General features: G+C 43.3%; 3 protein-coding genes across 3 annotated transcripts in view; 1 reads left to right on the top strand and 2 right to left on the bottom strand.

Annotated features, from left to right (window-relative positions):
* LOC306793975 (E3 ubiquitin-protein ligase TRIM39-like) overlaps window positions 1-2,850 on the top strand; it is a 3,552-nt gene extending 702 nt beyond the window's left edge. The window contains exon 2 of the mRNA XM_079291821.1: window positions 1-2,850. This exon is cut by the window's left edge and continues 17 nt beyond it. Within this exon, the coding sequence (XP_079147947.1) occupies window positions 1-1,644 (1,644 nt within the window). The 3' untranslated portion in view covers window positions 1,645-2,850.
* A 25,681-nt stretch (window positions 2,851-28,531) lies between these two features.
* Window positions 28,532-49,860, bottom strand: adgrg2a (adhesion G protein-coupled receptor G2a; the record flags this gene model as incomplete). The annotated part of the gene is made up of 22 exons (XM_079292387.1): window positions 28,532-28,620; window positions 28,711-28,833; window positions 29,176-29,277; window positions 29,382-29,668; window positions 29,797-29,896; window positions 29,998-30,266; window positions 30,360-30,484; window positions 30,658-30,761; window positions 30,852-30,888; window positions 31,470-31,592; window positions 31,800-31,955; window positions 32,358-32,514; window positions 32,606-32,742; window positions 32,845-32,963; window positions 33,419-33,928; window positions 37,294-37,385; window positions 38,575-38,686; window positions 39,319-39,498; window positions 41,896-42,154; window positions 44,292-44,617; window positions 45,496-45,593; window positions 49,844-49,860. 22 exons carry the CDS (start codon window positions 49,858-49,860, stop codon window positions 28,532-28,534), a joined length of 3,522 nt encoding a protein of 1,173 aa, XP_079148513.1.
* A 3,205-nt stretch (window positions 49,861-53,065) lies between these two features.
* On the bottom strand, window positions 53,066-63,960 carry ptchd1 (patched domain containing 1; the record flags this gene model as incomplete). Its single annotated transcript, XM_079291594.1, has 5 exons — window positions 63,598-63,960; window positions 60,265-60,979; window positions 55,813-56,379; window positions 55,085-55,236; window positions 53,066-54,166 (listed from the first exon to the last, which is right to left on the bottom strand). The coding sequence occupies exons 1-5, from the start codon at window positions 63,943-63,945 to the stop codon at window positions 53,066-53,068; spliced, it is 2,883 nt and encodes a 960-aa protein (XP_079147720.1). The 5' UTR covers window positions 63,946-63,960.
* Window positions 63,961-72,089: the final 8,129 nt, after the last annotated feature.

The following is a 72,089-nucleotide window of genomic DNA, read 5'->3' as shown; positions in this document are numbered from 1 at the left end:
TATCTGTCACCTGAAGATCAGTTTCTGTGCTCCATCTGTCTGGATGTGTTCACTGATCCAGTCACCACATCATGTGGACACAACTACTGCAAAAACTGCATCAATGAACACTGGAATACTAGTGACCAGCACATGTGTCCAATGTGTACAAAGGTTTTCATCTCAAGACCGGAGCTGCACGTCAACACTTTACTCTCTGAGATGGTTGCTCAGTTCAGACAGTCAGCTCAACAGAAAAGCAGCAGCTCAGAGCAACGCGAGTCCAAACCAGGAGAGGTTCCCTGTGACTTCTGCACTGGAACCAACTTGAAGGCCCTGAAGTCCTGCCTGGTGTGTCTGGCCTCCTACTGCGAGACTCACCTGGAGCCTCATCTGACAACGTCAGGCCTGAAAAGACATCAGCTGATCGACCCTGTGGAGAACCTGGAAGACAGGATGTGTACGAAGCACGATAAACCTCTGGAGCTGTTCTGCAAGACCGACCAGACATGTATCTGCACGCTTTGCACTGTTTTAGATCATAAGATGCACGAGTTTGTTCCTCTGAAAGAAGAATATAAAGGAAAGAAGTTCGAGCTGGAGAAGACAGAGGCTGAAATTCAGCAGATGATCCAGAAGAGACGACTGAAGATTCAGGAGATCAAACACTCAGTCAACCTCAGTGAGGAAGATGCAGACAGAGAGAAAGCAGAAGGTGTTCAGGTCTTCACTGATCTGAAGAAGTCTGTTGAGAGAAGACTGAATGAGCTCATCAAAACAATTGAAGAGAAGCAGAGAACAACAGAAAAACAGGCTGAAGACTCCATCAAAGAGCTGGAACAGGAAATCTCTGAGCTGAGGAAGAGAAGCACTGAGGTGGTTCAGCTCTCACTCTCTGAAGACCACCTCCATCTTCATCAGAGTGTTCAGTCCTCGAACATCCACCATCCACCACCCACCAAGGACTGGACAAAGGTCAGCATCACTCCGGCATCATATGAGGGGAGTGTGGTGAGAGCTGTGTCTCAGCTGGAGGAGACGCTCAGTAAAAAGATAAAGAAGCTGGTTGACGCTGCGCTGAAGAGGATCCAGAAGTTTGCAGTGGATGTGACTCTTGATCCCGATACAGCTCATCCTGAACTCATCCTGTCTGCTGATGGGAAACAAGTCAAACGTGGTGATGTGAAGAAGAATCTCTCAAACAATCCACAGAGATTTTCTCTCGAACCCTGTGTTTTAGGAGAGCAGAGTTTCTCTTCTGGCAGATTTTACTTTGAGGTTCAAGTTAAAGGAAAGACCGAGTGGGATTTAGGAGTAGTCAGAGAGTCGATCAACAGAAAGGAAGTCATCGCACTGAACCCTCAGAATGGTTACTGGACTGTATGGTTGACAAATGGAAATGAGTACAGAGCTCTTGATGCACCGTCAGTCCTTCTCTCTCTGAAGTCCCACCTTCAGAAGGTGGGGGTGTTTGTGGATTATGAGGAGGGTCTGGTCTCCTTCTATGATGTAGATGCTCCAGCTCTTATCTACTCCTTCACTGGCTGCTCCTTCAAAGAGAAACTCCTCCCATACTTCAGTCCTAGTCATAAATATGGTGTCAAAAACGCAGCATCTCTGATCATCTCTCCTGTCAGAGGAAACTCATCACTCTTTTTCATGTAATGATTTTATTCATTGAAGTGAATGAATGTACATATTTTGTATGTAGTCTAACTTTAAATGTTATTTTCTACAGAATCTGTTAACTGTGGCGATTAACTTACACTTCATTAAGACCTTTAATTATATGTATCCCGTTACATATCAAACACATTTCTTACTATTTTTAAAACGCCGAACAGACTATTGAGTAATGGAGAAAATAATAAACAGATTAATCCACAATGAAAAACATCACGAGTTAATATTTTAAAATGAGCTCCACCTCAACCAACTACAACACTAAAATCCTGCTTTTACATTAATACGTGTTAATAATTTAATAATGCAATATATAATCATCAAACAGTCACAGGGGACTTTTTATACTTTTATGAATATATGTGAGTTTGTTGTCATTGTGTTAATTATATAGATTTGGACTGTATGTATTGTCCATTAATTACGAAGCATACGTCATGCTCGGAGTTATTGTTTGTTCAGCTAGTTTAGCCTCCTAGAAGTGCGGGGCCTCAGCAGTTTTTTGTTGTTGTTCCGGTTCAGAGGTCACACAGACCGTTGTCTCCTAAGTGAGCGCAGAAAACATATTTCCTACAATTTAAGCTGTGGCGCCATCATGAGGTTATTAGGAGATGTTTCAGCTGCAGGACAGCAGTGAAGGCCCAGGTATAAAATGTATATATATGTACATACATATAAGCTACGGGGTTCTACATGAACAGATTGTTGAAATATTGTTAACAGTCTTTTACACTTGAGGTGGGATGAATCCGGAAAACTAAGAACCTGGGGTAAATGAATGAGTGTTTGAGTGTTAGTGTTCATAAAGTTTGCAGATTTTTGAGAGACAGATATGACTACTCTTCCCATGATGCAACTGGATGGTGATTATTTGATAGAACCTCCTTATTTCATAAACACTTTTGCCCTGTGTTGTAACGCAGACAATCATCAGGGTTCACCTTTAAATTTTGGTTTGCTTTTGGTAAAAAGTTGAACCTAGAATGTGTGTTAGATATTAAAAAGTAGTTGATTTTACCTTTCAAACACCTCTTGAAATTCATTTAACGTGCGGACAGTAAAAACACGGTCTTGATCATTTAAAGTCATCTGCCATCCAACATTTGTTAGACATTCCCAGAATTGATTCTACTCACAGAGACGATGTGGCGCTCTGCAATTTAAGATTAAATCAAGACGGGGATGAAAGCTCTGGAATACAGCGTATTGATTGCCTTGAGAGGAAAATGAATAACAGCCTCAGACGAGGAGATAAAATGATTTCTAATTCAGTTGGACGAGGTGCTAAAGATTTCCCATTGCAGCCTCTCAGCTCACACTTACGGTTTTACACCAAACTTTTAATGGCGGAACATTTACAGTAAATCTTTCTAATGTTAGAACAGTTGCAAAGAATAATAATATTCAACAAACAGTCAAAAAAAATGAATAAAAAATGGTTTCAATAAAACCACTTTGAATTATGTTTGTGTTTGAATGTGTGGCAGTTATAGAGGGATGTGAGATGAATACATCCGTGTTAAGATTTTCTTCAGCTTCCTGTTGTTGGTGTCATTGTGTGATTATATGTGGGAGTAGAATGTGTGCTACCAAGCATGTACGCACACGTGCGTAGATTTCACCGAGAGCTAATCCAATCCCCTTTGCAACATTTGCATAAAGATTGTGTACGTTTCTTTTTGAGGTCACACATTTATTTTCAGAAACAGGGAGTGTGTGACAACACTGCTTTCATGAAAGCCTCTGTCTCACACAGATAAGTATTCAGGTCACATTGTTGAAATGTAGCAGTGGTGGGAAAAACAACACAGTAGGTTATGACAGCAGACTGTTTGGTATCAATGGGTTACAATAGTGCGATGTGTAATTAAGCAATGTGTGATAATCTGTCACGTGGATTAATTTATTTCACAAGTGTGTGAGGTGAATATTTGCCAGTAGGGCTCTCACATCTCGTGATGATTAAAGCACATTTGAATAAAAGTCACAAAACGCAAACAATACCTTCATATCTGCTCGTGAGCAAGATCTGCTCTGCAGGGGGAACCTGCTGTTGTGCAAAGTATGACATCTCCTTCATGTGTTTTTGACTTATTCACAAGAAGGTGTCAAGACAAAGCAACAGAGACGCTGTTATGGTGACTCGATGCCGCAGTAGAGGCAGCACTGACGTCTCCAACGAAATACTGACACCAGCTGAGCTGTCAGGCCTCCTCCTTCTCTGCTTCATCAGTAACTTTGCCAGCTGGCAGACGGAAGAAAAGAGAGGAAAACACAGAGACAAATGAGATTCTTACAGGCACACGACACAGATCATTACAGTAATGGCTTTGTGAAGTCAGTTATTGTGCCATATGGTAACTGTTTTGCTGGCAAGAGTGGGCTGGAAAACACTGCAAGGTTCAACAAATCTCTCAACAGCACAGAACTTTTCCACATTTCTAAACTCGATATCCTGCAGCAGCATGTACCGAACAAGGATCAGTCCATCAGGGAAGAAATGTTTATCATATGTTAAACAAATATCATGTACAAACTTTCACTTTATTCATAAAGACTGAAATCACATGCATCTTCTGGTGGGGCAGCTAAATTCATTCCTCGATGTAGCTAGCAAGCTAACGACTACACACGCTCACAACATTGTCTTTGCGCTTCGCTCTACTTTCAATAGTTTGATGTTAGTTCCCGCAGGCATTTCGTTTTCAGGATTTAAGATTATTTCATTCGTTAAAGATTTCTTAAAGTGAAAGGGTGCTTCTTGAGCTAGCGAGCCTGCTAACTGTCAAAGCGCTAATAGGACCAGATGTTGACAGTGAATTTAAAAAAAGATGTGAGTATTGTACCATTGGCTAATGTCTCAAACTATTCCTTTATTGAGAAGCAGTTTATCTACGAAGAGAGAGCAGTTGAAATAAAAAGTGGATGGTAACAGCTAAAACTACAACCGATTCTTCCATTTTGGACTCACTACTCATCTACCAATGAAGAGTGATCACTCTTACATCAGAAAAGTATGTTAAAAAGGATACGTATGCTTAAAGAAATGAACATAAAGCTTGAACAAACAGCCACACTTAAGGGAAACAGTAGGTTAAATGGATGTGGCCTCATACAGTAGCACCAAAACATCACTTTCTAACCTGAGTGGCAATGTACTGATGGTGAAACTCGGAGTAAGCTGCAGGTTCCAGTGTGACGGCGGTGAAAGCCTTTTTCCTGCAGTGTGCATTAGCAGAGACGCGACAGAAGGACCTTTGATGATAGATATAAAGAGAGCCGACAGCATGACGGGAGATAAAAGTGTGTCCGACTTATTCCACACTGCTTGAAGGATAAAAACAATTGCTTCACATCTCGGGAAAATAAACCCAAATAACTTTCTTGTGATGACAACTTACACAAGACAAAAGCTGTGATACGCGTCTGACTACACAGACTGACAGGATTTGTTCTATATTAAACCGTAAAATTAGACTATTGTGACTTCTTATTAGCTGGAGATGCGTTGCATGATTTGACGGCACTCACTTCTGAAATCAAAACCGCCTTTTATCGAGTCTTTTTTAAGATACAGACTCTTACATCCTACCCCCCTTCAGCTGTGGTATCTTCTATCGAGGCATTTCAATGGCTCAGCAGTTCTCATGTATGATGCTGGTGAGAAAAATCACGTCGCGGTGTCATCTGTACTGTAAGAGTGATGGATTGCGGAGAGCTCTCTACTAAACGAGGGGTTAAATTAAAACGCGAGACGAATAGCCACGCTGGCTGCGGCAGAGTTGTTACCATGGTGACCACTTTAATGGCAAATGACAGTGATGAACCTGAATATGCATCCCTGGGCTGTCTCATGCGAATATATGAAGACGGTGCAGGAGAGAAACATGCAGGGAGACACATTCACAAAGCATGCAGGGAAAACAAATCATGAAATGCCAAAGACTGGCAAACAGACACATTTGTCTCCACGACTGAGACGACGTTTCCCAAAAGATTTCCTGTTTTCCATCGATAGACGTACACATCTACTCGTGCGAGAGATTTAAGGATTGCCTGGCTCTGACTTCTCATATCAGAGGATCAGCTTCATTTGGTAATAACGTGCACACGCATCGACAGAAAGCAGCTTATTTGGGTAACCAGGTACATCCAGGTTCAAAGATTGGTTCACACCAAGACAATGAGGCGACATTATCTCATCCACATCACATCCTCATGACTTTACATCATCACATCTTCAGGCAAATTGCCGTGTCACACTTGTGCAGTTACCCAAAAGCTGAGGAAAGTCAAATGTTTGGAGGACATAATATCACAAACATCTGTTAAGATAACAAAATGGAAACGCAACAGCACAAAGAGCTACGTCCTCCAAAATGACGGTCAAGTTGGATCAACACCTCTCTAAATTAAACTGGCAACTTTTTACGAGACAGATTTTTGCACAATCTGGCATTTGGTTTAGTTGAATTCAATTTGCTTTTCTAAATTCCATAAAAGAGATTTGGGTGTCAAATAAACAAGTTCAAATCATGTTAATCCTTGAACTAAAATAATACATTAGGTTGACTGGCAATGACAAACAATCTCAAGGTAAAATCTTACATTCGTAAGTGAATGTACATCAAGGACATAGTAAAATAGATTCTTAACAATTACATTTTGTCCTTTGCTGGATAAGCTTCAGAAGAAAACATCCTCCGTTACACTCGCTTTGACAGGATGAGCGCAAAGCTGTGGACAGGAATGTGGAAAACCCTATTTTCCATAAAGTGTTTCTGTGCGTGAGATTTTATGAAATGTTTACATCAACACCACATACACCTCCTCACGGACACGCGATCAAAGGCGATACCTGCCTCCTGTGGGAGTTGGCGGTGAGATTTTGCCAGAGTGAGCAGAATATTGAGTTCTTTCAGTGGCTCGATAACGACCGGGAGCTACAGTCACAGCCGCCAGCTTGACAAAATGATAAAACTGTGTAGTGTTTGATAAGACCGTGGCCTTCCTCAGCCATTCTTATCCTCCGCTCCCGAGCCATGCAGCCGTGGTTTTTCCCCCCCAAATGAAATTATTTTCTTTTGTGTCCTGGTAATATATTCATAGCACAGGAAAACAAGCAGAGGATCAAGATCAAGCAGCCCAGAGAATATCAAATGGAATATATTCATGGGGCTGTGTGTGTAATTAACGGGTTCTAGAGAGTCGTCTGTAAATGCAAACTGAGCTGAGAGTTCTGGTAAAGTCCCATCATTTGAGTGAAGGATGTTCTTTTCTTCTCTGCCATTCTATGGCAACGCAGGTCCGTCTGTTGCTAACAATCACAAGGACATTCTTCAACAATGATTTGCAGTGAAATTGGTCCCCAGCCCATAACCCACAAACAACAAATAACTCATGACGAAGCTTTAAGTATAACAACTTGTGCCACAAATCCATATCCACTGGATATTAAACATGAGCTTTAGAGCGCAGTCAGAGTGTTCGTATTCAAATTAAACAGCCGGTTTGGGATTCAATCTGCCGAACTTCTCGTCACAAGCGTTCTCATACTTCATATTTCTAGGCTAGGGTCCCCAATGATGATGCTCTATGATTGAATAATGCACACACACACAACACAATGTAATGGTAAATGTCTTTCCACATGGAGCTGAGCTCGGGAGAATAGATTGAGATGTGCTTCTTTATATTTAGCCACCTGTGAGGTGAAGCTCATTGCCATTAACAGCCTCAAATAGGATAACAATTCCCCCTGTTACCTATTTGAATTACATTGAGACGGCCGAACCACTGTCGGCGTAATTGATGTTCCTCACTTACTGCAGTTCAAAGTGAGTAATGGCACTCTTCACCTCCATTGCTGTTTCTGCCTCCATCCCCTAATGGCTCCTTGAGAGCCATAATGGCATCCGAGACGGCACGTCGGCTGCTAATACTCTCATCTCTTTGTTACTTATGGAAAATGGAGTGACATTTTAGGCCCCGTGCGGAGATCTGCGATCTGAGGAAGACCTCTGCAGGAGAAGATGTGTGAGGCACAAGTCAGACAACGGAAATTATCTTCAATTTCCTTCCGATCAGCAGTTGGAATTGTTGGGTTTGGTTAAGTAATTGGCCTGTCAGCTGCTCTAATTATCCCTTCCAAGTACCTTGGGCACTGCTTCCCCTTTCCCCACCATGGAGAGGACGGTGTGCAGTACAGTCATCCAAGAGGGAAGATGGATGATCCAAACAGTTCTGCCTTGTTTACTTCAAGGGTGTAAGCTGTGCTCAGAGGACCCACCCCCACCAGGAATAACAACTGTTGGAAGGTAGACACGTTTGAAGTGTAAATATCCCACAGGTCAAAGACCGCAACTGAGAAGTCAGATAACGGCGTATTTTTATCCATGCAAAACAACTTTGATTTATTGCACACTTTTTTTTTCTTCCCAGGCTGCAGACAATGTTAGGGATCTGCCAGCGGTGGATATGAGTAATTCTTATAGTTTTTGGTTTGAAGCTATATTAAGAGCAGACCGCTTGAGTTTTCTCTGCAAACAAAAGTCAGAGGGAAGGTCTGGGAGTCACAGAGGCTAGCCTGTAAATAAAACATCACAGATTCAGGACCAAAGTGAACAAATGAAACTCCTCTGGAATCTGGTTTCTATCATTAGTCTCCATTGGGAGGTTCGGGAATGATGCTGAATTAGCGAATCTAAGCAGCCAAAGGCTAACAGTGCTTTCAGTGCATGGGGTTTCTTTTTAGGAGAGACCATCAATGCTCAGCGTCTATTATATTTTCAAACTCTCAACCCAGCCAGTTGAAGCCAAATATCCCATTATTGCAGGAAAGTTGTTGTGAAGCCGCTCTGTGGATACATGGCTCATTTAGTATTCATTAAAAGGGCTCCCATTAGGCAGAGGCTGGCCCAGAGTAAATGTCTGAGGCTAAATATTTAAAGGATAGAACCAGCTAATTTCAATGTGGCTTGTAATTTACTAGTCTCTGACATCATGGCTGCTGATTTTGCTGAAAGTGTGTTTCACTTAATTGAGAACCTTGTCTCTGAGGCAAATCAATTAAAACAAGACCAACAAAATCACACTCACTTTACATAATAGAAATGCAAAAGTCAACCATGTCTTCCAGTGGATATGCAGAACTTGTTGTCTCCATGTTCACTATGCTTGCTGCCTTCTTCCACGGCCTTCATGTCACATCAGCACAAAGAGACGCAGACTCTCTGCATGTTAGCACGTTTGAACTCGCATCTAAAGTCGTGTTTTCCTGACTGCAAAAGTAACACTGAATAAAAGAGATTGTTCTTTGATGAAAAAAAAAGGCGACATACAGCGTTTGTTGAAGGGGAAGGCAAAATAGTGTGACCCTGGATGACCAACTGTCATTCTCAGCAAACGTTGCATCGGTTACACGCTCCTGCAGATCAGGAGGATTCACTTCCTCACTGACGAGACGCAGCAGGTGCTCATCCAGGCTCTGGTCATCTCCCGCCTGGACGACTGCAACTCACTACTTGCCGGAGCCCCGACCATCAGACCTCTGGAGCTTGTCCAGAAAGCTGCAGCTCACCTGGTGTTCAATCGCCCCGAGTTCTCCCACTCAACTTCCCTTCTCTACACTGGCTCCCTGTAAGAGCATCCAGGTTAAGACTCTGGTGCTCGCCTACAGGGCAGTGAAAGGAACAGCTCCTTCCTATCTCCAGGCTATGGTCAAGCATTATGAAATACCCATGTCTGATAAATACACATGGTAAAGAGTAATTATACATTACAGTATCTTATTGCAGCGCAAGTGTTATTGTGTTGTATAGACTTGTATTATTACTTTTTGGAATTGGCCCCATGTGCATTGTTTTGGGAGCGGTGCTCCTGCAGCCAAATAAAACTATCCGGTGAAGTAAGTTAGGAAAACGTGTACAGGTTGAAAATCGCTGAGAGAAATCATAAAAAGCTGAGAACGAAGTGAGTGAAAAGCCAAAGAACAGCAAAATGAGTGCAAGAACAAGCAATAGTTGCATGTCAGCAACTACAGTTAGAAATACACAGTGTACTTTTCACAAGACTCCCTGGCTTACACAGAAGCTTCTGCGCGCTGCCCTCAGCTTTGGTGTACAAAGTGCGTATCATATTCTTTGGGGCTTTTGTGCCAGTGTTCCTCTTCACTAACCCCCTCGGCTAAACACCATTATGGAGCAAACATCCCAAAGAAAATAAAGTGCGACCTACATGGAGGAGGGGGTGAGTGTACCAGCAGTTCCCTGAGGTGTGTGTGCTGGTCAGGCACAGCCCCCATCCCGCTGCCATGCATTACACATCTACCCACCTCTTCCCTAAATTACCAGCGAAGAGCACTCAAGACATAAGAGCCTTCAGACCTCCGAGGAGCACAATTGATCAAATAATCACGTGTTTGGAATACTCGTGTTTCAATGCACACCAACGCTGGGAATAATTTTATTTTGCAGTAGCTTTCCTCTGTGTGGGCGTGTGAGCCATTAACTGTTGCCTTCACTCTAACCCTTCCTGTGGTTATCCTATTGATAACAGATTAGAAGGCCACGGTCTACTATGAATCTATGCAACAAAAACTTCCAAAAGGAATGAAACTCCAAGATAGGGGGTCTTTATTTCAGCCAGTGCAGAACAATGTCAATCAGGGCCAAACAGCGATGCCGTGCTACAAACAAATTGAATGTCCAGACACCTTAATAAGGTCGGAACCACAGATGTAATGCATAGCAATGTTAGGAGCTACAGAAGAACCAGTAAGTGTTACCAAATTTACTAAAATGTAATAAAACTTGCCAGCTTTCCGTCCACTCTCACAGCATGAAGCAACTGCAATTCAGTCATCTTCTTCAGCGTGTTTCAAGCTACAGTAGCAACATTACTGCTTTGGGTTGTTTGAGAGTGTTAAGAGTCAGAATTGCCGGAAACAGAAGCTTCATATATTATTTGCGCTCATCAAATTTGTCAAATCCCCTCAGTTCCAGTGTGGTCTCCAGTCTTTATGTGGGAAAGTAGCTCGAGCAAGGAAACCAAGGAATGGAAAGAAAACGTTTGGAGCTTCTGGTTTGTGCCAGTTAATATTTATCTAAACACACACACACGACAGGCCTTTGTTTACATTTCAGACACTGATAACAGTAGACATTAACATATCTTAATCTATCATCTATAACTATTTCCTCTGAGATACAAGAGATGAAATCCGAATATAAATCTGCCTTTTTAATCACACTATATTTTAGTTTTGGACATATTTTCGGACACTCCACATCCCTCAGATTAATATTTCATCCGTTGCTTGGAGCTGTGTAGACACCGTCTCTCATAATATTACACAATAGCTTGTAAAACCTCAAACAGACGTAGGACATCTTTTGTCGTCATCCTGTTTCCAGCAAAGCAGACGCCTTTTTCAATCCACTTTAACACAGCCAACATTCACAGCCAGCTCTCTGCTGAGGTTTACTTTACTCAGAGGAATTTTATATTTCCTTGCAGCCGCTGTGAAATTTCCTGGGCAATCAATTCCCCGACAGTGAAGGATGCATGTATTGGTGTCCCGTGTTGCATTAAATTGAGTTATTCACCTACAAATAAAGACAAAGTGATGATATTGCCAAACCTTCCTGTAGAATAAGAACACGGTGCCTGAACATGAATGAATGTGCAATACATGCTCTTGCTGTACTACATGTGTAGACATTGTGTACAAAAGTAATGCAGTACATGTGAATAAGGATGAGTGTTTGCATGAGACCTCCACATTAAATGGATCTGTAGCTAACCAGTTAATGCTGCTGCCCGCACAGTGTTATTTAAAACAAAAGAGGAAGCCCATCGAAGCTAAATATATTCATGGTCTCGCTAATTAAACTGCTTCAGTTTGATGTATCGGAAAATGCTCAGCTTTTATACCTCACAGGCCGCCGCTCGTTAACTAATCCATACCACAGGAAATGCAAACGCCGTTTCCTGTCTCGCTGCTGCAGCGGGGAATTGAACGCTGCGGTGGAAACCAGAGTCTGGCGAGCAGCAATTACATTACTCACATCATTGTAAACTCGGCATGTGCGGGAAAGTGTAGGAGGGGAGTTCCGCTGGGGAGCGGACTGAAGTCTCAGAGTTCAATTCGATGGGATTAATTTTCTCCTCTCTGAAAAGATGCTCTGGCTGAAGGATCCATTTCAGCTCCATCTGCTTTTCAATAAGAGGGCAGGCCTGACCTCTTTATGACACCAGAGATCCCTTTATTGCAGCAGTCTTACTTATAACTGAATGGAAACTCCCAGGCTATTTATTATGCTTTTCTATAGAGCACTTTGAAAAGACACAATGCATTTAATTAACCAACGCATATCGACACGCCATCCCCGACATGTGCACCGGTTGGTGTGAGAATAAATATCCATGCACACATTGTTGTTCAGGTGGTAGGACCTATTGGAACATCCATGACGTTTATGTGCTTCATCATTTAGTCACAAAGTAGTTTCTTCTTTTAAACATCTGAACTAGGTTGAAGAAAAAAAAAAAGTAAAAAAGTAAAACTTCTAACTAGTGCATCGTTATTACAGCTGCAACTGGAAATGCTGCAGGTAGGTAAAGGTGCTGTGAACTCTATTAATCAGCCTCCTGCTGAGCTCCTGCATGCTGGTTTGAAAAACAATTACGAACGGTTGCTTTAAAGTGATGAGGACTCTCAGCCCCGTCCTCGACATGGCAGGAACTGCACGGTGTGTGACCGATAAAGAAAAGGATGATTCGCTTTCAAAAAAGAAGATTCAGAATTTCTCATTAAAAAAAAAGGTAGACTTTTTTTCAACAACCAATTCCATTGCAGTGTCCTGCACAAATAACAATTAACAGTGTGTGCGGTATATCACACACACGCGGCCTAAAATGACCACCAACAGAAAGGACCTTAGTCGCTGCTGGAATTTCAACACACTTCACATTCTGCTTCATTACCTCTGAAAATGTCACAGACAGCAGCCGGAGAAGTTCAGTAATAAGCTCGTTATTTGTGCCAACTAACACGCTAGGAGTGCCACATTTAAAAGCGCAGTCACAGCTGCATGCGTGTCCCCCTGTGACATCAGCTGCCGAGCTTTCAGCGACTCATCGACCACAAACTTTCTTCATGAATAACACATTAAACCCGGTTGCCGCCGTTCAAAAGACCTTGACTTTATATTTCACGAAGGCGTTATGTAAATGTATTTCTGACATTACTGATCCGTTTATTATTCAGTGTAAGTGAAACTTCTTTGATTGGTCAAACAGTGGTTCGAAACTGGGATGTGGCGTTTACTCTGTGGAGCCCAGGGCTGGTTTTGGGGTTTTTTTCTACAGATGAGGCTTATGATTACCATCTTAATAAGAAGCGAGTGATGGCACATTTGCAAACACTACACACAGAATACAGTATCAAGGAATTAAGTACTTGGGAAGGGAGCTATAATCTCATAAAAATTAAATTAGCCGACTTTACAAAAGGATGATGCACGAGTGATAGATTTAGCACGATAGGATGGAAAACAAAAGCATTTCATTGTAATCTGATAGCAGTTGCCACTCGTACAATTTCCCGACTGCACTGCGACTCATATTCGCTCATGCAACGTAACACAAAGTCGGGTAGCAGTTTAAAGATACAACCCCCCTCACTGCGATTTGCTTCTGGAAACGCATCACCGGCTTCCATTATTAACGAATCAAAGAAGTCACATTCATGTACCGTCACAATGTTTCATCAAACATTTCCAGCTGACGGCCTCTTCAGGACGAGGATGGAAGAGGTTGTTCTATGGGGAATGTAATATTGTCATCAAATAAACACTTTTTATACATAAATTCATGTGAATGTGGTTTGAATTCTGACACAGACAACCCTGATGAACCCTGACGTGACCCGTCCAACATTTTCTGTCAGCAAAGTAAACAAGCCAGATAGAAATGAGTTTCATTAAATATCTGCAGAGCCCAGAAATTGTTGATTGGAGGCTCCAAATCACAGCGAGCTGACAATTAGGCCGTGAGCGGGTCAAACCTTTCCAGCTGAAAGAAAACAAAAAGTCTGCTGGAATAAAATTAAAACAGACTTCAAAGTAAGGAGTTCAGATGTGGGCGATAATGATGTGGAACTGGGCACTTTCCCAAATTAAGGTGAGCGAGTGCACAACAGAAACATTTCCTTTTGAGTTGAGCGCCAGCACACAAAGCAGAGACGTAAAGACGGCTGTGGAATAATGAGGTTATGACTGTATGTTAATCTGTCTTATTCATATTTTTCAGTTGTTTTGTCGGTTCCTTTGTTCTTTTGTCACACATTTGTTTTCTTGTCCCTTGTCTGTTATATTGTGTCTGTTGGTCTATTGTCTCTATTGTGTCTATTGTCTATTTTTTGTCTGCTTTATCACGTGTCTTGTTTTTTTGTTTGTTGTCTTTTCTTCTATTTTGCAGATTGTTATAGTAGGCAATCTATTTATATTGTGTGTGGACCGCTATGGTTGCCAGCAAAAACACTCCAGTTAATGTTGTCTAACAATGCAAAACATTGGAGAGAGGGTTTTGTCCTCTGGCAGGTCAGGAAGAGGATGCTAAAATATGTATGTTTGGCCTTTGGTCCGAGACCTATGGAGAGACCATGAATACTAAATGAGCTGTACCTCCTATGGATTTGTCTGTTTACGTCAGCTACTTTTTAAAGAAGTGCATCCCTGACTATGACAGTGGAAACGGGATCAAACCTCTTCTAACAACCGAAAGCAGCATTCTTTCCTGCTCTTTAGAAAATGAATTCCTCAGAGGTGATTTGCTGTAGCCTTGGATGAATCTTAAAACCTATCAAAAGTTGCCATGATTTTAAACAACTATGGTCTGGAGGCTCCAACTATTAAAAGTTATTTAGCTCCTAGCTTTAGAAGGAAATTGAACTGCCGTAGCTTCATGTCGCCGTGTACAGCGGAGGGAAAATGGATGTTAATGGCTGACTGCAGTCAATGAAATTGTCATCAATCATGCTACTATTTGGCCTGACAGCATTTTGTTTTTTCCTTTGCATGTCATTACGCTGCACTCCAGATTGCAGCGGTTGAACCGCCAGTCAAAAAGATTCCTCAAGGATTCCCTAAAAGGACTGCTACGGAGGAATGGTCACAGACTTATTTCTTTATTCATGAGCAACACTTCGGCATCTTTCAGAGAGAAGCCGGTGTCGGCCCGACTCCGCTCGTCAGTCATTGGATTTCAAGCATGCCGAGTCGACAAAACGAGTGTAGCCATCCGTGATGGTGGGTTCATGGGGAAAACATGAATCAACGTGTGTGTGTGTGTGTGTGGTACTGTGAGCCTTTTCAGGAATGAGTTTCTTTTTCAAAAAAATCTCGCAACAACGCAATGCTTTTCCTTTTTCGTCACAAAGTCTTTAAAGTGTTTGTAATCTGAAGAAACTAGCAAGAGTACACTCGATTTAAAAAAAGTAACATAAAAACTTTTATTGATAAATAGCGAACAGCACTATCTCCAAAATATGCGAAATCTAGCAAGTGCCATCCAAAGCCACTCCCCCAAAATTAGCATTTGATTAATTTGCTCTCAGGATATAATGAGAATTAAAAAAAAAGCAAAACATGTCAAACTATTCCTTTAAAGTTGAAGTCAGGGCACTTTCTAAAATCCAAAGAACTTTTTGGCTTCCTCTCCAACTTGGCTTGTACAAGAAAAGCAGCAGGGGACACTTGCTACAAAATAACAGCTTGCAAAAAATGTAGCAGTGAGAGCTGAGGTTGGCAAACGAAGCACTCTGTTTGGCTGTGAGGAAAGTATTAATAAAATATGTTATTTGAATTTGGGATTCTGTTAATACGACCTCTATTTCCTACTTTGTCCCGTTTCTTGGCCGCTCATAATTCAGCCGTGGCTGAGAGAACAGATATTGAGCGCACAGACACATCGGTATATGAAAATTAACTGTGCTTTTTATCTCCTGCTGACCTCGTCAATGTCCTCTTACTCAATGAGACGAGCATCCTTACATCCTTCCCCAGTCATCAACGCTTTATAGAGCACAAAGAGAGAAGGAAAGGGACAGACATGCAAAGAGAGAATGTTAGAAGAAAAAAAAACAGCGAGATGAGGAAAAAGCTAGAAAGAGGGTCCGTTCAACATCTATAAACTTATGAAAGCAGCCATTTCAAAGAGTGGGAAACAATCCCATGAAGCTGAGGGATCGAAGCTGGCAAACAGATGAAAACAGGTGGGTTCATGGCTACGAATATGAAACTCTCTCTGAGCTGCACACCCTTGCTCATCACAACCTGAAAGAATATCGCTGGGGACACAATGGACCAACTTATCCAATTCAATAGTTTTGCCAAGACTGTCGTCCAGAAAAGGTGTAAATAAAGACAGAACACAAACCTCACTGGAGGTATGGCCACAGTGTTTTGTATAAAACGTATTTTCTTATTCTGTAAGAGAAAGTTGTCGGAAGCGGAGCATCCAGAATCAACCGTCGGAAAGGAGAAGCTGTACATGTTCATGACTCAAACAGGCTTCCTCTTCAAATTGCAGGTCAAGCGCTGCTCCAGGAGCTGAATCCATCAATAGTGATGTATTCTACGAGAGGCATTCCAAAACAACAGCAAACAGCAGTTTCGGGGGGGAAAGTCTTGATATCTAACCTCCAGGACATATTGGATGAAAGCGCAGCGGAAACAATAACTGATTGGCTGTTTGTGTGCGCAAAAATGAAATTATAGCCAACAGCAAAGTCCATGTGATTCGTCCATTTTGGCTTCATTTAAACTGTAATTGACCTGAAATGTGCCTTTGGAGATACTCAAGTTAACATGATTACTGTCCTTCATTTAAAATTCCTTTGTGCCGTTACTCAGTAGTGACAAACTATAAACTTAGTGCAAGAAGGATATTTTGAGGGGAGGGTGGTGTGTCTTTCCTCCCAAAGTGAGTCATCTAAATTAAATAAAGATTTCCACTTCCACTGCTGAGACGGGAAATGAAAAGACGAACCTTCACGCCAAAGTCACAGAAGGAAGTCAGTCGTTTTCGAAAAAGAACAACCACAGGAAGTGTTTAATCATCAGCCAGGACGCAAATGCAAGTGGAATACCTCCCGTACACTGCAGACAGGGAAAAAAAAAAAAAAAAAAAAAAAAAAAAAAAAAAAAAAAAAAAAAAAAAAGAGTATTTGAAGTTAGTGGATTTGTTCAGTAAAAGCCGTCGCTCTCAGTGGGAGTTACATACAAGGGCTGCAGCTATAGAATCAGCTTGTTTATTCCCGTGAGCTGACATGCAGAAGGTTACAGATATGAGAGGAGCTGTGTGTGCATTCGGTGAGTGGGCGTCGAATGGTTAGACCCTTTGACCTTCCGTGTTTCTTTGTGTCCAGACGATTAGATGGAAAAGCATCAGAATGCATCGAACACCACAGTTCCAGACCACAGTTTGAATTCTGACCATTTCAGTATTCAAGTCCAACATTAAAATGCAATGTTTCAAATATTAACCGCTGTTCCATGTTTCAGTGTCACTGTTCCTTTCAGAAGTTCAAGTATGTGGTCTAGTACACGGCTACTGTGTGTGTGTGTGTGTGAGAAATGGCAGCTTTGGTGGAGGATTCAGAGAACAAAGCTGGACGGACCTTTGAACATGCTTCTAAATATTTCAGATCGCACTGATCAGATTAGGAACGAGAGCCAATCTAGGCCATATAGATCTCAGGTTGTAACCCGACACCGAATCAAAGTAACATGAGACGAGACTCTGAGCCTCGCACAGACCCATCCGGATGACTTTGGGATCACATTTGAACCGCTCCATTGTTGTTGAACATGCGACAGAGATAGCACGGCCAACCACTGTTTGTAGCCTAATCAAAGGCGGTTTCTCCTTCCTTTGACTCAGCATGCGATGTTTCGTTGGTGCAGAGTTAAAAGCAGCGATGTTTGGCAGATCTCAAAAGGGATTCTTGGCTCAAAATAAAAGATGTGTGATGTGAGGAAAGGGAAGGTCAATTTGATCTTTGCAGAGTTGGGAACTGAGCAGGGGCGGACTGAGGGAAAAAAGTGGCCCGGGAGTTACTGTCAGACCGGCCCACTCAATACACGGCGCGCTGCCCACTCAATAGTCTATATCTATTAGATATAGTTTATATCTCAAAGACCTCAGAGTTTATTTTAATACTGGATTAAAGGAAGCTATAACTGCTTATTTTGCCAACCTAATCTCTTCTTCAAAGAGAAATCCCAAGATTCTGTTTGACACAATTAAGAGAATTGTTTCACCGTCTGTCTCCACTTTACCATGCTATTCTGTTGACGATTGCAACAAATTCCTGATCTATTTTATTGATAAGGTAACAGGTATTAGGTCTGGCATTCAGCCTGGGATCTGTTCATCTACTTGTAGCTCCTCGCAATCTCCTGCTGTTCTGGACTCTTTCCAGCCTATCAGCCTTCAAGACCTGATGGACTTAATTAACAAAACAAAGCCATCATCTTGCCCTCTGGATATAATTCCATCCTCTCTATTTAAGAACGTTCTGCTAACTATTGGCCCTGCAGTAACATCTATTGTCAATTCCTAATTGTCTACAGGAATTGTCCCTTCCTATTTCAAAACATGCCACTATCCAGCCCATATTAAAGAAAACTTAGATCCAGCTTTTCCCATGAACTACAGGCCCATATCAAAACTGCCTTTCTTGTCAAATTTTAGAGAAAGTGGTGGCCAAACAACTTACTGCTGCACTGGAGAGGCACAACATGTACGACAAGTTCCAGTCTGGGTTTCGTAAGCAACACTCTACTGAAACCGCTCTCCTTAGGGTTTTGTGTAAAAGTAAACCCATGTCCTAGACCTGCTCTTAAAATATGTTTTACGTTTTTATTTTAGTTTTTATTATTTTTTATTTTCTCTTTTAATTTTTTTATTTTCTCTGTGTAGATAATTTATTGACCCTTGGGTCACATTGTGTTTTTTATGCTTTTAAATGTCTGCTCTGTTAAGCACTTTGTGATACTACTGTCTGTGAAAAGCGCTATAGAAATTCATTCTTTCATTCAATACACGGCATGTATTTCGCCGGTCTACGGCGGCCATTCGCACCTCCGCCGGCCCGGCCCCGACCGGCGCCCGGCACGAGCGCACGGCGCAGACCGCGGTTATGGAGAAAAGTTTTTAAAAGCACCGTAGTGTCCATCCGTGCTATGGCGTCCTCGGATCGCGAGGAGCAGTATAATGTCAGTTTATACTGTTGAAACAGTTTTCACTGATTATTGACTTTCGGTATCAGAGTAAATTGAACGTGTTCTGTGAAGCATATAATATAGTCGGGGCCGGCGATGTCAGAGACCGGCCCAAACCCCGTCGGCCTACCGGGGATTCCCCCGGTATCCCCGATGGCCAGTCCGCCCCTGGAACTGAGTAAACTAGTTTAGATTATTAAAACTGGCAAAGGTGTCCTGCATGAAGCAGCTGTTTGTAAAGATATTCTGCTCTGCCTTTGACATATGAACAACAGGACAGTGTGAATGTGGAACAAAGAAATGCAGTGCCGACGTTTTCAAGTGATCACATTACACAGCTCAAAATCCATTTCCCTCCTGAGAATATCCGTTCTGTCTAAAGCTATTTGGCTTCTCAATGTGACGTACATGGTGTGATTTAGGGGCAGGAGATGCCGTCCTTTTTACAATAGATCTTCAACCCAACAACCCCTTCTAAGCAACCGGAACAACAGCAGGTCTGTCAGTCTTAAGATTTTGACTCGTATCGAAGCGTTGTGTGCATGGGGTTGTAGTAAGTCTTTCCAAAAAACACAAGAGCAAAAGTGTAAGTATTGGAAAGTTAAAGCAGCGTTCGTCTGCTTTGAAGTTACACGATGCAAGGGCCTTCATCAGTGTGTCATACGCTAAATCGCCATCGTCTTGTCTTGATGACGCGATCCGTGCAAATGTGATGTCACTGACAGTGGGGCCTATCAGAGTCTTGCTGGGTTGTGGACGCTGGACTGCTCACAGACAGATAATGAGTTGCTAATGAACCATTACAGCAAAATAACAAATACAGTGTGACGTAATCCACCAGTGATGAGATAATTACTTCCTCTCAATAAACAGTTCTTTGACCTAATTTACTGTCCTGGGAAAACAATCACACAAACGCGGTGCGTCTCCACTGCGCTGTTTCTATATCAGACGATGAGTTGTGATAAGTTTCATATTGTGTAGCTGATCAGCCTCTTATCACAAAGCACACACAGCCTCGTCTTCACCATCTCTTGTCTGCAGTATTTATGGCCCTGGGAAATCAAATCGGAGGTGATTGCATAATAAGCATGACAGCCCAAAAAGAACAAGTTTGCAAGACGGAGTGAGGGGAGGACTAAAGGAAGGGCCAGGGTTGAATTTGGCAATCTGCACACATTGGTTTTCCAGTTGCAAACACAAACCGACATGAATGGATAGTCTCACTGTAGAAACTGTCTCTTTCACTCTCACTTACTTTACTTTTCTCCGCCTTGACTAAAGAAAAGACATGTCCAACCGCAACACAGAGGGAAAGCCCAAGTATTGGCTTTAATGAGGCCCAAGGGTTTAAGTCAGGGGTCTGGGGATCTTAATCCTGCTACTGTTGCAAGAACTGCACCAGGGACTAAAAGATCACGACTACCTATTGCTGTAAATGCAGTATGACAGCTTCACTTCAACACCTAGGAAACTACAGTCATGCACCATGAAAATTGATGTTTTAATCAGCTTGAGGCTTTGGAGAAATTGCTCTTAATCAATAGAGCTCCAGCTAATTACATATTCATTACTGTATCCAGCATTGATTAAAAGTTCCACAGACTTGTCAGGTGTGGATTTTATCGGGGTGACACTTCCCTATAATGGTGCCCTTTTCTATGTTCTGAAAACGCCATTAGCTATAATTATGAATCCGACTGTTGACATATTGATTATCTTCTTTAGAGATGTTACAAACCCCATAAAGACACAACTCCCCATTATTTTTTGGCACAAATATGGCTGATTGAACTGCATAAATCAATATGTCTGAGTGATTTTCAAGACGGCGCCCGTGGTTGTCAGGGGAACCCAAGTAGATCACAATATGGCATAAGAGGCAGTGAAGGGAAAAGAGTTTCGTCTTTCACATTATGTGGCCTTCTTTGGAAAATAATGAACATATAGATAATAAAAATCTTTGTCCGGAGGACCACTTTCAATGACAACAAAATCTACATTAACCCCCTCCTCTCAGTCACTGGTCCCTCTGCATTAAAAAGTGAGACGTCTGCTGCTCACTGACATGGTAAGCATGTCAAATTGATGACCTATTTTTATTCCACTAGCGAAACCAAGGGGAGGGGACAGAGTCCATTTATGAAAGCCTCGCCTGAAGGCAAGGCTTTCAAGAGACAGATAAAGAGACTGCTTTCTGCAGGAAAAGATTTAAGCAGCTTTTTATTTATTTATTTACTTCAGCTTTCTCGTGTCAAAAGTTGAATTTGGACTCAAGGTTGCCTGAGAAGTCAACACAGAACTGCACAGCTGCCTGCAGTTCTTCACGGCAAATTCAAGACAGCTGGTCTTCCGAGACATTGGTTCACTGACGTGTGCGCGTTCAAGCTTTCTTATCGATGTTCCCTTTTCAAAACGTACACGTCTTCTTTGATACATACGTCGAACAATAAGTCTCCGAATTAGCAACCGATGCTCGTTTCACAAGCGTTGCGCAACACTTACATGTCAAAATGATTGGACAATTATTAGACAATAACCATAAAATATTGAGTTGATTTGCTTTTCAGTCACAAAATGAACTGGGAGATTTAGAAAAGTTGTAATTAGTTGATTATGGGTTCATTTCCCTTTGTGCCTCCGGGTATAATACATTTCCTCACGAATATGAAACATGGGAATAAATTACCCGCACACTCAATTTACTGCTGGAGTAAAACCTAAGCCCATTATGTGCCATCACTGTATTTTGGAGTCACCTTGAGACATTTGCTTGTGGGACAACTCATTTTTGATAAATCACCTTTTATTCACAACGCACAGTTTTTCATTGAAGTTATCAACTCTATTTCTACGTGTCATCCCTCACACCTTCTGTTTTCCTAAGATAGCATTCTGGATGTCCGAAGGAGCAGGTCAAATATTCATAAACATCATTGCAGGGCTGAGATGTCAGAGCAGTGGCAGGAGACGGCTCTCTTTTAACGGAGACGGAAGGTAATGTGAGAGGAAGGACTGAGAGGTTTACCATGGTGCCGACACCACACTATGAAAACATAATCCCTTACAAGTAAAAGTCCCGCATTGAAAATGTTACTGAAGCAAAAGTATGCAAGTTTAAGCAGGACATTTTAAAGTTTCTCTATAAAGTACTCGATGCAGAGTATTATACATTCTTAAGTTGTGGCCTTAATGCATATACATATGTATGAATCCAATATTTTCTTCCTGTGAAACAAATTAAAACCATAAGCTAGCAACCATTTTCAAACAACAATATCATGACTGCAACTTTTAGTGAAAATGGACTTTTTAGTGGTCCAATTAAATATAGTATTTGATTAAAATCCCTCTTTAACTGTACACCGCTCAAATATTCCGCTTCACAGTACAGAGGTTGAAGATGCTCCGACCTCCGTGTCTCTGGGACTTCAAACCCAGAGAGTTAAAACGTTTGTTATTCTCGCTCCCCTGAGGCTGCTTTTAAAGTGTCATCAACATTCTTTCAAAATGAAACCAATTACTGTTGCCAGCATTTCAGGAAAGTCACAGCTAATTTAACCACTTTCTCTGTAGCTTCCGAGCCAAATGACTTCACTGTGTCTTCATGGAACCCCATTGGGTCTGTTTAGAGATCAACAGTCAGTCTATAGATTGCTGGCAAGGCACTTCCCCACTGTGTTAAAATGGCACTACTAGTGGGCGCTACCACTCAACAGCGCTGCAAGATTGATCGATGCAAAAACCTGCGGTCGGATTGCATTTGCACACTTGATTGACGTTGCTTTAATATCTGCTTTTTAAATGTCTATTTATCATCCTGGCAACTGTAAACGGCACATCTCGTTCTCAGGACGGCTGACAACCAGCACTAAGGAGGATGTAGTTCATCGTGGTCTCTCTGACTCTAGTTTAAATGAGCCTGCTTGTCAGAAAACCAGACACTTTCAAAATATGTCCAGAAAAGAATAAACAGTTTAGACGTCTCTGAAAAGTCAAAGTGAACTCCTCAATAGAATTTTGATTGCAGATGATAAAACAAAACAAAAAATAATTCCAGCATAAACAGTAATGACTTAAGTCATGAAAAGAGTGCTGACAAGGATGGAACAAAGACGAATGTGGGTCTATAAGCTTCACAGCAATTCACGCTGTGTTTTGAGTATATTGCATGCTCAACCTGGAATAACAAACCCACACAGTCACTACAGCCTGTGCCCTTAAAAAGTAGCACAGTTCTTCACTTGGAAAAAGGAAAAGGATGAGACAGACTAGAAACTGTGGTAATTCTACAGTCAGCATATAGAAAGAAGTCACTCATCTGATTCGTCAAAGGCAGGAAAGCAGGTCAGAAACAGGCACCACGACAGCACGGGCTCAACACGGACACAACACGGACAATCTGGCATCTCCAGTGGAGCACTGGCTGATATTTGGGGCTTCATTAATGAGGAACAGGTGTGGCTTGATGAGGTAATCAGGGACAGGTGTGCAGGGGGGGGGGGAGCAGAATCAGCTGACTGGCAGGAGGGACAAATGGTGGACAGATGAGGAAATGACGAGGCCATCAGCAGGAGGGGACAGGAAATAGGGCGGGGACTAGAGTTGTACACATAACCTGCAGCAGCTAGCACGGCTAACAGGCTAACAACAGCAGTCCACATATAGCATTTCATAAAACCCTTTACTGTCATTAACCTCTGTTACAGTCCTTACGCTCTTACAGCCAAACAACTAACGTGCTACTTTGCATTCATGTCTCAGAATGAACAGTCAGTGCCACCTCCTCTCTCAAAGCCGCTGAAGAACGTGGAGCTCCACGATTCCACATGTCAAAGTTCAATCATCGTTTACTAATAGCAGAATCCAGAAAAAAACGTGAGTTATTACTGTTAAATGTAAAAGGCCTAATACATATGTTTAAAGCATTTACTTAATTATTGCTCTGTATCTGAATAAACTGAATATTAATAAAACCCTAAAGTTGCAACAAACAGCTTCTATGAACATTTGAAAGAATGTCAGACAAATAATCCCAAAGTCCAAAATGAAAGCCTCAGCAGGAGGTCTGCACTGTTTTACCAGCTCTCCTCGTGTACTTCATGTTGTGAATAAACATGTTTTCTTTCTTTCATACCAGCTGATAAAAGGGATGCAGAGCTGCACATCTCTAAGACAAGCTGTTGAAAGACTCAAACACACTTGGAAGCAGCTCCTGTTTAAGGTAAAAGATCAAACTGTGTTTTCATCAACACGTGTGATAGTACAACTTCCAGTGACTCAAGCCACCACAAATATTCCCTCCAGTATCAGTGATGAAGCTGGTACATTGGCACTCTGTCCTTGTGAGAACACAACGCCTCTAATCAGTCCTGGCATTTCAAAACCAGGCAGAACACACTCAGCAGGGGACATGATAAGTGAACTTCACAGGAACTTTGGCACTTAATATCATAAAACAAGCGGCGACTAATATGTCACTGAGCTCCCACTTTCAGAGTTGCCTCCCTGATGACTCGTCTGTACTTTAAATGAGCTGAATCTGAACAAAGAGTCAATAGATGTCCTGCAGCACTGCCATCACAAGCTAACTACAAATCACAACTAACTACAAATGTTCAAGTAATTGATCATCACAAAGAAAAAACATAAAAACTGGGTCTATGGTGCTGCTTTTTAAAGTTTGGGGTCAATAAATATGAAGAAAACACAGTTAATGAATGCCCAAACCGAGCCATTCAGGGGGCCACGTTCTTATTCTAGGAAATGTATGGAAAGTGCCTCAAAGTAGCCGACCCTATGGCCTCAGTGCACACTCAGACCACATTTCACCAGGTGACATGTACCCATGTGATGTCACTGTCCTTGCACTTAATACAGTCAAGTATCATTACGGCATGCGGTTACAAATGAAGAATTTAAACAAATATTATTTTCTAATTGGGAGGCCAGTCCCTACTCTCTCAAAGTTCCGTTCTCCTCTCGTGAACAAACCTCAACAACAGCGTTCAAACTGTATTTTTTGTGGCACGTGGCCAACGCCGGAAATCAAACAAAAAAAACTTGCTTAGGTTTAGGCAAGAAAACCACGAAGTTAAGTTTGGGAAAAAACATCACGGTTGGTCTTAAAATAACTGCACAAACTAAGTAAAATGTAAAGAAAGTACGGAAAACTTCAAAATAACTCAACAACACTTTGGGAAACAAACACCGGCCTCCTGGTTTAGAGTCTTGTACCCATCCACCTCCCCTCCCACACACACTCTCCATCTTTTATGCTACGTCATCGCACTCCCGGAGCATTTGCTCCGAGCGCCTGATAATAACACAGATGGGAGTACATTTGAGTTAATTGAAAGGCTGGTATGTCTCATACAGACAGAATTGGAAATACATGTTCCTGTGCAATAAATGAGCTCATTGGGAATCCTTCTGGCTTTCTCATTACTGAGGTGCATGAAACTAAAACACTGTTGAATGAAAGACATTTCCACAGGCGTTTTACATCTCTGTGAATTTAAGAGGCCTGAAGTAGCTGGAGGACAATAAACTCACATAATTACGACTTTTAAATTCCCAATTTGCCAAACAATGAAGATCCTGCTGATTCCGTGACTTCCTTCAATCAACGTTTGATTGAGAGGTTCGCCTCATCGGTCTGATGGTTCCCAGGGGAGACTTTCATTTCTGCTGAGTAGACGGAACAACGCGGATTACAGAGCCAGTGTGTACTTCAAACTTTATCAAGGAAGGAAAGGAACAGAGAGCTCAGACATTGAGATATTTAAAAAATTGATGTCAAATAAGAGATAATTATGGGCACACACACAAACACAAACACGCAGAAATGAGAGCTGCTTTGCCTGAGCTCAGATTCTTTGTGCATAACTTTATACCGCCAGCAATTCAGACACAATTGCTTTATCATCCCACCTCCACGTCTGTGATAACAAGCCGGGAGGTGCGCATTAAAACGACGACGACAAAGAAGTGTATCAATATAAAAGTAAGTTAGACCTGCAATATGGCTGCCAGAATCTGTGGTCCAAAGAAGCCATCTGGCAAAATATTTCTTATAACCGCAGAATGCCGGTAATATTTTTATAATTGGTTCAAACTGAATACAAGCAGGTCTGCATGTGCTCTTAAACTTTAAAACAGCATAAATAAACCAAGGAAAGAAACACGGCAGATCCTTCAAATCTGTAAACGCTGGCAGGATTTCATACACCTTTCCTCAAACAAAATGAAAGGCTGCCGGTGTGAATGCAGGTGAGGTGTTACAGAAACAACCCTCAGGGAGACACAGACCTTTCCTTTGATTTGGTTTAAATATTAATGGCCTGCGATAATAGAGGATCACAACTGTCGATGTCACAGCACAGTGAGGGGGCAACCTTTTGTCCTTTTAGAGTTGGGGAGCTAATGTGTTTTCCCACACCCTGAGGTGAGCCGTAAAGCATCCGTTTGGAAATAAAACGTGCATTTCTTCTCCCGTTCACCCTTCCCACACATCGCTATCAAGACGTGACTGAAGCATGTAGGCCTGCACAGATGCACTAAAGGTTAACCTTCAAATTTTTAATTAAAATGCCAGACTAGAAAAAAATGGCTTTACCCTTGAGTGCGATATGTCATCAGTTAGTTAAATCTGCAGGAAAATTAGTCAAGTGAACCCGACATAAGCTAATTTCATCTGCATCTCAAGAGGCTGTGAATCTGACAGCAAGACAAAAAGGGTTCACACGCATACGAGGGGTGGGAATCACCAGAGGCCCGCGATACGATATTCTCACGATACTGCGATATTCTGAGTATTGCGATAACATCGGCCTATATTGCGATTTATTACTTTTTTCAACTTCAAATGATAAGAGTTATATAACTCAGTGTAACTTGCGATGCGTGGACGTGGAGGCAGAGAGACAGTGATGCGCTGCACTCTCCCCATGAGCCGGCTGCTGTTGGCAGGTTTAACCCCGTTGTGAGGTCAGATGTCTCTTTGTTTTGACCAACTTCCTACCAATCACGCTGACCCGGGACCTTTGCTGACCTCAGCAGAAAACAACTCAGCACCATCTAGTGGACTGAAAAAGTAATTGATTTGATTTTTCTAGTAATTCTTTTTTTTAAATAGTTTATAGACTAAAAGATCGATACTTGGCGTCCGTGTATCGATACAAAATATCGCAAAATATCGCGATACTATGCTGGATAGATTTTTTCCCCCACCCCTAATTCATACATGAATAATCTACGAGGATTAAGGATCATGTGAATCAGTTGTTTTGGGAGGTTTTCTGCTTTTAACAACTCCATTGTTAAATTTCAGTAATTGTATTATATGAGGTGGCAAATGTATAAAAACAGGATTGTAAGTGTTAAAAAGTCCTCTGCTCAGTGTCTCGTGTAACTATGAGCGGCTGTGATGGGATCGAACAAGGTGTGGGTTTACGCTGACATCTGGTGGAAGATGTGTGAGCTTGCAGATTGTACAGTATTTAAACAAAATAATCCTTCAGTTCATAATGTACAGTATCAAGCTGATAAAACAATGTTCAGTACATGTTTTGAGAGCCCAGGACAACAACAGTCACATTGATTATTATTTCAAGAACAATTCAAATAGCTGCAGACTTTTCTCAACGGATTGAGCTCGCTGCCTCTCCATTATTCACATTATTTGATTGAAGATGTCGAGATGATGTCGTGTAGATGTGAAACTCTCCGGCTCAAAAGAAAAAGACAAACCCGGCAGGTAACGAGTAGAAGTTTTATTATCTCCTCTGTCATGGCATGCACACGTTCTTGCACGAGGACATTTAGCAATATGTGTCCTCACTCTTCATCATGCTCCAGTACGCATGACCATACTTCAGGTCTTTTACATGTAATAAAATAATCTCTAATATATGAACGACCCCCCCCCCCATTTGAAATGGTCTAGAACTGCCACTCCCCTCAAATACTCATACAAATGTATTTTTCCTCGAGCACCTTGACTCTCCTAAAGGTAGTGAAAGTTTACAAGCAACGGTCAGAGGAGCACTTCAAACACACTAGAAATGTCTTCATTTGTTTCCATTTATGTTTTGTGAAAAAGAAATACAGCAAAAGAGCCTGACAATAATCTACGCACAATTGACGACGGATGCTTTTTGTATCTGTAACACACCAGAAGCGTTCTCGCTTACTGTAAATGTTTACAGTGACATCGCTCGCTTTGAAACACAGGCTGCACAAACACTGAGTCACAGCTGGAACGGTGAAAGTATTACATTTTTCAGTCAGAAACACACCTACTGTACATCTCCTATTGCTGACAAGTCCCTTACATTATTTCTGGACTCATACATTCTACTGTTAATATAGAAAAGACATCAAGTCACACTTGATGCGTTCATATCATCCTTCAGTCTCACTTCCTCCGTCCTTCATTGCACCTGTAAAACCTTCATCTCGTGTAACACTGAGTAGCATCTCTCTGAGCGTCCACTCCTGTGATTCGTTTTTTGGCTCTCTCAGATTAGACAGTTATTGTGATCACAAATGGACGCATGACGCAGTCGCCAGGCCTCGCCTTACTGCGACAGATTCCGCCTGTGAAGCTCGTTGAGGAGCGCGTCGCTGTTGGAGTCGTCAGATATTGCGCTGTCCATAAACACAGAGTCTGTGGGAGACCATCACAATATCATGAATGTTTTCGGTACAAAGCTATAAATGCAGTTCAGACATTGCAAACTGCGACCTGTGAACGTACCACTGCCATTGGTGCCGTCGCTGATGACGGAGGAGCTTCGGGAGGTGATGTGGGGAGCTGAGGTGCTTGCCGTGAGGACGGACATATTCCTGTTGGTGTTCTGAGTGGCCGTCCGACTCCAGTCTGCAGAGAAATGTGTACACGACCAACCATGTGTCAGTTTATTAAACTAAACATATGTTTTTGTAATTTCCCAGATTTATCCTGTTTTCATGTTAATTAAAATTTGTATTAGCAAAGGTTAATATTAATATTTTCTCCTCTTTTTCTAGATCTTTTCTGCATTCTCTTCTCCAGTTTGTCATGTTTGTGTGTTCAGATTTGACAGAGTTGTGACTCGAAGAAGGAGTGCTATTTTAAATTTGGGCAATCAGAATGCAGTATATTGTCTCATGCATGTTCCACCCCTGGCCTAATCCGTCCATTCAAATTACCAGAGGCATGAGAACACAGTGAGGTACCCACCTGAGTTCTCAGCCAAGCGCAGTTTCCCGCAGCAAAGATAAGTTCTCCACTCTCTGCGGACACTCTCCTTCAGAGCGCAGTGGAAAATAAAGACGAGCAATCCTGCACAGGACAAATGAAACATTTTTAAAAGGAATAGCTTTTGGGATACATTTGCATTTTATGGTTTGCCTAATTTGGACCCAGTATATTCATACAAGTCTCACCCTGCAGAGAGTTGCATATAGTGAAGAGGTAAACAAAGGGTAAGTAGAGGGGTCCCCAGGCGAACAGGGCGAACCCCCAGGTGAGGCCCAGCAGAATGATGAGGCCAGCGATGCTGCGCAGATCTGTCAACACTCCCCTGTTGGGAGCCTGGTTCTGGGGGTTCTGCTTTTTGATCCGGGACAGCTGGATCATAACGACGATGAAGACCAGCAGGCACAGAGAAAAGATCAGGAGGAAGTAGGCCACCACGCCCACGTAGAAGGCGATGTCATTACGCAGCCAACAGCTACAGGGGGACAGAGAAAGACACATGAAGTCAAAAATGCTGTAAAATGTTGGAAAAACAAACAGAGAAAAAGACAAATCTGTTCATCTGTGATTACAAAAGGTTATTAAGATTCAGACATAACTTACAAGTCATCTGAAGTGCCATCTGTGAATTTTCCATATGTGACCAGACCATAGTTGTCTTTGTCCACTGATATTACAACGATCACCACAATAAGAGGAACGCCTGCAAAGATCAGGATGTTAATCAGCAAAACCATATCAGTAAAAAAAAAAAAAAAGCGACATTATTAAACATTGTGACATTGCGAGCCGAGTGTTACCCACCCCAGCCTAACAGGGAGAACTTGAGCATGTATCTGCTGAGGTAGGGGGCGAACACCCGGACGATGCTCAGGTACATGTGCAGGGCCTCAAGCCCCGCCCAGGTGAAAGATGTCAGCAGGAAGTAATGCAGGAAGAAGGCGGTGCTGATGCAGAGCCCGATTGCTGGGTAGAGCGCCAGCCAGCCGTCCAGGAGGAAGACCAGGTTGAGGAGGAGGAGGGACAGGCAGAGCTGAACCAGGATCTTGGCAGGAATATCCCGCAGCAGTTTACTGAATAGAAAGAGTTTGTTAGGATACACTTTTTTATAGTTCAGCTTTGACATGAGGCTCAGATTAAAGTAGTCTTGGTAAAAAAAATCTTACTTAAATAAGAGATATGTCAGTAAGGTGAGAGCCAGGAAAATGGCAGAGACTCCACAGCCGATGTAGGTGATGAAAGTAAGAATTTGCGCATGCTGACGGTCAATCTGCACGTCTCTGGACAAATCCTGATTCAGGACACACACAAAAAAGATCAAATCAGTGCACATTGTACAACAGCCATGTAGAAGAAGAGTCAGTTCTGTTGTTTTTTCAACATGTTGTAATTGTGATTTGAAGAACTTTATTTGATAGTTGTTGTCACTATATCACACACATATGAACAAATATGGACACAAACCAGCAGAATTGCAAAGGATGTGAGATGGTTGCAGCTGCAGGTTGTTTCTTCTGGTGTGGCTTTGACAACAAAGCAGCCAGCAGAGCTCCAGTGTCCGACACCACCTGAACCGGAGAAACACAACAAACAGAGATACTAATGCCTGTGGAAATGTAACCATCTCAACCCACTCGATGTAGCCTGGACACACTCACCATTCTGCCAAAATGCACAGGAGGCTGTGTAGTTTTCCTGCGAACAAATTGGAAGCATCACAGAGGAACTTTGAGTGATCTGTAAATTCTTTTTTTTTTACATTTATTTTATTTTTAGATCATTTACATCATTTTACTTCCCTCTAAAACCTACTTTTACTTTGACTGACCAAGAAATGCAACTACTTGTGGCATTCCAACCATTCAAAAGAATATGTTCTCATTAAACTCAATATGTTTCAAGGTAAACCTATTTTCTACAGGATTATATTCCCAGTTTTGAACACATGGTTAACATTGTGAATTGAAACAAAACAACAATAACACAACAGAACTACTGAGTTATGTTTCGGCAACAAACCTTTTTGGTAAATAAGGATTTGGCTTAAAGTCAACATAGACTTTGTTTTACTTGGGACACAAACAAAAGTAGTGTCCTGGGTGAAAGTCCTGTGTTTGCTTCCACCCAGCCCATCCTCATCCATATATGCAAACTTTGATTAAAAAACAGAATTGATTAAAAATACAGTTTCGGAGTGTCGTGAGTGGGGTGAGATTCCTCTCTGGAGAAATGGGATCATGAGAAAACGAATGATTTGTATGCGTGTGCACACTCACATTGACGGGGTCGATGTTTCGGATGGTAAACTGAATGTTCTCTGCCAGGTTGCTTATTGAAAGATTGGCCACACTGGCTGCCAGGACGGGACTGACAAGGGTTTCACTATCTAATGCTGCGTCCTGTATAAACAAAAGACAAACATGTCACAGCTATTTCCTCTTCTATTGAACTAAACATAGTTTAAGATTAAAAACAAATGTTTGACTTAACAGAGACAAGTTAAAAATGCTGCTTATAAATCATTGAATGCATCAATAAATACTGCTGTATTCTGTGAAACAATTAGTAAGAGCTGACAATGAGACAATGTGATGATGCGAAAGTACCTGGAAGAAGGTAGGTTTGGTGTAGAAGGTGAACTGGACCCTGTTGGCCTCCTTCTGCTGCTCAAGACTGAGCCCATTGGTGAGGGAGGAGGGCAAGAATACAGACCCCAGAGCAGACCCGGACCTCTTGGACCGGGATCTACCGAGGGCACGGAGCTGGACACAAGAAAGTTTACAAACGGTTAATGGAAAGGTTCGGCACTTCCTGTTGTCTCATCATCTGTTTAAGGTCACTTCCATGAGATTTATTCATTAGCATAATCAAAACTTGTTGCCAGTAAACTTGTTGTTTAAGGCTACCTGTGATTTTCATTCTCAAAAATGTTAATGAAAAGAAGAATAAAGAATTTTGATATGATGAACAGAATTGTTTCCGCATGTCTGGACCACTCATGAATTGTACTCGTTTCTCTGAGAAAATTCCAAGTACGAGATAATCGATAAATGACACAAATTCCCTTAAGTCACTTGTGTCAGATCTGTTCGTAGGAGTTTTTGCATGAGACCAATTGTGTTTCATGAAAAGCAGTGAAACCAGATGGCTGAATTTAAATCTACCTGGACATTATCAGTGTTGAAAATGTCAACGGATGTCACTGGAAAGTTGGTCCCATCGACTGCCCTCACTGCCAGAACCAGCGAACCTGAAGAGAGGATCTCTTTGTCACCAGCGACAACCAGTTTAAGACCCAGATTATCTACCAGACGAATCAGCCTGTATGCAGGACAGAGGACAAAATATTTCAGAGAAATCAAACGTATGGGAATATGTGTGTCCATGTGGGTGAGGGTTGTGTGAGTTGTACCCGTTAGCAGATGCAGAGAGGGCCAATGAGTTGCCTCCCATCAGGTTGCTTATTACGCTGACAGCCTTTTGTCCCAGTGCCTTAGAGACAGTGGGTCCTTCCAGAAGCTTCTCTAAGTTTCTCACCAACTGTGACACCTGCAACATCAATAAAATGATAAAGTTTACTTTGAAGAATCACACAAACTCGTTGTTTTATGCAAACATTTTTCTACAACTTCAATACATCAGAAGCTTCACCTGAGAGGAGTTGAGCGAAGACGCATCCTGTGTTTGATTCAGCAGCTGGTCTGCTTTTTCCTCCTGGGCCTCTTGGCTTATTGTTGTCTCTAAGGTGGTTGTGGATGCAGTTCCTGTACCTTGGCAAGTCATACGAATCAATTATTCATGTATGGTGGACATTATATTGATAAATTACATTAATATGGCAAAAGGATAAAGTTTTCAAGTTGAGACTTTGATCAAAAAGTCCTCCTATTCTGCTGTAAAGAGAAGCATTGTGTCCAAACGGATTAAGGAAATATAGCAGTAAAAGAAAATCTTATGATGCCTTTTCTAATGGACCCATGGACTGCGATGTTTATCTACTTCACAAGTCATTTAAACTATAAAAAGATTTGTAAAAAAGCAAGCTTTTCCAGCCAATTTGATCCACCATATTGAAAAGTTTAATTAGAGGATCCAGCCAAAACTGTAAATTCTGAGCTGTACATACCAGGTTTTATTGAGGTTGTGTTCGTAAGCGTTTGGACAGTTGTTGAAGAAGTCAAGGGAACCGTTGAAGTTGTGGTGTTAACCTGGGCCGGAAGTGTACCATGCGTAGTTGTTGTTGTTGTGTTTGAAGTTGTAGCTTGAACGGAAGCGTCTGTAGTTGTCGAATTGATTCCAGGTACTTTGGTTGTCAGGTTGAAGTCTGTGGTCAAACTGCTTGCAGTTGAGCTTAGATTTAAACTGATTCCAGCAGTTTGATTGAGATTCATGGTGGTACTGACAGCAGAAGCAGCTGTGGTTAAGTTGTCATTTTTGTTGGTTGTTGTGATGTTGTTGGTCATTCTCGCTGTGGTGTGATTTCCAGTATGGTTGTTCAGTGGAGCAACAGTTGGTTTGGTGACGTTGTCAACAACAGACGTGACATTGTCCACAGTTGAGTTTTTGGTGGATGTCGTTGCATTATTAAAAGTTACATTAACTTGTCTTGCAGTGGTGTATGTCATGTTTTCAGACGGAGCAGTTGTGTTCTGTTGTGTTTCCCTGATGGGCGCAGTGGTTTGATTGTCTGTGGCTGTTTTGTTTTGAGTTACAGTAGTAGTGGTTATGTTCTCAACTGTTGTGTAATTGGGAGAAGGTGTAACTGCAGTGACATTGTACACTGTAGTGTGATTGTTTGAAGGTGTAACTGCAGTGACATTGTTCTCTGTTGTGTGATTGGTTGAAGGTGTAACTGCAGTGACATTGTACACTGTAGTGTGATTGTTTGAAGGTGTAACTGCAGTGACATTGTTCTCTGTTGTGTGATTTGTTGAAGGTGTAACTGCAGTGACATTGTACACTGTAGTGTGATTGGTTGAAGATGTAACTGCAGTGACATTGTACACTGTAGTGTGATTGGTTGAAGGTGTAACTGCAGTGACATTGTTCTCTGTTGTGTGATTGGTTGAAGGTGTAACTGCAGTGACATTGTACACTGTAGTGTGATTGTTTGAAGGTGTAACTGCAGTGACATTGTTCTCTGTTGTGTGATTTGTTGAAGGTGTAACTGCAGTGACATTGTACACTGTAGTGTGATTGGTTGAAGGTGTAACTGCAGTGACATTGTACACTGTAGTGTGATTGGTTGAAGGTGTAACTGCAGTGACATTGTTCTCTGTTGTGTGATTGGTTGAAGGTGTAACTGCAGTGACATTGTACACTGTAGTGTGATTGGTTGAAGGTGTAACTGCAGTGACATTGTACACTGTTGTGTGATTGGTTGAAGGTGTAACTGCAGTGACATTGTACACTGTAGTGTGATTGGTTGAAGATGTAACTGCAGTGACATTGTACACTGTTGTGTGATTGGTTGAAGGTGTAACTGCAGTGACATTGTACACTGTAGTGTGATTGTTTGAAGGTGTAACTGCAGTGACATTGTACACTGTTGTGTGATTGGTTGAATGTGTAACTGCAGTGACATTGTACACTGTAGTGTGCTTGGTTGAAGGTGTAACTGCAGTGACATTGTACACTGTAGTGTGATTGTTTGAAGGTGTAACTGCAGTGACATTGTTCTCTGTAGTGTGATTGGTTGAAGATGTAACTGCAGTGATATTGTACACTGTTGTGTGATTGTTTGAAGGTGTAACTGCAGTGACATTGTTCTCTGTTGTGTGATTGGTTGAAGGTGTAACTGCAGTGACATTGTACACTGTAGTGTGATTGTTTGAAGGTGTAACTGCAGTGACATTGTACACTGTAGTGTGATTGTTTGAAGGTGTAACTGCAGTGACATTGTTCTCTGTTGTGTGATTGTTTGAAGGTGTAACTGCAGTGACATTGTTCTCTGTAGTGTGATTGGTTGAAGGTGTAACTGCAGTGACATTGTACACTGTAGTGTGATTGTTTGAAGGTGTAACTGCAGTGACATTGTTCTCTGTTGTGTGATTGTTTGAAGGTGTAACTGCAGTGACATTGTTCTCTGTTGTGTGATTGGTTGAAGGTGTAACTGCAGTGACATTGTACACTGTTGTGTGATTGGTTGAAGGCATAACTGCAGTGACATTGTACACTGTAGTGTGATTGTTTGAAGGTGTAACTGCAGTGACATTGTTCTCTGTTGTGTGATTGGTTGAAGGTGTAACTGCAGTGACATTGTACACTGTAGTGTGATTGGTTGAAGATGTAACTGCAGTGACATTGTACACTGTAGTGTGATTGGTTGAATATGTAACTGCAGTGAGATTGTACACTGTTGTGTGATTGGTTGAAGGTGTAACTGCAGTGACATTGTTCTCTGTTGTGTGATTGGTTGAAGGTGTAACTGCAGTGACATTGTACACTGTAGTGTGATTGGTTGAAGGTGTAACTGCAGTGACATTGTACACTGTAGTGTGATTGGTTGAAGATGTAACTGCAGTGACATTGTACACTGTTGTGTGATTGGTTGAAGGTGTAACTGCAGTGACCTTGTACACTGTAGTGTGATTGTTTGAAGGTGTAACTGCAGTGACGTTGTACACTGTTGTGTGATTGGTTGAAGATGTAACTGCAGTGACATTGTACACTGTTGTATGATTGGTTGAAGGTGTAACTGCAGTGACATTGTACACTGTTGTGTGATTGGTTGAAGGTGTAACTGCAGTGACATTGTACACTGTTGTGTGATTGGTTGAAGGTGTAACTGCAGTGACGTACTCTGTTGTGTGATTTGGAGGCAATGTAGTTGTGTTTAGCATTGAACCGATGGAATCATTTGTAACCATTTGTACTGTTGAGTTGGATAATGTTATGAATTCTGTTGCGTTTCGGTCACTTGTGGTTGTGTTTTGCAATTTTGTATTTTCCGTGGGTGTCAACATTGTGTTATTAGATAAAGTCGTGTTTTGTACTGTTGCATTGTCAGAGACAGTCACAGTCATGTTTTGTGAGCTGGTTTGGAGTACAGGCTGTGCTGTTGAGGACTGGGTACTGTTAATTGTTGCGAGTGGAGTGGTCATGTTAGGCTGAGCTGTTGCTTGTGATGCATTTGTCTTTTGAACTGTTGCAGAACTTTCAGTTGTTGTTTCAGTTTGTTCAGTAGTGTTGGTCACAGATGGTGTTAAGGCTTCAGGAGTTGTTGTGATGTTACTGTTGGTCAGATTGGAAGGCTTTGTAGTGCTTTGTTTAGTTGTGGGAGGCACCGGGGGGCAGCTGTCATTCAGAAGTACTGCAAGGGTCTCATTTGCCTCACTAAAAAAGAACACATAGAAAAATATATTATGAAGTGAAATACTTCTCGTACAAGGCCAGCGCCTTCAATATTAGAGATCCTCAAAGAACAAAGAGGCATGTCATATTGTTATAGAATAGTTCCATTTATCAGTCAGACAACAATAACATGTATCCTTTTCTCATGCTTTTGTACAGTCAGTCAATGTATCTGTGGTCATTTAGTACAGATCTAGACACAAGCTGGTGGTTGTGTTCATTTTATCCGTTGTGAATCCAGTATGGACTCTGTTAAAGAAGATCCCACCTCAGATATGCTGCTTACAGTGTAAGGTAACACCCATCTTTTGTTGAATGCACACTAGCAGCTAATTCGCTTTGTGATTTACATTTCCCTCAGTCTGACTCATCTATTAACAGTTCCGTATGTGAGTTCGATGAACATCATCAGAGAGAGACTTTGTTTCTCTTGTGCCCAAAATGCATGACTATAAATTCCCAAAAAAGCCACCACCAAAGGAATGTTTTATTCATTTACCATTTAAGCAGAGTGGGGTCAGGTTGGCACAAATTAGAAGTCAGCAGGTCACTGGCCACCCAGGTCAGGTTGGATGCCAACAGAGTACTGACAACCAAACTAGGAGGACCACATACCACTGAGGATACACAGAGCACCATCAATAACACATTTAGAAAATATATGCTTATATATATAATAGAGCTTGAAAATACATAAACCTGCAGACTAACCCATGCGTGTGAGTGGCCTTTCATTTGCTATGCTACTGTCGCTGTCAATGACTTGTTGCAGAAGTTTTTTCAGGGAGCATTCATTGACGGCTCCAAACATCTCCAGTATCACCATGCAGCTGTACAACCTAGACACCAGCAGCAAAAGGGGATTCGCATCTTTATGTGCAGATAAGATGTCTTCTATGTTATATAAGAGTAATGTGTACATAATAGACACTCTACCTCTGTTGTGTCCCCTGGCATTTCAGATGAGCACGCTGGATAAAGAAAGACATTTATGAAGCATGATTAACAACTCTTGATCAACGTGAGGAGAAGGACTTTCAGTCAGTACCAAACTTTTATCTGCAGTGTGATTTACCCGGTAGCGCTTTAAAATGTCTTGGCACACTGACCTGGAAACAAAGAATTGTTCACGTGTGTCATTTATGACCACCAAAACACTTTCACTTTCAGTATTCAGGTAAACTGTACAATAACTTCCCATGGTCAACATGTATAGACTTACGCTGGCATTGTGTTACACTTGGTGGCTACACGCTGTCCAGACAACTGTTAACAGGGTTAGAAAGTCAGTACATAGCATGTATATGCAATAGAAAGTAGTGTTAAATCATACTGTGATGTACATACCAATTGTTTTAGGAAGCTTACATTAACAGAGGCACTGTTAATATTGATTCTTATGGCAAAAAACTGTCCTGCAGAAAAAAGAAGGATAAGTTGTCAGGGTTAGTACTTGCAACATACCTTCTGAGAAACTGTGTGTTCCAGTTAAAAGAGTATTTCAATATTTTGGAGAATACCTGATACGCTTCGTTGCATTGAGGTCCATCATTTAAATATGAAGCTACAGCCAGTAGACGGTTAGCTTAGCTTAGCACAAAGACTGGAAAACGGCTCTACTGCATTTAAAGTTTGCAAAACATCCCATACAGTCACACGTAGGCAACAAAGTACACAGTACAAAACACGCTGGCAGTACAAACATATGAAGACAGGCAGGAAGGCAGTATTTTGGCTGTTTTCTTACTTGCAGAGCTACAGAAAGCGGTACAGTCACAAAAGCGAGGCGCTTCACCTGAGGCACAGACAAAAACACAGTTACAGCAGCAGGTGCAGCAGTGGACTTGCTTTAAATATAATGGGAGCCTGTGCTTTTGACACTCACTGCTGCAGGATTCAGTCTGAGGTTGTGGAGCTGGGTTGGAATTGGGCTCAACAAGGGAGCTAAGTGAAATGAAAGCTGATGAGATACAGGGTGTAATTATGTACAGATATACGCTCACTCAAACAAACAAAGGTTTTGCTCACCATGTAAGCTCGGACAGTTTGTTCCCCCGACAGATATCATCGAGGGAAGATGTGGACGTACACCTCACAAACCCGCCACTGGAGGGCTCCACATTCCCACAAACATCTCGACCTGACGGGGACAAAATCAATATGAGTAAGCTAAAAAACAAACTCTGTGTGTGCTCTTCTGGATTTTTGTTCAGGTTAGAGTTAAGCATGTTATGAATCATGGTCTGGGAATGAATTATGTCAATGAGGGTCCCCACAAGGAAATAAATACAAAGGTTTGTGTGTTTTTGTGCTCTGTGGTTCTGCCTTTTGCAAGGGACCGTTTTGTTTTGGACACACACACACACACACACACACACACACACACACACACACACACACACACACACACACACACACACACACACACACACACACACACACACACACACACACACACACACACACACACACACACACACACACACACACACACACACACTGTAACTTCAGAAAGGTGAGTCTATGTACAATAAGGCAGTCTGTGTATTCCGGTTGGTGGTTTGCATGCGTGCACAGGTGCATCGGTATTTATACAAATGCAACTCCATTTACATAGAATAGAAATAGAATAGATACTATCTTTATCCCTTAGTCAAAGTAATTTAAGCGTGGGTGGATTTTGCAAGTTTGCAAAATACTCTGTGTTTTTGAGAATGTATGACGATCACCACGTAGGCAAAAAGGTAAATGAGTTGATTGAGAACTGCTCACCGACTCTCTCCACCTCTCTTGTGATTCTCGCTTGTAATTGTTGATCTCCGGCTTGCTGCAGTGCAGAGACTCCAGCCAGCTGCAGTTCACACGCTGGGACGGCTCGGCTGAGCTGCAACAGCACATCGCAGGTTGTTTGCCTGGAAGCAAAGTATTCACACCACTGTGAGGAGGTGAAATCTGAAGCAGAAGTGAACACAAAAACGCTTAATGGCATGCTGTTACCTTATGCCACTTTTTATACTGCAGTTCACCTGAACCGCCTGCAACGAGAGAGAGGAAAGTTGTAGTCGTCAGCCTGCCTTGTACGAGACAATTCATTCTGAAAAGTTGAAAGTGTGTTGCCCGTTTCTGGGACAGACTGACCTGAAGTTGTACGTCATCCAGACATAAACCTTCGCCACTGAGGCAACCAAACGCATTTGACACCTGAGTGAGAGATGGCGAGACAGAGGCAGACATGCTGATACTGTGTGGGAGGAAGCGTGAGCGAAGCACATACAGTACAAATGTTTTGTGGTGTTCAGTACATGAAAGACTGTCAGCTCAGGTATGCTCCTTCCGTGAGTACAGTCAGAGTGAGTCAGCCGACTGAAAAAAAATCAATTAGCGGCTGTTTAATTGCAGCAGAACCTGTTTTAAAAGGTCGAGATTTGTACTGAAACAGTTCAGAGCAGCAACAAACACCTCAGATGCTCCAAGAATCCAAGACAGGACTGAGGAGACATGATCAGCAATAACTTACAATGAACATTTAGAATTTTGTCATGACGAACTTTTCATCTTATTTTTTCTTTTCTTGGTAGAACTGTGCTTCCATAGTGATGAACTAAATCGTGACGATGACTCTTTGTAGATTGTTTTGAGTCATTTTGTATCACAAAAATGAAAATAATTTCTGGTTCCAGCTTGGATTTACTTTTGGTGGTTTCCTTTAGTCTTCTACGATTGTAAACTGAATGTGTTCGAGTTTTACGCAGTTTTTTGGACAAAACAAGACGTTCAGCTCAGTGAATTTTCACCTCTCGTTTAGCCTAAAGAATCCGTTTGAAGTCTTGTCTGTATTTAAAGGATCATTGTGCTTCTATATTATCTTAAAATTGGGAGGATTCTGTATAAAGAGAGCCGTGATTTCTGTACAGCTCATCTAATTTGGATCGAAACACCTTCAATCTCCTTTGATCAGCAGCTGCAACCTGAAGTCTATTGTTTCATTTTAAAGCCAACACATACGATAGAAAAAGATATGATGCACAGTTTTAATACCGGGGTTCGAGAGGGAGGGACTGGTTATGTAAAGAGTTAACGTTGTCTGACACATCATTCAGGTTTACATAACAATAAATGATTGACCTTCAAAGCTAAATTCATGTCAGGTGCATGACATGGTTGGAATATTTTGCTAATACGACGGTAATCCTTGTGCCGGTAATACTTGTTTATGACAAGGCGTCACCTGATGCTACTTAGGGCAGAGACAATGAAAGAGTGGCAGCTGAAAGGTACGGGAGAAACCCTACAAGGGGAATGAAGAGCGCTTGTCACTCTCACCAAGCTGTGGACGTCTTGTTCAGTCCCACGGCCGCCTGTGGCGTTCACACTTATTAGCATCCAAAAGTAAGCATCTGCAGAAAGAAACGAAGTTGTAAGGTCATAAATACGGCTGAATAAAACGCTCTGATTGGACAAAAGGTGGATGTTTCTTACTGTTATTGGAGCAGAGTTGGCTGACGTTACAGTTTAATAATGTGGACCCTAAAAGAAGAGAGGAAACAGATTATTTTAAGCATTGGTTAAGGTCTCTTATTATACACCCACACAGTTATCTGTCGCCAGCATCATTCACCTGTGACATTAGACGTCTGGTTGCTCATGTGAGTGACAGGTGTTGCTATGACAGGACTTGAGGTATTTGTAGTTGAAGGATCTGGTAAAAGACAAAATGAGGGAAGATTGTTCAGTCATAATCAGAGGGAGGCACTGTAATTGAGACGATTAGAAGTATTATTATATTTTTATCTTGCTCACCAGGTGGAGGTGAGAGTGACCGCACAAATGCATTTGGTGCTGAAACAGTGAATTAAGGAAATTAAGGTCTGAGCCTCAAGAGAGTGGTCACGCCACTCACCACTCCTCTCCACATACCGGCACATACAAATACACAAATGCATTGAGACAAAATACACACACCATGCATGTGAATGTGTGCATCACGTGAATACACACCATTAGTGACGCTTCTGTAAGCACGAGGCCGGCCTCTCAGCCGTCTGTGGTCTACAGGACACATGAAAACATGCAGCATTCAACATCCAACATGCTCTAAGAACATGCACAACTACTGAGTGTTAGAAATGAATTAAAGATGACAAATTGGAAACATGCAGAGCTACAGTATGTTTCAGCAAGAATGGAAGTCTCTTAAATTCCATGATGAAGAAATAGAAAGGATTACGCTGCATTCTGTTATGGATGCAGTTGGTTAGTAAAAGTATTTCATGCACAATATCCCAGCTTGAACAGCCTCCTCACGTAGGATCAGTGCGATAAAGAAGAGCTTATGCGTGTCTGTCTCACCACACGGAAGGTTGGGGTCTCTCTGTCTGGCCCTGGGGCTGGTCACGCCCCAGTACCGACCATTCCAGCCAATCACGGTGCCGTCCTCGCAGGGACCACGGTGGCCCAGGTCCGCCCACATGCGGAACAAGTACAGCTCCACTTCCCCGAGCGCGGCTCCCGGGGGCCGGTCTCTGGGACGGCAGCCCAGCCACAGGGAGCCGGTGGGGGGGATGGCCTGAGCGATGACCGTCCTCTCAGCCACCATTCTCCCGTCAACCTGAAACATTTACACAGCTTGTGTTGCTCGTATCCCAAATGACAAGAGTTCAAAAGTTTGACTCATGCAATTACTGCTGCAACATTTGTCAAAGTCTGGAAAGGTCACAACGCTGAAAATGAATTTGAGGGCGAAAGAAACACATTGCACTCAGACGATTACAAAGGTTTTAAATAAACTGTCAGATTGGCCAAACTTATTTTAAAAAGAGTAAAATGATTACCCTGCCTTGCTTTTTATTTTACCGTACATCCAAATAAAGAGGTTAAGATAATTTGACTCAACAGTTAGCATGTTTTCAACCGGTGTGATTGTGCTTCTCGCCCTCTCAGTTTCGATGTCGCCATGTTCCCAGATATCAACAAGACAGATAGACAGACAGACAGACAGACAGACAGACAGACAGACAGACAGACAGACAGACAGACAGACAGACAGACAGACAGACAGACAGACAGACAGACAGACAGACAGACAGACAGACAGACAGACAGACAGACAGACAGACAGACAGACAGACAGACAGACAGACAGACAGACAGACAGACAGACAGACAGACAGACAGACAGACAGACAGACAGACAGACAGACAGACAGACAGACAGACAGACAGACAGACAGACAGACAGACAGACAGACAGACAGACAGACAGACAGACAGACAGACAGACAGACAGACAGACAGACAGACAGACAGACAGACAGACAGACAGACAGACAGACAGACAGACAGACAGACAGACAGACAGACAGACAGACAGACAGACAGACAGACAGACAGACAGACAGACAGACAGACAGACAGACAGACAGACAGACAGACAGACAGACAGACAGACAGACAGACAGACAGACAGACAGACAGACAGACAGACAGACAGACAGACAGACAGACAGACAGACAGACAGACAGACAGACAGACAGACAGACAGACAGACAGACAGACAGACAGACAGACAGACAGACAGACAGACAGACAGACAGACAGACAGACAGACAGACAGACAGACAGACAGACAGACAGACAGACAGACAGACAGACAGACAGACAGACAGACAGACAGACAGACAGACAGACAGACAGACAGACAGACAGACAGACAGACAGACAGACAGACAGACAGACAGACAGACAGACAGACAGACAGACAGACAGACAGACAGACAGACAGACAGACAGACAGACAGACAGACAGACAGACAGACAGACAGACAGACAGACAGACAGACAGACAGACAGACAGACAGACAGACAGACAGACAGACAGACAGACAGACAGACAGACAGACAGACAGACAGACAGACAGACAGACAGACAGACAGACAGACAGACAGACAGACAGACAGACAGACAGACAGACAGACAGACAGACAGACAGACAGACAGACAGACAGACAGACAGACAGACAGACAGACAGACAGACAGACAGACAGACAGACAGACAGACAGACAGACAGACAGACAGACAGACAGACAGACAGACAGACAGACAGACAGACAGACAGACAGACAGACAGACAGACAGACAGACAGACAGACAGACAGACAGACAGACAGACAGACAGACAGACAGACAGACAGACAGACAGACAGACAGACAGACAGACAGACAGACAGACAGACAGACAGACAGACAGACAGACAGACAGACAGACAGACAGACAGACAGACAGACAGACAGACAGACAGACAGACAGACAGACAGACAGACAGACAGACAGACAGACAGACAGACAGACAGACAGACAGACAGACAGACAGACAGACAGACAGACAGACAGACAGACAGACAGACAGACAGACAGACAGACAGACAGACAGACAGACAGACAGACAGACAGACAGACAGACAGACAGACAGACAGACAGACAGACAGACAGACAGACAGACAGACAGACAGACAGACAGACAGACAGACAGACAGACAGACAGACAGACAGACAGACAGACAGACAGACAGACAGACAGACAGACAGACAGACAGACAGACAGACAGACAGACAGACAGACAGACAGACAGACAGACAGACAGACAGATAGATAGATAGATAGATAGACAGATAGACAGATAGATAGATAGACAGATAGATAGATAGATAGATAGATAGATACTTAGTACACTAAGTATTACCTCCAGGCTGAAGGAGTTGCGTGGCACGTCCCTCCTCAGACACACCCTGTGCCAGTGTGTTGGAGAGAGCCGGATAGGAAATCTGTGTCGGACCCTGAGCAGCCACCCATACAGCGCCTCATCGTCCCCCTCCAGACCCAGCTCAGGTTTTGGGGCGTGGACCGAGCTGTAAGAGAAGGCCACCCAGGCTCCGGGGACAACCACGCGGATGTCCACGCACAAAGTCATCTGAAAGAGCAGCGGCATGGCGACACTGCCCTGCAGGGTCCAGTGGTCCTCACAGCCATTTAACACTGCCTTAGTGTCTCCCAGGAAATAGCCTTCCGCTGGAACGGGGGAAAGAAATGCAGATTTACAGCCTTAGTTGCAGAGCTGCACTGAAAGCAGACATAGTCTCGGTAGTTGAGTTAAACTTAAGACCAAAAGACTTTTAACGTAAACACAACCATAGCATGTTATCACATTCAGCTGATGTGAAGAACTTGTTGGCAAACCCTGGATCTTTTCATGACGCTGCTGGATATGCGCACAGTGAGGGCCTTCAAGGGTCCGGATCCCTTTTAATCCTTTAAATCAAGATTGAAGACTTTGCTGTTTGCTTGCGCCTTTCATTGAACCAGAGTCAAGGATATTAATCACTTTCCTGCATTTCTGCATTTCTCTACTGTATTTTTACTGCAACTTTTATTCTATTTTTAGCTTTTTAATGTTTTAATGACTTCATTGTTTTTAAATCTCCTGGCTTTATGTTTTGATGCTTTTATGTGAAGCACTTTGAAGTGCCTTGTTGAAATGTTCTATACAAATAAACGTCCCTCGCCTAGCCTTGCCTTGCATTGCCTTTCGGCAGACTGGGCCGACCCACCCATTGAGAAGTTTTTTAATATTTTCGGTCCATTATCAGAAACAGTGGCGTGATTATGGAAACCAATTGGAAACACTAATTGCCATTTATTTATCTCTTGCAAGGCATGTGTTGTCAACATGTCTTGATGACTCATCCCCAAGCTTAAATGAAGCTTAATTAAAGAGTCTCTCTCCATCGCTACATAGCGATCAAGGACAAGGCTTGGCCAAGGAACAGCAACAATAAGACCTCATTATGTCATTCCTGCCTACGAATGAATGATAATGTAGGTGATTCAATTAAATTGAGGTGAGGAATTATATCTCTTTGGAACTGTTTTGTTGTCTCCCGGCTTACCTTTGGGTGGAGTGGCTGCCAACAGTAGAAGCCAGATGACGAGAAGGAAATGATGCGTCCATCTCCACCATCCTTCAAAGCGAAGGCCATGCATCCTCCTGGAAACACAAGGTGACATGAATTCACAAGAAATGAGACATGTTTCTCTTTCTTTGGTTTTATTTTGGGTTTATTTACCTCTGCGCTCTCGTTTGTGTCCGCTGCTTCTCTGTCGCTTATCATAAAATATTAAAATTGCATTTCAAGCTCTGTGAGTGGGAACAACAACGTCCCAAATTTCTGAAAAGTTCCTCCCTTCCATTCTGCGTTTCTAAATGTGGATACGATCACGGCACGTCATTGTTTCAGCCGTGGGATTTCATCGAAATGATCCGAAACTGATGAACTGAAAGGATCGAATGATATTTGTGGCTTTGTCTGCACTCACGGATTGACTGCAGGGCAGGGGTGGACTCGGCAGCTTGGGTTACACCGCACTGCAGTCACACCTTCATAGGTTGCAGGTTCATGTTGCTTGTGGTGTTTTTATATTGTTGATGGGCTACACCTCACTTTCTGCCCTAAAATGTAGATGAAACAGTATCCCGCACTACATGAAGTACTTTGTTGCATAATTTACACATCAAGGAGACAGAAAACAACTTCATCATTCATTCGGAGGAGTGTAAGTCCAGTATTCACGCTCCTCTAAGCTCTGTTTGGGTTTCCACCAACTCCAGAGGGAAATATCTGTTTAGCCTCTGCATGTTACACTGTGTTCACCGGCTAGTCGCTAACTTTCTCCGTTTGCGGATTAGTGCTGGAAAGGTGTCAAAAGACTGAAAAACCAAAACAACAATCTTAAAGACGCTAAAACGTCAACGCTGAGGGGAACTACAGAGTCAGGTGATGAGAGTTGTTGAGATAATGGTTTCCTTTCACATGACACATCATCTTGTGATCTGTTGTTCTCATAAACATATGATTACTGTAGCTTTGACACTGGCCAAAACCTTTTAACATTGAACTCGTTCAACATAAACATGCAGTCTAAAGAGACTTACGTGGAACAGCAGAGGTGAGCACTCGAGTCACATGATTTGGACTTAAGTCGGACTCAAACATTTTACGAGTTTAGTCCCGAGTTGACAAAATCAAAAAAGACCTGCAACCTGACTTCACTTCACAAGCCCAAAGATCAAAAGGTATGTTCAATAAAAAACATGAAAGTAAGTATTACATACCATATCAGCCCATTGCTTCCCACTGCAATACATGAAACACTAAACAAACATTTCTAATGGTTTGGCTGCCCTTCATCGTCACTGTCTACGGTCTAGTGGTCAAAAGAAAAATTCAAAAGACGTACAGAAACGAAGTTAGGACACACCAAGTCAAGAAGTCTTTGTATCTCATCGACAATGCTGTTTGCACTTTCTTGCACCTTTATTTGTTGTGCATGTTTCTTGTTGCTGCATATTTTAATGTATAGCACAACGAGTTACATGCAATCATCTCGGCTTTTAGACGCGTTGAAGACTGATTAGCAATTCTTTTTTAATTAAACATTTAAATTCAGATAGCATCGATGCATCAAGATATATTTCCCAAATGTGCATTCTCTTCCTTTAACAGAAACCTGCTCATTAAAAAAAACACATGACAGTACACGTAATGACCTAATGACACTGTATTAAAAGGGAGAGTCTGCAATTAAGCCTTATTGATAAAATGTGGATGTTCATCATTCTTCACCGCGGGGTTGCTCGGTTTTGTTCCCGGACTGATCTGATCTACAATTATCTGAAAACCTTTGATACAAATGGATTAAGATGAAAGACTTTAGTGGGGAAACATTGTTTACTGTGACCCACGAGAGACAAGTATTACTAGTACACGTCTGTTCTCCGGGTAAGTTACATTTAAAAATGATGACTGCAGTGCTGCTTAAGGAAGCTTAAACCGTCTCATCATACGTGTGAATTGTCTGCGTCTGTGATCATCGTATGTTGTGTCTGAAATGAAAAGGCACCTGTTGAAGCCTCGAGGACGACACAAAAGCCATATTGTTATTGTCCTTCCTAATCTCATGTTCCCAGTCTGACTTTCTATATGTGAGCGCAAAACAGTGAAACAAAACAGTGTCAAGAAACTTACAATTGGTCGAATCAAAACCTCTTTAAATGAGCGATCCGCAGACTGTCATATGCTACATCTTCAGACAAAATATTAAAAGTGCCATGGAGTTCTTTTCTTTTTGCTTACCTTATGCTTTTCAGAAGAATGTGCAGTCTATGTAGGTTCACGGGTGTGAATGCATGCACATATGCACACGTCTCTCCATACTTTCCAAAATATCATTCATCCATCAGTGATGAGTCAAAAAACTGCCACCGTTGAAGCGTCCTTCACGGCTTCTCTGTGTTTTCTTCTCTTCTTCTGCTGCTGCTTCTTCTCTCCTCTCTCCTCAGTTGATCGCCCTATTATGTTCTGTATACACCTGCCTCTTACACAAGCACATCGTCTGTAGCAACAGGTGTGTGTGTGTGTGTGTGTGTGTGTGTGCGTAGGAGAGCGTGTCAAGGTGTGTTCAGGAAATCAGAATTTTTTAAATGTGACAGTGTACCAAAAGTAATGACACACCTCCAGAGGAGAAGGAGGAGGGCAGAGACAGACAGAGATAGTAAACTATCTTTCTATCTATCATATATTTATCTATCATTTCAGTATTTTTTCTCAGTATGACTGGAGGGCAGCAGCTGGTATTACAGGATGCAGGACCAGACAGGTCCTGGACAGGGTATTAGCCTTTATCTGGTGTGTGTGTGTGTGTGTGTGTGTGTGTGTGTGTGTGTGTGTGTGTGTGTGTGTGTGTGTGTGTGTGTGTGTGTGTGTGTGTGTGTCTGTAGAAAAGTACGTGTGTTGCAGCAAGTTGCAAAAATTACACGGTAGGCTCAAGTATGAAATATCGGATGCCGGCAGACAAACCAGTCAAACATCTTCTCTCTTTCACACACACACCGACGGCGAGGCTGTGAATTTGAAGAATGGCATCTGACGTCAGACGTAAAATGAACAAACAAGACAAGAGCAGCCTCAGGGCGACACGCGAATCTCAGTGTGTCTTTACTGCGTGTGTGTGCGTGTGTGTGTGTGTGTGTGTGTGTGTGTGGAGGCATCTTGATAATTAAGTAGTTGACTATTGGCCACAAGGGGGCAATAAAGACTACAGTGATTTTTATTTCCCTCCACTACATATCAAGTGTCAGCCTTTGTTCATTTTTACTGAGGGGTAACAAAACAGTATCAGATCAGTGGAGCGGAGCAGAACTGCAGCATGTTACTGCTCTTCTTCAGTGACACAGCACTTTTTAGGGGAGTTATTTTCAGTCTGTGTGTGTGTGTGCATGTGCGTGCGTGTGTGTTTGTTTCAAACGAATCAAAATACCACCGGAAAGCTTTTACCGCTCTTCTCTTTTCTGCACCTATTCAAAGTTAAAACTCCTCACGGCTTGACAAAAATGTCCTTTTCTGCTCCAAAGAGGAATGTAGAGCATCGTGTCCGTCTATAATAGAGAGCTTTGAATATGCAAATGTGATGTTAAGACAATATAGTCCATCTACCTGTCTCTAGGGCCCCGTTTACACCCTTAACATTTAAACCTTTAACACCTTGGCTGATCTGATCACAAATAGTGAACAGACTTGCATTGAAACAGCACATTTCTAGTCTTGGCAAGCACTTTGCAACACGAAGCACTAACCCATTCACACAGTCATTCACTTGTTGGCTGCCATACACGGTGCCATCCTCTTATCAGGATTGGTAAACACTCAAGCACACTCTTGCCCAAAAACACTTTGACATTTAACCCACTGGAGGCAGCAAGTCCTAGTCTGCCAGGAATTAAAAGGTGAAGAAATCAAATATTTATTCACGTGTTCCAGCCAAACCAAACTGCCCAAGATATTTGACGCAGTTGTAATACATCTCTCGGGCCTTTCTTCATTTTATTTTAGACATCGTGGATAAATTTAGCTGATGAGATGTGAGAACCAACTGGAGATGAGACAAAGCAGGACCAAAGGGAGGGAAAGGCTTTGATGACGCATTTTCCTGTCACGTCCTTGGCGGGGACACATCAGGACGCATTAGCGTTGACACTACTAAAGACACGACACCTCGCCAAGTGTTCCCAGTGATCAGATTACAATGCATCGTACACTACGCTGTCCACTTGTGGTCCAATCACCCGAGACACATCTGAACTTGAACAGTCAGACACTCCTGTCCAGAAAGGTCACCTACATTGAGCTTCAGCATGACCTGAGTGTCCTGCCAAAATCTCCCTGAGGGACATGCCCTTACCTGCTCACATCGTTCATACAGGATCAATACCTTTACCTGTACCGCAACCAGATAAACCAGAGACAAGATTCAGCTGTTGTAGTGCTGGGTGGTATCAACCAGTTCAACCTGTAATTTCCTGTATGATATGAATTTTTCATATCAAGTAAGTAAACATTTGTTTTACTATATTGGGCCCTAAAGGAGGTCAAAAAAATAGAACTGAACTAAATATACATCAAACTGAAGGACAGCAGAAGGAGGAGATTTCTTCAACCCCAACAAAGACTAAACTGTCCTTTCTAGATGACAAACAGGGGGAACATATTTACCAATTCAACAAAAGAAGGGTGGACATAACACAATTACAAATAAACACTCAAACTCAATATCAGCTATAACAAAAATAAACAGAAGAACTCAAAACTAAACTTACAAATGTCAATTGTAAGTCTTTATTCTACATCCGGCATGCAGCTCCACAGCTCCTGCTGTACCTGTGGACCTGAGCAGCGACCACAGAGGTCGCAGCAGTGACCTACATTTGGATTGACAGCATGACTGAGAGCGGGAGGTGTTTGTGGTTTGTGTGTTTCTACCCTGGGGGCTCAATCGTAAGTGTGAACTAACTGGCTGTTGGTTATGGAGAGAAGTCTTATTTTTGTAGGACTGGTTTTGAATACAGAATTTTTAGTTCCACCAAGAAGTGTCATTTCCCCGGAAAGTTTCTTGCAATCTACCGTTTCTACAGAACATGCAATTTCCGGAGCAGTGCGCGGATCATATTTGGACAGACCTGTATTCAGCCCTGTAGTCGTCCCACCACCATGTTTTTTGGCAAAAGCTGACGCAGCACACAGTTAGCGGTCCCACCAGCTTGGCGGTCGTGCATGTGATCTTAAGAAAGCCAACTGGCGACGCTCGTGATTTGGGAATCTGGCGAGGGATCTTCCCGCCGTCGTCTTACCGACGGTCGTGGCGCCTGCACACAGAGCGGGAACAATGCTTTCATTCAGGCAAGTGTCAGCGAGGAGCACGGATTCACAATAGGAAGCACTCCCACCCACCGAGACTTCAACCACTGAGATCAATCCAGGACTAAAGGAGTACAGGTAAAAGGCAACAAGAGCCTTTGCCTTCATGAGGGAGAATCGCAGGAGGTTGAAAGACAACAAAGCATTCAATACATTTCATTCAAACCGATTTGCGCAATAAAGGAGAAATGGTAGTTTAGGTGTCGTAGGCCATATTATAAATCATCAATTAAAGCTCTGACTGATCCCCGTTACCTAGTAAGGCCTCCTGTATATGGCGCCAGAATAGTTCATGTCTATGTTCTGCAATATTGTACTGAAACGAGAGAGAGATTTGATTTGTTTTCAGTTTGTGAGGCAGGTTTACTAGTCTGTCTGGGGAAGGGCTGTAATGAATCCTACCTGGTGAGGCTATGGGCTAAATGTCAGGCCCACATAGTACTCCGTCACTATAGTTGTCCAAGAGAGCCGGGTTAACCTGCCCATACAAGCATCATTAGCAGCAGTACAACTGAGAGATAAAAAACTCGGTGTTTGGAAGCATTGATTTGAGCATTATGGGTCATTAGGAAAAAAGGGTCCAGAACTCACTGTCAACAGTTTTCATAGGGACTATTTCTTCTGTGGAAAGAAGAGGAAAGAGGAAATTAAAGTTCCAGCGAACACACACCTCCCGTGTCGCGTTACGCTGATTGATGGATGGATGAATGTCATGATGTTCTTGGGTGAAATTGTCATATTTTGTTTTACAGAAAGGATTTGATTTTTTGATATGACAAAATGAAGAATTCAATTTTTTTGCAATTCTTTTTAATTTTTTGGGTAAAACTCTAAAGTGTGGCTTGTCATTAAATGATAAAAAAAATAAAGCCACCCCCTTTGGGGCTTACCCCCTTTACTTTAATCAGCAGCAGGTGGAAAGCAATACATGGGAGTTGAAGCATTAATTCACTGACAAATGACCTAAACAGCACACCCGCTGCACTGCTACGTTCACTCGCTAATGTTACGGCGCACATATGAATATATGATCATATAGATGATATGAGTATGGTGGCAGACTGGCAAAATCACGAGGCTATGGACCGTTTTGGTTGATATCTTCTTCAAACTACAAAAGCACTCGAGTCGCCATCTTTCTGAGCTCAGCTGCCGGTTCAACCTCAAAGACGGACCTCTGGTGGCGCGTGCTGTGCACTACAATACATCACATCAATACAGCATCACAGTAAGCGGAGCGGATGCATTCATGACTGTATTGAAAAGCTTCCTACATACCCTGGTATACTGTAATACCGCTCAAGCAGAGTATGTTTCAACATGGTTGCAGCAGTATTTTTTGTATCTGATTCGGCATCACTTCAGCACTTCGATTTGACCTCAAAGACATTCTGAAAAGGTTAAAGTCATGATTATCCGAACCCGTCCTTTCTTCAGATGCCCTGTGAGTGCTTGAATGGTTGAAATGCAATTTACGACCCGTGATATTTAAGTTACAAGCACGGCAAATGTTGCAAACGGTTCCATCTAAAAACACTAGCAGTGCCCGTACTGTTTGTTTCCCACGTAAGTAAAACAACATTACAACCTGCATCAAAAGCCAAACCACTTACAAACACGTTTTCTTGACTTGACTTTATTTGTCCGGCATTAAAGTAGAAACACTCGAGTCATACAGATGATTGCCTCATGTCATTGTCGCTGTATTTGTGCAACTTGATATGGTGAACAGAAAGCAGTAGCAAAACAGTGGGATCAGATCTAAAGCGACTTCTGGACACGTGAAAAAAAAAGATTTGACACACTTCCCTCTGTGATACCGCCACAGCCAGGCCTGACCTCAGCTGATCCTCAACTTCTGATTGGCTGCTTGGGAAAGAGCTCATTCGCATGCCACGCAGCACTAGCAACAAGCAGGTAACCATGGATACACTGCATTGGAAACCCGTCTTTCTCTTTTGTCTTCACTAACCCCCCCCCCTCTCTCTCATTTTACCGTTTCCTCTTGACCCTCTACCTCTAGGTTTCCTCCCGTCTCTCTCTTAGTGACACTCCTTTTTCCTCCTCTGTTCCTCCTCACGAGGATCGGCATTCTTGTCTGCAGATGCAGAGCGGCTGCTCAGACCACAGAGAGCCAACTCCCAGCCGACTGTCACCATAGCAACAAAGAGGCCAGAAATAAATAAATAAATAAAACATCATCCCATGCTCAGACAGTGGTGATCTGGTCGACCACTCGCGTGCTGTCGTTCATTTCAACGCACTCCACCTCCTGTCGCTGCGCCTCTCCGTCGGGCCGCTGCCCCGGGCTCTTGGAGGGGGGCAGGAAGGTGAGGAGGGTGGGCAGGAACGCCAGCGTGTGCAGGGCGGAGCAGCCCGCCGTGAGGGTGAGGCAGCGGAACAGTGTGTGTGTGAGGTTAGAGCGTACCGAGCCAACGGGCACCAGGGCGGCGCCGTAGCAGATGAGCGTCTGCAGGGAGGGAACCCCGTGTCTCTCCAGCGCCACCCTCACCCAGCGAGTCCTGCTTTCGCCCCGACCCGAGGAGAAACCGCAGAGGAGGGGGCCGCTGCAGTCTGCCGAGTGTCCCAGGGCCGAGATCAGACACAACACGGACATGCAGTCCAACTCCACACCCCACAAGGTCATGAAGCCCAGCACCCCGAACTGGACGGAGAGCAGCGTGAGGCCCAGCCACACGGAGACGAGCGGCTCCACGACGGCCAGCGAGGACAGACCCAACAGGAAGAGCACCGCCAGCAGTGAGTGTCTGAGGGGGGAGCTGACCGCCGCGGCGTAGCGGTCCAGGTAGACGAAGGAGGGGTTGAAGATCAGGAAGCGGACGCGCGAGGTCAGCGACAGGCGTCGCAGCGTGTCCAGCAGCACCGACATCTCCTCGCGCTTGTTCTCCGTCGTCTTGGCCACCAGGAAGATTCGGGACGCGGCCACGTCGGGCTCCTCGCCCTGACCGCGCTCCGCAAATATGATGTCATCGGCGAAGTGGGCGAACTGCGGCTCGCGGAGGAAGGCGTGGCGGAGCGTGTTGGTGAAGTTCTCCCGCGGCTGGCTGGTGGACTGGTTGCGATCCGACAGGTAGTTCAGGTAAGCCTCCAGCCAGCTGATTCGCTGGAAGCCTTTGGTGTATTCCAGCAGGTCCCGCTGCACTGAGGCGTTCCAGTAGGGGGCGCTTTCGTAGATGTAAAATCCAATGACGGGGGAGTACGAGCTGAAGTAGCGCTGCTGGGCGCGGGTGTACAAGACTGTCGCTGTATCCATGGCCACCAGTGCACTGGGGTCCGAACCCTGGGTCACCTGCCGATAACAGAAACATATTTGCCACGGGTTAAACGGAGCATTTTGGCTTTTATTCATATGTTTAAATAGTACGAGTATGCACTGGCATCTCTTCTTCACGTGATACTATCCCCACTGCTGCCACGGAGTGACCAGACAAGCTGAGGACAACGAACAAAATGATTCATGCCATGTCTCCTTGAATTGTTGAAGAAAACTTCCACGTCTTGTTTATCCAGTCTGACGCTCACGACTTCCCAAACACAATGCATTTTCACCAAAGTCTCACTTCCTCCACTACCGTCTCACGCTTGTGTGGGCACGCTGCAAATAAATACGATCATTGTAAAAGGTGAAGTATTCTTTTATCCCATAATATTCAACAGTAATCTGTAAGACATACCAGGTAATCAGTGGTCTCCTTCAATTTGGAAAGAAATTTAATTTTATGACACAAATCTAGCAATGGTCCTAAGTTAAGTGAAATGAAAGCACTGATCGATAAATTGCGACAATATTATAATATGCTGTATACTCTGCTGATTTATTTTCTTTTTTAAATGTAGTGAGTCTGTCTAAATTACATACATTCTTATTTCACAAATTATGAAACTACATTTCAAAATGCTACAACTTCTGGAGCTTTTGGGTGAAATTCAAGTGTACTCGTCAGTTTACATGCAGCTTTTATTCTGAAGGTTTCATGCTGATTCATGCATGTTTCATTTAGAAAATAGTTTCTTTTGTTAGTTAATATTACAGAGCCCCTGAACTTGCAGTCACGTCAACCTTTCGTCCAATAACAATACCTCACACTGTCCTACGACAAGGATCACGAATGACACGAATGTGGTTAAAATATAGATATTGCTCAGAACCATAAACTGTCTAAACAAAATGACAGTTGTATTTGTGTTTGTTGCATTGTTTCCTCACCTGCAGGAAGCCCATCAATCCAAAGGAGATGTAAACCAGATACAGCAGAACCACAAAGGGTTTGACATAGGTGTTAGTGATCCAGTCGCCGTAGCAGCGCCTCACACACCCCAGCAAAAGGTGAGAGTCCTGAGGATCAGGGTCCGTGTTCGCTGTCGGATGCGTGTGCAGGTGTGGATGTGCGTTCGTGGAGTTAGCGACGTGTCCATCCGTCGCCGGGTTGTTCGCCTCGGGCGTGTGTGTGTGCGCGTGCGTGTGTGTGAGGTTGGAGTTCGGCGTGTGGGCGTGACTGTGAACGACCCCGTGTGGTGGGTTGGAGTTCGGCGTGTGGGCGTGACTGTGACCGACCACGTGTGGTGGGTTGGAGTTCGGCGTGTGGGCGTGACCGTGAACGACCCCGTGTGGTGGGTTGGAGTTCGGCGTGTGGGCGTGACTGTGAACGACCCCGTGTGGTGGGTTGGAGTTCGGCGTGTGGGCGTGACTGTGAACGACCCCGTGTGGTGGGTTGGAGTTCGGCGTGTGGGCGTGACCGTGAACGACCCCGTGTGGTGGGTTGGAGTTCGGCGTGTGGGCGTGACCGTGAACGACCCCGTGTGGTGGGTTGGAGTTCGGCGTGTGGGCGTGACTGTGAACGACCCCGTGTGGTGGGTTGGAGTTCGGCGTGTGGGCGTGACTGTGAACGACCCCGTGTGGTGGGTTGGAGTTCGGCGTGTGGGCGTGACCGTGACCGACCCCGTGTGGTGGGTTGGAGTTCGGCGTGTGGGCGTGACTGTGAACGACCCCGTGTGGTGGGTTGGAGTTCGGCGTGTCGGCGTGACTGTGACCGACCCCGTGTGGTGGGTTGGAGTTCGGCGTGTGGGCGTGACTGTGAACGACCACGTGTGGTGGGTTGGTCATTGGAGCCTCATCCTGGTAGCGAGTGTACATGAGGCACCTGTACCAGGCCGGTTTAGAGTCCAGCCGGTCCGGTTTGGGGACCCGCCGGCAGAAGCAGCTGTGTCTGTACCCGGTCTCCAGGTATCCAGTGAACACCAGACAGGAGCTGTAGAAGGACAACATGTAAACATAGCTGATGGTGACGGCCAAGGCGGCAGTGCGGCAGAAGAGCCGGACGGCCTCCATGTTGGTGAGCGGCGAGGCGGCCAGGCCCAGGGTCATCAGGTGGAGCATGGTGGAGCCGGAGAACCGCAGCATGACGTCCTCGAAGACGCTCGCCACGCGCTCCTTCACATGCTGGTCCTCACGGGTTCGTCTCCATGAGGACAGCATCTCGAAGGAGCCGAAGAGCCCGTGACCTGATGGGAAACAAAGAGGAATGTGAGCTCAACGAAATCAATAGTTTGATTGAAGGGGGTGGGGGGGGAGTTGCTCGCAATGATGAATCCACAGATAATTATGAAGCCTGCCCTTTCCTGAAGCACTGTGGAGAATTTCAGCTTCTTTCAGCTCATTGATTGTTGGAATGCTGTTAAGCATTCCAACAATCCAACAAATATCACTACTGCTGGAATTCTTTTAAGCTACAGAAACCGTTCGAATGTCAAAATGTTCAGCTCTTTCAGGAGAGGGGTGATATGACTTCATATTTGTAATCTTTCAACTTTTTTGAATTATTCAGCTTTTTGCAATTTTTTTTTAATTGGATATCTATTTTCAGCAATGTTTTTGAGATTCATTTCAGCTTTCAGCATTCCAACGCATTTTCAGCAGGAAATGCATTTTCTAGTTTGATTTTACAACCCAACATTTTTGCATTCGACTCTCTCGTCTAAACTAGCTCATTTCCGAGCGACCCGTTTCCGTGCTTTGATTGCACCCCGCAGTCCTTCAATTTATCAATTTTGAGGAATCACAACGTTGCACAAGACAGTGCAAAAACTCAGCCCGCCTGCTTTTGAACAAGTCCTCGCTGCATAATGTTGCACCTCAATCCTGTTTGAACTAGAAATATGGGAAATGACAGACGTGAGACACTATGGCAAAGCAATTTCCTTGTGACTTCAAAAATCCTTGTTGAGAACTTGCAGCTGCAGTAGAATTTAACTTACTGGTCAAAGTTATTATGAATAACCCAGCAGATGCATAACAGCAAAGCCTCCTTAATGAATACATTTGTAGCTTCAAATATCATGTAAGGAATGCAGTTGTGATGCTGCATTCAATGGTTCAAACCGCGTCCATTTGAGGGGATTTAAGCGTACCAGCTCCTTGTCATGTGCATGCACATACATGTTTATATACATGCAAGTAGATGGTTTTCAATGGTTTCCTCTACCGTAGTTGCCATGGCATCCATGAGTCACCAGTGCCCCCACCCCCCCTCCCCTCTCCCCATTGACCTCCTCACCATGGCAAAACACTTAACACCTTAGCAGAGGCGTAACATGCCGCCACTTCAGGCGTGGGTGCGTTTGAGAAAGTGTGCTGATCTGTGAGTGTGTGTGTGTGTGTGTGTGTGTGTATTTGAAAGAGGGAATTAGACGGTGAATGACAGTGGAAGAGGTGTGGAGGTTAATGTTGCAGACAGAAGATGTGAGCCAAACGAGAGGCTCGAGACAACATTTGTCCAAGGATTTTGATATTTACAGGAGCTTGAGACGGGTTAATGTGGACTCAGGTCACATTGGGCCAGGTACGAATACATGAGAACATACCCACAAGATGAGGGCGTGTCCTTCTGTCAGAAGCCTTTCAGACCCTTCAGATTACTGTTCAATTATAAATCCGATCTCAGAAACTGCAAACTCAGTTTAAACTCTTGGATAAGGCAAAAGTTTCACACGCAAACATGAAGATTTGCAAACCCTTGGCTGTGGATAGTTGTTAATATTGGTCTGATACCTGGTTTGGTACCGAAACAAAACATTAGTACCTCACATTGTGGAATATTTATAATGTTTTTTCTTTTTGTTTAAAATAGATTCTCTATGTAACAAAGTAGGCTGAACTAAAAATACACTTGAAAGTGGGAACATTCTGAAGATTTAAATGACTCATCGTTTCTCTCCCTCTCTCTCTTTTATGAATCGTCTTCTTTCCCATCAGTTTGTCATTTGTGCCAGCTTTGAAAGTTAATAAGCGCCTGCGTGAAAACATTTCCTCGATCTGATCCTGAGAGAGAAAGACGCCAAATAGTTGACACAAATCCTCGTTTTTTTAAACATCTCATGCTGTATTTCTCCCTCTTTCCATACATGAATCCTTCTCGCCTCACACTTCCTCCCACCTTTTTCTGTCTGCCTACTCGATTCTGAAAACCCCCCCGTGCCTGCCCTCCTTCCTTCTAACTGCCGTTTAACTTCATTTTCTGCTCAGAGGATCCCGATCTCAACCCCCCATTTGGGGTGATATTTCATCAAGCCCTCTCTCGGTCTCTATTCTCCTGTCTCCTCTGTGCTCGCCGTGGTTATTTTAAGCCAAACAGCAGCCTTTCCTCCTCCATGTTACAGAGTAATTACGGTATAGACTACATGTGTTCGGTAGTGGTTACTTGCAGCACATCCTACAGCATTGATCACGCACGCACTCCAGATAAACTGCAAGTACGCCTTCACACAGATGGTATGCATTTTTGCTCCTGGTTTGTTAAATTCCTATTTACTGAATTTAAACTTATTTCTGTTTTCTATTCCCTTTCATCATAATATCACCGTCAAAACAGATCTAAATCTCTAACTTCCCTCACATGACATCAATGTTACTGTCTCTATTCCACATGCAAGCCTCTGCATACAAAGGTTTGCAGATATGGACTCAAGAGCGGAACAGCTTTGTTAACCTGCTTTCTAGTGGTTGATACCCAAACCACTATGAATGTATTTGGGAATTACAAATAATATTTACCTCAAGTTTATCACAGATGCAGATGTATCAGCTCTTTAATGCTCCAGTCGCATTAAAGTATTTTATTTCCTATAATAAACTGGGAATGATTTGCGCTCCCTTGAGGACTTTGGTCACGAGTATATGACGTGGTCAACGTCAGCACATAAGGTCGGAAATATTTCTATGAATTATAGTTACGGTAATCCTCTGGACAAATTCTGCATCCCGCATGGACTACAATGACCTCATTAAGTGGTGCGATTGATCCACATTTAATAAAGATTCTTCATCGCGTTATTAAATTCGGTGTATCTGCTCTAATTCAAATCCATTGAGTCATACTTGGCTGCTGTTTTTAACAGCAATCCTTCGCCTCATGTGTCCTTACATCGAGAAATGAGAGAGCACTCGTGTTGGATTTGCACTTGGTATCCGAAGAGAGACCCTGATTTGGGATCTGGAGAGAAAACGTTTGATTTGTGAATGCACTACTTCGGTCATGCAAACTGCGACATGTCTCATGTGCTCACCGTCATCACGTCAAGTCTGCAATACCGCTATAAAAGGTCAGATGATGGTCTGTAAGATGTGTCGTCCGACCCTGTCATGCTGCCACAAATTCAGATTTCTTGGTTTCAGACAGTTTCAAAAATGTGGGGACGCAGATCCTCAATTCTGGCGTTGGAAATATGCAGGAGGAGGGGTTTTCAGACGCTCGTGAACAATCCAACAAGCACATGATCTAAAGCATACCGACCCCTTAAAAGTGTCCCTTTATTAAAACCGTCTAGAACTTAATTTGGACACTTCTAAATGTAAAATAGTGTGAAACCTTCTGGTTCTAGCCCCTGGATTTTTGTTCCAGGGTTTAAGAAACCGAACTCAACTTGCTTTTCCAGACCCTTATTAAGTTTCTGCCATGCCCCGCCACTTGTCAGTCATTTTGATGATCTGTCTACATTGAAATGGCATTCCGCCTGAGGCTGGCATCTGCAAAACCCATCACAGGTACTGAAGAAGCAGACGGTGAACACCGGCAGTCTGAGATATAAAAGCAATGGTAATGTTCACTGTGGCTCACACCTGCCATGTGTTAGCTTCACTTGTCGTTGATCTATCTGGGCTGTAACTCCTTGTTTTTCATTCAGGTTCTTTATTTTATGTTAAGACTTCCATGTGTTAACAACCATAACTTCTAAAAATGTGTCCATTGAAAGATGTCCTGAACTGAAAGGCCATTTCAAGACAAATGGAGAATGAAGACAAGGACATACAGAATTATAAAGACTCAGAATGTCATATATGTTGTGTGTATTTTGAATTTAAACCATCAAAAGTATTAGTTTTAAACCTACCTAGCATGACGAAAGGGATGCCCAGGTACGTAGAGTTGTAGGTGGCCCCGGTCAGGTTGAGTATCCCAGCAGCAGTGAGGCCTGACAGTGTGATTGACAGCAGAGCCAGCAGTCCCAACCAGGGTTTAGACCTCACACAGTCCCTCATGGAGCAGCAGAGGACGGCCAGCACGCCGCACGCCCCCAAGCTGGCCAACAGGGGCTGGTGTGCCAGCACCGAGGAGAACTGGAAGTCTGTCCTCAGAGAAGAGGAAGTAGAAGGGTACAGCCCCAGCTTCGGGTGCAACGCTGCAAAGTGCTGCAACTCGGCACAGAAGGCCTTTTCCCATTGGCCGGCCACCCGGTCCATCAGGCCGCCGCGGGCTTGGAGGTAGTAGGTGAGCTGCAGCGCCCTGGCAGATCGCACACCTTCTCCCCTGGCTGCCGTCCCCGGACCTCGCGCCGCCCCGCCGGGACCCCAGCCCTGCACGCCACCCAGCTGGTGGCCGATGTACGCCTGGCGTCCGTCCGCCAGCTGCGTGATCGGGTACCGCAGGAGCGGGACGGAGCTGTTGGAGGTGCGTGCCGACTGGATCTCCTCCATGGCGCGGATTATGTCGTCGATGATGCAGACGTTCTTGTCGTCGGGGAGACAGAGGTAGGAGAAGGAGTAGTTGAAGCTGTTGACGCCGGTGGCCGGGACCGTCACCTGCATCTGGTAGAGCCGATGGTGGAGCTGCGTGCAGACAAAAAAAAGGAAGAAGTTACCCAGTGGTCCAATTTAGCAAAACTCAGTGTGTTGGCTTACTTTGTGTGCTTCGACTTTCTGTTTGTGTGGACATGAAAGAGAGGTTTCTGGGAGCGTGTGTGCCTTTTCTCGACAGAGTAACAATAGTGGTCTCAGAATCCTCCTCCGTTTCTATGGCGAGAGGACAACAGTGGCAGCATCCACAGAGCTGGTTACTAAGCAACAGGCCCGATGCCAGTCTCTGCCACAGCGAACACGGGCAGAGCTGTCTCCCACCTCAGAGTGCTGCATTGACTTCAGAGAGGGAGGGTGAGAGTGTGTGTGTGTGTGTGTGTGTGTGTAGGAATGTCTCTTGATGAATGATTTGTAGTTGCTTCAATTCACCGACATGCTGTTAAATTTATCAATACCTCATTCAGTTTTTGTCGCTTTTTACTGCCAAAAGATACCAATATGTCCTGGTAGGACCTTCTGACTCAGTGCCCTCAGACTGATAAATTAACATTAAAAGGTCCAATCAGTTATTTTTTGAGTATATTCATTTCAGGTATTCTTACATACATAATTGAATTTATGTATATAATTAAATATATGAGCATTTTGTGGTTGTTAACCGATGGCAATTGAAAATAGAAGCTCTGTCAACATCTGCAACCGGATTGCAGCTTTACCTTCAAATTATTTGCTGAAATTCCCTGTTTAAAGGGTGGGAGCCGTCCTTTAAAATGGAGCCAGTTGGCTGCAGGGCTGCACAATAAATCAAAATTTGATCGAAATCTCAATATGGCCACCTGCAACTTTACAAATCGCTGGAGGCGCAATATTTGTTCAAGGTAAAATGCATCTTATTCTAAATTCAATATTGTCGTTCTGCAGAGATGTCCGGGCCTTAACATCATATTCTACCGACGAAAGAAAACGTCTGTAGCCCTACCATAACCATATTCATAGGTTTTTAATGAAAATGAGAATAATGACGTGAAAGTATCATTCCTTCTAATGACGCAAAGCATATCGCAATTGCAATAACAGTCAAAATGAGATGTTTTCAGTTACTTTGAGCTCACCCATCTGGTAGATGTTGAAAATGTTATAATGGATAAGTGAACACTTTCAACTGATGGTGGCGCGAGATGAAAAGTCAGGGGATCGCTAACGTCTGTAAGCTGCATCCTCTGGGGACCATGAATGCTTGTACACAATTTCATGACAATCCATGTGATCGTTGTTGAGATATTTGAGTCTGGCTTGACCGACAGACGGACTCTTGTTGATGACTGGGTCACGCCAAGGTGTTTCCACCACAGAGAGGACATTTCAGTTTCATCGTAACAAAAACAATCAGCTCTCAGAACAACGTGGTCGTGTTCTGACTCACAATGCTTCACAGCCACCAATTAATCACATTAAGAATGTGATCCTGTCTAGTACTGGTTCATCACTGCTGTTGCTGTCTCATGCAACAAGTTCAGACCCCCTCTTCTCACAGCGGTGGCATTTTGGGAAACGAAGGGGCTCACAAACTGATGCACGAGTAGACGAGCTGAGAAGGAAGAAGTCTTGAACCTCACAGATAATATGATTATATAACTCCTTCGCTCTCTTGCACCAACCTGTGTTTCTCTCTCTCTCTCTCTCTCTCTCAGGCTGTTGGCAGTAAATGATGCAAAGCCCTAAACTAGTCTTAACTGTGGCAGTCCTCCATGGACCGACACTGTGCTTTGGGTATGTAAGTGGGTCACAATAACCAGATGTGACAAACACACAGGCAGATACATACATGGACGGAGGGCACAGTCCACAACACAATGTGGCTACTAGTCTGCAAGCTCTGATTACATCCACATAACTTCATGATATAATTTGCCTGATTGCTCCAGGGGTGTCAAACTAATGCTCATAAATCCATTCAGGAAAAACCAACGCAAGAGACCGAGGCCTCCGAGCTGCAGCTAACTCCACTTTGTAATTAAAATGCGCTGCTTCATAACCATTAAGGTTGTCGGGAGTTTATTCGAAATGGGACTGTGTTGCTCTGTTTAAAACCCATTAATCACGCACAATAAGGAGCAAGACAGCTTGCATATGTGCTCCGGCCTGCAGATGTACCGATCCTAACCTCTGTGTGCATTTCTGAATGGGACTATAATTGATTCATTCTTAGTTGGATTCTGCAGATGCATTGCAGCCTCCTTTTTACGTTGCATATACTGTGATTTATTTAAACGGCACAGAAGCTAAATTGTCACATAATCTACATTTTCGGTGTATAAATGTGTTTCTAGTTGGCAGCAGCCGGCAGCTGCTTCCTAAGCAGCTTTTGAGTGTTAACTCACTTATTGGGAGTTTACTTCTGTGTGTCAGAGTGTTCTTGAACAAAAGATATACCTCTCAGAGAGACATGGAAAATGTTCAAATTATGTCAAGCATTTGTCCTGGTTGAAGGCTATTTAGTCTTTTACTGTATATTATAGTCATGGTCTTACTTTAAAGCACATTTGTATTGTACTTCGTTTCTTCATTTGTTTGTCAGCGCTCATTGAAGCAAATGACTTTTTAGACATTGTTTGCATATGTGCACAGAGTCAGTGTGTGCGCGTGCATACCTTTAGTATGGTGTCCAGATGAACCGGGTCCAGCACGCTCCCCTTTCGGGTGGTGACGATCACGCGCCCGTAGCGGCCCGGCGTTTGCAGGTCGGAGTAGAGCGCGTGCTTGGAGCGGTTCACGGGGAACAGGCTGTCCACCAGGTTACCCTCGATCTTGGCCAGGCTGTGCTTGGGCGCGAGCAGGCTCTCCACGTCCTCCTCCACGCGGTACCGGCTGAAGCTGGCCCCCAGCAGGATGGAGAGGAGCACGGGCGCCGAGGCGAAGAACACCGGGTGGCTCGCCACGAACCGGCCGAGCGCGTGGAAGGAGGTCCTCAGGCCCGCGTGCAACACCTGGCGCAGCATTCTAGCGCGCGGCCGCGGCTCGAGCCTCTCCCACCGACCGGAAAGCCCCGGAGCACTGACGAGCATCAGGGGCTGCCAGACGCATCGGTGGGCTCCGTCGCTCTCGGTCTGCCGGTAGACAGGTGACGCCAGGTGGTGGGAGGATTTGTCCCCCGGAGCAGGAGGTCACCAGCCGGGGAGAATCCAACCCTGCTCCGGTCACAGTGACGCCCCTTTCCCCGGGGCTCGCTCATCCGCTGGAATAGCGCAAAGAACAGAAGGCGGCTAAATGAGCCAGCATTTCTCCGCTCTGCGGTTAGAATAAAGCATATTGATAGCCGACTTTACAGTTAATAGCCACTGGTGCGTGCAGCCTTCTGCAAGCTGCTCGGCTCTGTGCGCAACAGAAAAATCGCAGAGCCAAAGTGGTCTCTTAAAGCGTCCTCCTAAATCTGACTAATGATTTGAGTAGTTTCTGTTTGTGCACTCGGACAGGTTGCAGAAGACGCACAGTAGTTACACTAACCTGAAGCCAGGCTACATACCTAATAAACGGGGAACGGGGGGAGCGACCCGGTGATGACGGAGATCATAAGACGCAATCAGACCAAAAGATGTTTATCCTGCCGGCTGTCCAGCGCGTCCAGCTCAACCCAAAGTCACCACACAGCCCGACGGGTGGTCGTGGTGGGTGGGTCTGAATGTGCGAGTCGCAGGATAGGTGACGCCGCGTGGATGCACGGGGGATGCCGGTAAGAGCCGTTCGTCAAATCAGCTTTAATCTGGGTTTCCTCTGCGGCAGAAGGCTTTCTGTCGTCCGTCCCGTCCTCATCGCCCCGGTGGTTTGACGGAGCCGGGCTGCTCTCCCATCAGCGACCGCTCACCTCGTTGGGAAGCCACGTCACTGCAATCAGCGGCTTTCAAACCGGGGACCGTTTCTGTATCTCTCCCCGTCTCTTGTGCACTGCCCCTCGCGACCCGCTCCGAGTCTCCGTTTTTCCGCCCCGCCTCTCGCCGTTCCGCGCCGCTACAATGCAGAGAAACAAACCGTCAGTCATCAGAGTGGCAGCGCGAGTGTGACACGGAGAGATTTCTAGGAATTTATCACAGCCTATTTAAAGCGCAGCAGCGACATTGATGCTGGCTGCTTTACAGTTTATTATCCATTTAATCTCTATAATATTCACGAACCCCATTGCGTTTCCTTACGGTGTTAAAGTTGCTGAGGTTTTAAAGATGGGTATTCTTAAAACAAAACAAAAGGATATCAAAGAATAATGGCAGAGATATTTCTCATAATAGCCTTAATAGAGAGAGAGACATGAAAACCTGTCTGCAGGAGCATTGTGAACACATATTTATCTAATTTTCAACATAAAAAATGCACATTTTATTCTGTGACATCAACTCTTTTGCGATAACTCAGTTACATATATTCATATATAATATTAAGTGTCCTCCTCATCCCTGTTGCAGATGAGTGCAGCATCCCTTAGGTTTGCTGTTGTGTAGCAGGTTGCCATGGAAACCAGCCAAATTACTCTTTTTTATTACAAGGCCAGGTTTCCATGGCAATTGTGATGCCACATATACCCCCCCCCCCCCCACACACACACACACACACACTAAAAAAACACATACGTACACAGTATTGCACGCACAACACTACATTATACACACACACACACACACACCTGCTGATTCCCAATCTGCTCGCGGTGTGGAGGTGTCTGATACAGCGACATTAAAAGCAGAAGAGACAGAGAGAGAGAGAGAGAGAGAGAGAGAGAGAGAGAGAGAGAGAGTGGAGAGATGTGGAGATAATAATGAGTGTAGACAGCTTGAGATCACACTATGCCTGTCTGCCTGTCTGTCTCTCTGTCTGTCTGTCTTTGTATTCAGACCCATGAAATCTAAGAGCCAACCAGCCTTTCGGTCTGTCTGCATGGGACCAACTAATGGCTTCTTCCTCTCCCTAGAGGTTTGGATTAAAGACAAACACTGTTTTTATTCCCTCTGCATTGCTCGGATTCATAAAAAAAAAGAAAGTATGTTTTTAAACTGCTGTGCTTAAATGACAAAAGATTAGTTCATAAAATTGTTTTGTATCAGTAGTTAAATGTGAAACTTTTAAAGTTATTGCGTTATTAAAAAAATAATCAATTTTGCCTGTGACGACACAGACTGTCCTCCCCGAAAAAAACATCTGTAAAGGTCGTCTGTGCATTCAGCTTTCCAAGAACCATATCTGCTTTATTTGTTTGGTGGCGGCCTCTAGTGGCTGTAGTAATTATGACGGGAGCAAACCAGGAAGTCAGGTGACGCATCATAAAGGGCGACAAAGTCCACCTATAGGGATGAGGTGACGGAGGATGGATGGTTTAAACAGACGCAGGACTTTCACCCAGGAGACGGCTGTTAGTGTCCTGTGTGAAACCAAAAAACATCAACGTTGACTTATTTTAAACGTGCAAAATGCTAAATTGTGATCATATCATATAGCTCTATCCTGTTATCAGCTCTCAATATGGTGACGGCTGAGCAGGCGGCTTGCAGCTAACAGTGCAAACTGTTCCTGGTGCTCTGAAACGGTTATGTATATCATTTTGGAAGTCATGGCAAACAACCTACCGAACCGGGATGACTTTTTCTCTTCTCGATAGAAGTTCTGGACGTCAGACTTTCCTACTGGCAAATGAATACCCAAGTTGATGTAAAAATGAATTGGAAACGAAAGAAAACTGGCAAAACATTACAGTGAATATCACTGACAGTATATGTTACTTTATATTTATAAGCAGAATCATGCAAACTGAAGAATATGAGATAATAAATGGGGAAGAAACTATCATATTTCACTCATGACTCCAAACATTTAATTCAAGCTAAAGACCTGTGAAAGAATAGAAAGGATGCAAGTAATGCTAAACGACTGACCAGAAGCTCTTGAGCAATGAACAACTCACATGCTCGGTCAAGGTGTGAACACGCACCTCTCACTAAGCGTGCTGCCAAAAACAGTACATGTCTTCAAAGAAAAGTGAGATGGGGACGAAAAAACATCTGCGTGCACGTGTTTAATCCGTTATTCAATTAAGCCTCAATTAGCCTTTAATCCACATTACCAGCCCAGAGAGAGACGAGCGGCAAAGAAATTAATGAGTAAGTGTCTCCCCCGGGGAGGGAGGAAGAGCAGAATAGAAAAATAAAAGACTGCAGAGATATAGGGGGCTCTGGGCAGTTTCTGACAACAGAAAGTACTAATTAGTGTCACTAAATGATTTATAGAAATCAGAATTGTGTGTGCGTGTGGGTGTGTGTGTGTGTGGGTGTGTGTGTGTGTGTGTGAGGAACGTGGAGAGATGGAGTCCTTTGAAAGTATTGCCACTTTTACGAGGCAATTTTCTGCACCTATATATAGTCGAAAAGGGGAAAACCCTGCAGGGATTTAAAACTGCAGCCAACAAATACACTAAGATACACTTACACACAAGCTGTCTCACTCTCTCTCTCTCACACACACACACAAGATTGACAGATGAGTGAAACAGTATAGGCAGCAAAGAGGAGAGCACCTCTCATGACTTTACTTTGGACAGGCTGTCACTTCGCACATGTCCGTATTTGGCCTCGGTGTGTCATTTGCTCTCACGTTGGTCCATCTTCCCTCCATCGTTAAAAGGCAGCTACAGAATTTGGACGCGGCCGTCATGAATAAGGCTCCTCTCTCAACTCCTACTCCGACGAAACCCGCCCACCATCCCGAGTCTTCCACCCCTCCCATCCCCCAATCCATCTGTTTTGGTGGAGGCCATCCATTAATAAAGAGCCTGTCCCTCCATTTCCACTCCTCCTCCTGTATTATTTATTTACCCATCTATCCACAGATACGGTGGTCAGATATGATTTCCCGATTGGGACGCATCAGATCTAACCATCTTCTTGTTTGAAAACTCAGGGGAAAAAAAAACACAATTTCATCCAAATACGCAAGTTCTCTTCCAGGTATGGAAACAAGACTTTTGAGCTCTTTGAACACTGTCATTTTTATTGTACTTTCACTTTTTATACTTCTACTCACTGTTTTACCATCGGTTTCCTTCTCTAAATGTTTTAATTCTACTTACACATTAATTTACTACATTCGTGTTTAGTTTATTCATTTTGAAATGAAGGCACGCATGTCTATTATTCCATTCAATACACAGTATATACGTTACCTTCTGCACTATTTTGTCTTAGATTCTCTCTTTTCTTTACTTGTGATTTTTCTTTTATATTTAATGAGCAGGGTTGGAGGGAGACTAAGAGCTCAGACTTGCATTGCCAAGGACTGCTTCTCTGTAACTGTTGTGGACATGACAATAAAAAAAAATAATTTGAGCATGTAACCGGTTTGTGTTTATCCAACATTATGATTCTGTCTCCTCTCCCCTTCTCCCCCACACTCCACACCCCGTTTCAAAATAAAAGCCCCAGAGAGTGAATTCTAACTGAACTGGTTGTGATGAAGCCTGTCATTTAATAACCTCTGTTTATGTGTCAAACATTGATTATGTCTCCTCTCCCCCTCCCTCCCCCACCCAGTCCCACCCTTTCAAAATAAAAGCCTCATGGATTAACTGTATGTAAACATTAAGCTCAAAATTTGGCTTTTTTGTTGAAATAATGAATGCTCTTACTAATACTGCAACAACTACTACTGCTGCTAATATTTCTAGTATTACTACTACTACTACTACTACTACTTCAACTTTTGCTGTTGCTACTATTACTACTACTGCTACTGCTATTACTGCTACCATAAATATTATTACTACCACTACTGCTATTACTACCACTACCACTACTATTATTACTTATACCACAACTGCTAATACTGCTATTCCTGCTACTACCAGTACTAATAACCAGTACTAATACTACTACAGCTATTAGTACGACTGCTACTAGTACTACTACTACTGCTACTTCAAAAACTGACTTTACCATTACTACTACTACTACTTATTACACTACTACTACTGTTATATAAAATACTACGACCACTACTACAGCTATTACTACGACTACTGATACTATTACTTCTACTACTTCTTCTAATTACTAATACTTCGACTACAACTTCGACTACTACTGCTACTACAAATAACACTACTGCTACAGCTAGTACTTATTCAAATGCTACTAATACTTATACTGCTAATAATACTTCTACTACAACTTCTACTACAACAAATATCACTACCGCTGGAATTCTTAAGCTACAGAAATTGTTCAAATATCAAAATGTTCAGCTCTTTCAGGAGAGGGGTGCTTTGACTTTTCATATTTGTAATCTTTAAACTTTTTGAATTAAGCTTTTTGCAATTTTCTTTTGAATGGGATCTCTATGGAGAAAATCTTCAAATCCTGTTATACTTCAACTTTCAAAGCCTTCTTCTTCCTCATACTTTCAGCTACAGACACCATAGTTAGACATTTCAACGAGAAGGTTTTTCAGCAGTGCAGTTTAAATGCTTTCGGGCTTCAACATTTTTCAGACAGATAGTCTCCCATTTCTTAATTTTCAGCAATTTTTTCACAATTAATTTCAGCTTTCAGCATTCCAACGCATTTTCAGCAGGAAATGCTTTTTCTAGTTAAATTAGTTCTTTTAATTATTAGAGCCGTTTTAAACTTTAAACAGCAAAACATTTGGTTACCATAAAATAAAATAATTCAGATATAATGTGGATCAGTTGTTTTTTCCAGATTTACAAAACACTCACTAGACGAATGTCCTCAATACCGTCGCCCTCTCCTAGCTACCCATTTATCCATCTTTATTTTCCTCTGCGGTTCCTGTCTTTCTATTTCCTGCATCCTCTTGGTGGTCAGCAGCATTCATAATTTTTTCTAAATGTCATTTGGACGTTAGCTCATGAGGCCAGGAAGGAGGTTGTAAGCGGAGGGTGATGGAAGAGGGAGGTCACAGGGAGGGACATGCGATGAGGAACACAGTAACGTCATCTTCATGGCCTCTTAGAGACTCAAAGATTCGATTACTGTTCCGGGCCAGAAACAGAGAAGATAGATGCAGATAAAAAGCGCATCACGTGACTCACTCTGCTTCTCTTTCACGTACACAATCGCAGGAGAAAGCGGCGGAAAAAGAAAAAGTGTGAGGGAGCTGAGAGCAACAAGCTTGAGAAAGAGAACTGGAGGCCCGATGACGTCACCGGTGTCTATGGAAAAACCAATTTGCTAAAAGGTCAGAGTGCGATATCCGATAAGAGCCATTTTCACCTCTCAGAAAGCGAAATTTAATTTGTGACTACTGGAGCCATGTGTAAACTGTACACCACCTGGAAAAGGCCCAGAAGGCTTGTTTCCCTGCTCTCTACTGGATAGAAACAGAACTGCATGACTGGACAGTATTGTTAGTGGGTGGCTTTCCTTGTCGGTGAATTTAAATGACAGTGATTTTGTCCGTTTTTGGACTGATTCACCTTCGCCTCTGACGGTAGAAATAGCAGCTGCCGTTAAGAGCCGATATTGCAAACTGACATCCACTTGTTAGTCTTTTGCTGCTTGGTTTGACAAACCTGGAGGGTTTAATCATATATCAAGGTAGTAATATAAACGGTGTACTGGGATGTAGTACTGTTTTCTCTTTAGATTCAATTGGCTAACAGTCAATAGATAAAATAACCAGATTTGAAGATCTGTTTTTGGCTAATTTAGTGAAATAATATTCAATAAAACTAGTTCCTGGAGGGTTGATAGTCTGTTGAGATCTTCTTGTGTCATTCTCCAGCATTCAGAACCATAAACAAGGGTTGACACAATTTGAGTTTGGTCTTGATGGTGTACTGCTGTGATATAATATATGTTATTTAGTTCTTTGAAAGTGTTCCTTGCCTTATTAAGACGGTTCTTGATGTTTTGATCTGTGCCCCCATTGTGTCTGACAGTGCTGCCCAAATATGTGAACTCGTCAGTTTTGGGGAGATCTTCTCCGTAAACCTGAATTGCTGAGGGATATGGAATGTTCAGAGTCATCACTTCTGTTTTCTTTTTGCTGATCTTCAGGCTAATCTTCTGGCCAAAATCACTGAGGCGAGATGTTTTCTCCTGCATGTGCTGATACCGGACATGAACACTCAATTGATGGGAGGGATTGGCTCCCGTGGGGTTGCAATGTTGGGACAGGTTTTGATTAAAAATGATTACAATGTGGCAAAAAGATGGCACTGCACACAATGCAAGCAGGTCTATCTAATAATATAGTAGACCTTCGTCAGGGAGTCCCAGATCTTATAATGACAGCAAATAAAGCAGACCTGTGCTTTCTCCTGGAGGTCACAAATACATTCAAAAACACAAAGGAAACTCTCAACATAACCCCACAAGTAATAAAACAGAAGGAAATGATGCACAAATTGGAACATGTATGATTATAAAGAGCAGTTTCTACCCTGAAACACATGAGTAAACTCCGCCTCAGGTCCATATTAATGTCCACATCTCAACTCATTCCCCATTGAGGACTGTATGAGGGGTTTATGTTGAGAACTATGATTAATAACGCTACAGATTCTGCAGTCACTCACTACGAGACACCGGAAAAGTTCACTTCAATTATGACTTATTGTTGACATTGTGGTTTAATCTAAATATGTTCCATGTTTTGTCACCATACAAAAGATAAGGAGGAAATATCTAGCTAACCTACAACTGACAAGAATAAACACACTGAACAACCATTCTAACTGTAAAAACCTCAAGCATCAAGGTACAGCAAACAAAAAGTACTAAGAGAAGAGAAACTCACATTAGCACTCGGACAAACAATTGTTGCAAGAGAGCACAGGGTTCTGCTGCAGGTAGTGCTCGACGGCTAACACCCCGAAGCCAATCACTACAGACTCTGATCAAACCAGGCTCCTCCCACTTCCTGCTCCCCCTCAGACAGCTCCGCCTCCAAGACCTGCTCCTCCCAACTCCTCCAAGTGAACGTCCTATAAAGCTCTTTTGGCATTGTCTTGCATCTGCATGCCCTCTTCTTTGTAATTGTTGGAATGCTGTTAAGCATTCCAACTGTTGTTCATCGAATCTTTATTCAACTTCTTCTATTTCTTCCGTCCCACCTCTTCTTCTCCTTCATTTTTTAAGCTACAGAA

The sequence above is a fragment of the Melanostigma gelatinosum genome (assembly GCF_949748355.1).
Source record: "Melanostigma gelatinosum genome assembly, chromosome: 20".
Classification (NCBI taxonomy): domain Eukaryota; kingdom Metazoa; phylum Chordata; class Actinopteri; order Perciformes; family Zoarcidae; genus Melanostigma; species Melanostigma gelatinosum.
Note: the sequence above shows the minus strand (reverse complement) of the source record. Positions and strands in the feature narration are given on the sequence as shown.